Source organism: Muntiacus reevesi, unplaced genomic scaffold (assembly GCF_963930625.1).
Source record: "Muntiacus reevesi unplaced genomic scaffold, mMunRee1.1 SCAFFOLD_99, whole genome shotgun sequence".
NCBI lineage: Eukaryota > Metazoa > Chordata > Mammalia > Artiodactyla > Cervidae > Muntiacus > Muntiacus reevesi.
Genome location: NW_027078034.1, coordinates 287,435 through 345,334, shown reverse-complemented (window position 1 = coordinate 345,334; position 57,900 = coordinate 287,435). Strand labels below are relative to the sequence as shown.

Genomic DNA, 57,900 nt, shown 5'->3' with positions numbered 1-57,900 from the left:
TGCACCAGCCCTGAGCACTTGTCTCCTGCATCCAGCCTGGGCTGGTGATCTGTTTCACCCTTGATAGTATACTTGTTTCAAAGTTATTCTCTCAGAACATCCCACCCTCGCCTTCTCCCACAGAGTCTAAAAGTCTGTTCTGTACATCTGTGTGTCTTTTTCTGTTTTGCATATAGGGTTATCGTTACCATCTTTCAAAATTCCATATATATGCGTTAGTATACTGTATTGGTCTTTATCTTTCTGGCTTACTTCACTCTGTATAATGGGCTCCAGTTTCATCCATCTCATTAGAACTGATTCAAATGAATTCTTTTTAACGGCTGAGTAATATTCCATGGTGTATATGTACCACAGCTTTCTTATCCATTCGTCTGCTGATGGGCATCTAGGTTGCTTCCATGTCCTGGCTATTATAAGCAGTGCTGCAATGAACATTGGGGTGCACGTGTCTCTTTCAGATCTGGTTTCCTCGGTGTGTATGCCCATAAGTGGGATTGCTGGGTCATATGGCAGTTCTATTTCCAGTTTTTTAAGAAATCTCCACACTGTTCTCCATAGTGGCTGTACTAGTTTGCATTCCCACCAACAGTGTAAGAGGGTTCCCTTTTCTCCACACCCTCTCCAGCATTTATTGCTTGTAGACTTTTGGATAGCAGCCATTCTGACTGGCATGTAATGGGACCTCATTGAGATTTTGATTTGCATTTCTCTGATGATGAGTGATGTTGAGCATCTTTTCATGTGTTTGTTAGCCATCTGTATGTCTTCTTTGGAGAAATGTCTATTTAGATCTTTGGCCCACTTTTTGATTGGGTCATTTATTTTTCTGGAATTGAGCTGCAGGAGTTGCTTGTATATTTTTGAGATTAATCCTTTGTCTGTTTCTTCATTTGCTATTATTTTCTCCCATTCTGAAGGCTGTCTTTTCACCTTGCTTATAGTTTCCTTTGTTGTGCAAAAGCTTTTAAGTTTCATTAGGTCCCATTTGTTTCTTTTTGCTTTTATTTCCAATGTTCTGGGAGGTGGGTCATAGAGGATCTTGCTGTGATTTATGTCGAGAGTGTCTTGCCTATGTTCTCCTCTAGGAGTTTTATAGTTTCTGGTCTTACATTTAGATCTTTAATCCATTTTCAGTTTATTTTTGTGTGTGGTGTTAGAAAGTGTTCTAGTTTCATTCTTTTACAAGTGGTTGACCAGTTTTCCCAGCACCACTTGTTAAAGAGGCTGTCTTTTTTCCATTGTATATTCTTGCCTCCTTTGTTGAAGATAAGGTGTCCATAGGTATGTGGATTTATCTCTGGGCTTTCTATTCTGTTCCATTGATCTATATTTCTGTCTTTTAGAATTTTTTAAAAATTAATTTATTTTTAAAGGTTACACCCCATTTATTGTTATTATAAAATATTGGTTATTTTCTCTCTGCTGTACAATATATCCCTGTAGCTTATTTTCTACATCACAGTTTGTACCTCTTACTCTCCTACCCCTATATTGTCCCTCCCCCTTCCTTCTCCTCACTGGTAACCACTAGTTTGTTCTCTATATTTATTTCTGCTTTCTTTTTGTTGTATTCACAAGTTTGTTGTATTTTTAGATTTCACACAAAAATGCAGTATCATACAGTATTTGTCTTACCCTTTTGAAGTATCTCACTTAGCATAATACCCTCCAAATCCATCCATATTACTACAAATGACAAAATTTCATTCTTTTTAATGGCCGAGGATTATTCCTGTGTGTGTGTGTGTGTGTGTGTGTGTGTGTGTGTATGTATGTATCACATCTTCTTTATCCATTCACCTGTTGGTAGACACTTATGTTGCTTCCATATCTTGATAATTGTAAATAATTTTGGTATAAACATTGGGGTGTGTTATCCTTTCAAACTGGTGTTTTTGTCTTTTTCAGATATATACGCAGGAGTATAATTGCTGGTTCTATTTTTAATTTTTTTTAAAACTTCCATTCTGTTTCCCCAGTGGTTGCATCAATTACATTCCCACAAACAATGTACAAAATTCCCTTTTCTACACATCCTTGCCAATAATTTATTATCTGTGTTCATTTTATGATAGCCATTCTGACTGGTGTGAGGTGATATCTCACTGTAGTTTCGATTTGCATTTCCTTAACATTTAGTGATGTTGAGCATCTTTTCATGTGCCTGTTGTCTACTATCTTCATGTCCCTTTGGAAAAATGTATATTCATATTTTCTGCCCACTTTTTAATTGTTTTTTTTATGTTGAGTTGTATTAATATGAGCTTTTTAATGTATGTTGGATATTAACTCCTTGTCAGTGATATCATTTGTAAATATTTTCTTCCATTGAGTAGGTTTTTTTTTTAGTCAATGGTTTCCTTTACTGTGCAAAATATTTTGGGTTTAATTAGGTCGCTTTTTATTTTTGCTTTTATTTACTTTGCTTTAGAAGACAGATCCAAAAAATATTGCTACAATTTATGTCAGAGTGTTCTGCCTACGTTTTCCTCTAGGAGTTTTATGGTTTTTGGTCTTAAATTTAGGTCTTTAATAAGCTGTTGTTGTTGTTTTTACTGAAGTCTTTAATTCATTTTGAGTTTATTGTGATATATGGTGTTAGAGAATGTTCTGATTTCATTCTCTTATGTGTAGCTGTCCAGTTTTACCAGCACCATTTATTGAGAAGACTGTCTTTTCTCCGTTATATACCCTTGCCTCCTTTGCTATAGATTAATAGACCATAAGGGCATGGGTTTATTTCTGGGCTCTCTAATCTGTTCATTGATCCGTGTGTCTGTTTCTGTGTCAATACCAGGCTGTTTTGATTACTGTAGCTTTGTGGTGTGGCCTGAAATCAGGTAGGGTGATTCTTCCAGCTGTGTTCTTTCTCGAGACTGTTTTTGCTCTGCAGGGTTAAAGCTGGAAATGTTGATGATATTATAAGTGTGCAACAATGAAATTTCATGTAACTGAATATCTTAGAATATAGAGTTGATATGTTTTATTAGGAATTTAAAGAACTGATATGAGAGTTTTGAAAATTGCTAACTATAAAGGAGGGAGTTTGCAATAACAAATATTTATATAAAATCTAACAGCTATTTTATTGTACTTGTAATGTTTCTTATTACATATTTACTTGAGGAATACATCTGCTGATAGGCCAGCATAGCCTAAAAGTATTTTGAATTTTTAGAAACTTAAAATTCAGTGTCTGATTCACATCTTCTAAAATATATGTTCTTCTGCAAATCTTCCTTTGAATGATAAGAATATAATTACAGGAAAATTTCAGATTCTTTAGGTCCTGATAGAGGATTCTGAAAAAGTATGAGGATGACTTAGTAAACTCCTAGGTATAACAATAGCCCAGATATGTATATTGTTGATATTTCCAGAAGAAGGCCAATAAGTATTGATTATTATGATCTAAAAGAAATCATAATAGTCAATTATAATTAACACTAAAGAAAGGACACTGAAGGAAACAAAATACAGGTCTAAACTAAATATATTCTCTCAGGAGGCACAAGGATAAAACAGAATTTGAGGTTGCTACTACAGGGAACTGGGGAATGAATATTCTATTTATGCATCTAAGATTCTGAATGATTCTACATCCTCAACTCATTGGTGTTTTTACCTAGAAGGACAGGAGTTTTAAGAACCAGTCCATTTTCTGTTAGTTTTGGTCTGTCTTTAGCTAGTGCTTTAAGAGAATATTATGTACCAGAGTCACCTGGAGAAGTGTTAAATGCAGAGTCCTGGGCCATATCTGGCCTGCTGACTCAGGACACAGGCAGTCTAACAAGCTCCCCAGGTGAAACTCACTGAAACTTAAGAACGTCTCAACAAATGTACTTTTCTCACTAGATAGAGGTTTAGCTAGAGGTTCAGTCCTATTAATGCCGCCAGTTTTATAGAAGTGTTACCAACAAAAACTCTAGCATTTCTTTGAGATCTTCAATTTGGACTTGATTTAGACACAGTAAGTCTAAGTTAATATGCCAATTAGTTGCAACCTCATTACAAATAGGAAGTCCTCAGACTTTTCAGGAAAGAGACTGTCAAGAAATCACTTAATTTGTTGATGATTCCACTTTGAGCATACATCTGTCCCTGTCAAATTCACAAGTGTGGGGTCACTGAGGAGCCGAGACTGCACCTCTGCTCTCAGCCAGGACATGTGGAACGCTTGTGTATTCTTAAACACCCACAACCATCTCTCCAAGGGAGATGTTGAATTAAATAGCAGTTTAAGACTAATAAAGTAGTGCCCAGATCAAGCAAAAGGTTGCCTTCTAACATTATGAGGACATTCTCCTTGTGAATTTTCAAGGATAAAATAAGAGATTGGGCATTTGATTCCTTTTCCTCCTCCTCTTCCTCCTCATAGGGAATGTCTAATTGTTTTATCTGAGTCTTATTCCCTTTGTTCTCATATTCTTTTAAAAATGCTCAGTGAAGTGCTGAATGTCTGGCAATGAGTCTATTATTCCATTCTAGTTTTTCTAGAATGTTTTAAATTATAGATGTTTAAATTCTAAATGTTTCTAGTGTATTAAACTTTCTGTTTCAGGCTTAAAGGTATTGGCAAAAAGTTAGTAGAAAGCTCATTACATTTGCAGCAGGAGTTACTTATGAAAACTGTCTAAAGGTATTAAAGAACTTGTCTCTGAATTCTCCAATGGATGGTTCCTTTCTTTGCTTATAAGACGGGATCAGCATTCAATCTGTGCTCACAGGAGGGGAGAGTTTCCAAAAGACCTTGTCTAATATACACAACTTTTCTAAATTCTTCTGATTTCTTATGCAAATTGGGGTCTTTGAATCCTATCTTTCCATTCGACTCTTTCATAACAGAACACATATGTACTATTTGATATACACTTGGGGTTACTGGATTATTGATTCCTAAAACTATTTCTAATTCCTCTGCAAATTTTATCACTTGGCTTTTTGGCTCAGTATGAGACCAGACCTTAAAACAATGCAATTTTCCCTGTTTCTGATGGTGAGGGGAGGGGTGGTTAATTTTATGAAGTAATTGCACTTTGGAGATTTTTCTAGACAGTTAGGAGGTAAAAGGAAGAAGTCAAAGGAAGTAGAGAAACTTAAGTTGGGGGAAGATAAATAATAAAAGAGCTATTTGATTTGTACTAAGACTTGGAAGACTCTAAAAGAGACCATTTTTAGTTTTTCACTTTTTGTTTGCCTTGGCGAAGACATTTTAAGGGAACAATTTTGGAATCTAAATGCCTTAGATATTCCCTCAGAAACATAAAAAAAAAAAAAAAAGCAGAACATTGGATATTTGGGATGCTGTGCTAGTGCTAAATCACTTCAGTTGTATCCAACCCTTTGTGGACCAATGGGCTGTAAGCCTGCCAGGCTCCTCTGTCTATGGAATTCTCCAGACAAGAACACTGGAGTGGGTAGCCATTCCCTTCTCAAGAGGATATTCCTGACTCAGGGATCAAACCCAGGTCTCCTGCACTGCAGGCAGATTTTTTACCATCTTAGTCAGGGAAACAAGTGAGCTGAGGCAAAACATCCACAGGATTTTCCAAAATTCAAAAGACACTTTCTGAACTTTTCAGTCCTCAGGGTCAGTTTGAGTAATGGATTTATCTACCTTACCCACATCCCCTCGCTGTGAACTCTTCCTTTGTAAATATACAACAAAAGATGACAGCGATAGAGACAAATTGTGTTGTAAGTAATAGCACTGACTTCCACCAAAGATAAAAGTTATTTAACTGAACATATAATCAAAGGATTCCTAAAATGAGTTTCTTATTTAAAGAAGATAAAATAAACTCAGCATTTGGGGACCTTTAAAGAAAAGAAATCAGAGTTGGGACTCAATGCAAGACTTACCTCATCATCCCACTCACAGAGGCCAACAGCTTCCTGTACCAGCAAGAGGCTCAAAGGGCCAAAGAGGCAACCATGGTTCCAACTTGAGGTCCTGGACCATGGCCAAGAGAAGTTCTTGATTAGATTTTTACAGATCCCCAGTATTGTTGAACATTGGTTTCCCCCAGATGGCATCCAAACAGTCCATCAATAAGACAAATCTGAGTTTAGGTTAGAGAAGCATGGGAGAACACTATCTTGATAGTCCCTTAGAGGCAGTGGTGTGCTGAACCTAACTCCTGTTAGCCTGAGAAGGATCACCTTGGTAACTTGAAGTCAGCCATGATAGGAATACTTATACCACAGAAATCACCAAATTCCACAAATCAGGAATCCCCGCCCCCCCCCCCCCCCACCAGCCCCAGTGAGCTACTTACCTCAATAACATCTTAGGGTGTAGAAGCAAAGTTGGAATATTTAGGAGATGTTGAAGTTTGTTTTTGGGGGTTTCCCTGGTGGTTCAGATAGTAAAGAATCTGCCTGCAATGCAGGAGATGTGTGTTTGATCCTTGGGTGGGAAAGATCCCCTGGAGATGGAAATGGCAACCCATTCCAGAATGCTTGCCTCAAGAATCCCATGGATAGAAGAGCCTGGTGGGCTACAGTCCATGGGGTTGCAAGAGATTAAACATGAAGTTTGTTTAAGGCAAGTCTCTTAATCAGAAATTTTCGGTAGGATTAGGTAAAGATCGTAATATAAAAGTTTAGGATTGAAGACACAACAAGGAGAGGATTTAAAGCAAGGATTTCCAAGAGTCTTGAAAATTTTGATACTATCTGTTGAGATGTCAAACAGTTTGATGTTAATTAAAATAAGTCTTTTGATGTGTTCTTGAGACAGTAAAATTGCTTAAAACTTTTATCTTTCTGAGCAAGAGTTCCCTAGAGCAATAAAGTTGTATTGATAAAAACAATGAAATAATAAAGTTATGTTAATGTATAGAGTAAGTTATGTGGATGTGGATGGTTTTGGTTCTCACATATAATGCTTGAGTCTTCAAATTATATAAGAATTAAGGATAGGTTTCTATGGAACTATCACATCAAAAAGAAAAAGCTCATAGGAAATGTTCACTTGAAACTACTGTTCATTTTCAGCTTTAACAAAAAAACAAATAAAAAATTTTTCTGACTTCACATTCTACTAGTATCTAAAGTCTTTTTTTTTAGACTAACATCTAAAATCAGTCCATGGGGTCGTAAAGAGTCAGACATGACTGAGTGACTGAACTGAACTAAACTGAAAGTCTTTTCCAAATGTTTAGTTTTTAATATGTCACTTTATCAAATGATAATAATTTAATTTAAATATATTGCATTTGTTTATTTGGGGAACCCAATTAAGAAATTTCTTTTCAGTGTCTTTTAAGGTACAATTAATGAACAACTTCACTTCCAGTCATTTGTTTCTACAAGACAACAATGTCAGTGGACAGCTCATTTAACATATCTGAAGTAGGTATCATATATGCCTATTTGTTATCATTTCAACTGTTAAGTACAATTTGTATTATTTCTTTCTTTTGTTTAGCAGAATGACAGGGTCAGAAGTCTGCAAGGGTTCAGAAATGAATTACTTGAGAGAAGAAAGAAAAAAAATTATTTTAATTAGACAAAAGAGAATCTTTAAATCATAAAATTTGAAAGCATCATTAACTTCCCCAATTCAATCTCATCTTTGCCCTATTGTGAACATTTCTAATGGGGAATAAGGACAGTATTTCTCTTTGTGGCTTATTATTCTTAAAATATTCTCTGTATTGAGCTAAAATCTATTCCCTTCCTTGTCCCTTCATTCTTCCTTCTGGAAATATATAAAGTAAATCAACTCCCTATACAGTTTAACACACTGAAGACACAATTATTGGGTTTTGATTATTTTTAGTTTTTTAGGTGTTTTTTTTCCCCCCTAAGAAAGGCAACTTGAGTTTATTCAACCATTCCTCTGTTTCAGAGATATTCAATGTATGGACCAATACTAACCCATGGCTGTTCCTTACCCTTTGGAAACTGTAAGTTATAGATCCACATCAACATAAAGAACTGTGGCAGAATATAAATCAGCATGCTGGGACTTCCCTCATGGTCCAGTGGTTAAGAATCTGCCTGCCAATACAGAGGACAAGAGTTCAATCCCTGGTCAGGGAACTAAGATCCTACATGTCACGGGACAACTAGTTGCAGCATATGCTGCAACACATAGCCCACGTGGTACAACACAGTGTCTGCACACTGCAAGAAGACCCAGCACTGCCAAAATTTAAAAAAAGAAATCAACATATTTGCTATCATCATTGAAAAATTGTTTCTATGAAAAACTAAAGCTAGCTGAATTTAAAAGCATGTTTACTGATATAGTTGATTTACATTTACATAAACTTTTTCTTCTTGTCACAACCTGATGGTTAAACAGTTGAACCAACTAGTTTGATTGCACTTGTTCCATATGACATGATTTCCAGATCCATTCTCATCATTCTTCTCGAGATCAGCCTCCAGAATACAACCAACATTTTCAGAGAAACTCTGCTGAAAATATAGTGGAAAGCATTACATCCCTGAATCTGGACATTATTTGTCTTGGAACAACCTAAGAGTTTTTAGTGAATTTTTAATCAAGTACACCCAGCTGATCAGATAAACAGAACCTCTTTCAAATTCTATGGCTATTGATAGTCCACTATTCCAAAGTAGCTACCTACTAGCTATTCTGTCCAATTTTGTGTCATTTGCTAATATGTATTATGCAACTTTTGCTGTATTAAAAAACAACCAAACACCCCCAAACTCAGTCAATTTAAACAACCACCCTTTAAAATAAATTTCTCATGAGCATGGTTCAGCTAGTCAATTATGGTGACCTTAGCTCAGATATTCTGACCATGACTTGGCTTGTTCAAACATCTGCCTTCAGCTGGTGGTTGGCTAGATGACTGGTCTAGGATGGCTTCCCTGAAACAACTCAGCTCTCTTCCACAGGATTTGGATCTGCCAGCAGGGAGGCTTGTGTTTGTTCTCATGGCTGTGACAGGGTTCCAAGAGAGAGAGGAAACACACAAGACCTCTATAAGAATCAGTCCCATCCCTGCCATAAAGTAGAGCAGAGAAGGGTGGAAAAGACCTGGAGGAGGACAAAGGTAAAATAACTATTGTGATGCCAATGTGTTCTTCCAAGTTCTCACAAAATTTGAAAATGGCACTGAAAGATACTTTTCATGGAAGACCTTCTTATTGATAAGCTGTTTCAGAATGTATTATTTAACCAGTCATGACTACCATTGAGAGCTTTTATTCAACCCATGTTTTTCCATCATGTTTCACTGAATCCCATCATAAGGGTTCAGTGAAAAACTGTCAAACTTGCTGCTGCAGATAAGAAATCATCATAGTTTCCTGAGCACAAATGATCATCACTGCATTATTTATGATAGCAAAGTATTGAAAAGACTGCAGGAATGAATAACTTACTATGGTAATTTACATAATAACTTATTTCGTGTGGTTTTTAAATTTTAAATAACTGATGAAATAGGAAAATGCTTACAGTTTAATTTTAATTCAAAGATAAACAATGAGGCACAATACAAACAAAATTATATATCCTTTTATAGGCTTTATGCCTAATGAAGAAGCATTTCGAAATCCTAGAAACAAATACAATAAAAATACATTTATTATCTTTGGATGGCAAGATTATAGTGATTTTTGTTTTCAGCTTAAACTTTTAGATACTTTTGACATTTTCTGCAATGGACATATGTAACATCATCATCATCAAAAAAAAAAAAAAAAAAAGCATGCATTCAGTGGTTTTCCATTTTGTAATTTTCCTGAGAATTAAAATCAAGCTCACATTTCCCTCGCTTTGGAAAACTGTTTATTTGACCACTGCCAATTGATATTCATTGAGATAGTGAATTGAATGGTCCTAATTGAGGGAGATCTGGATCTTTCCCAAAATCATAGTAGCTGGATTTTAATAACTACTTCATTGTCATTTTAATTTTAAAAATATTTCTTGCTGTCATATCACTTATGGTTTCTTTTTCTAATGACTGCCAAGAATATACAGGATTTTATTTGGAGCATTACTTGATATCTATGCTAGAACTGATAAAAAGGGAGAAGTTCTCTGGGACAGGATAGGAAAGCAAGAGAAAAAATATCTCTCAAGCATTGATAACCATCTTTGTTGTATCGTTGGTGTGGCTGAGGAACCTTGTCAGCTAGCTGCATCTATCTTGGCACTGTCTTTTTAGCCTTTTAATTCTTACTACCACTAAAAATCATATGTCACAAGATGACATTTAAAGCATCTGGATATTCAGATGATAGAAGAAAGCCTCTGATGATGCAAAACAGATTACCCTATTCTGGTTAAGGGATGTAGTGTGAAAATGAGTAAATCACATTCCAGACACAGTGTCATCCAGAGGCATTCTGATGGAATAAAGATGGACACAAATTCTTTGATTCTCCTCCCATTGGGAAGTTGCATCTCTACCCCTCCTTTTCAGTCTAAGTGGATTCTGTCACTGGCTGACCAATAGAATATGACAGAAACAACACTGTGCTAGTTTCCAGGTTCCATCCTCAAGCTACGGGTACCTTCTATTTCCTGCTGCTTGGAACACGCACTCCTGGAAGCCAGCTGCGGGGCTGTGAGAAGTCCGAGCTGCGTGGAGAGGCCACATCTATGTGCTCCAATCAGCATCCCCAGACGAGCTCAACTGCAGGCCTGTGAATGCACCTCGGACAACCAGCAATGTCACAGGTTGAGATGCCTCCAACTGCAGCTGCTAACTGACTCCATTTATGTGAAAGACCCCCAGGAAGATCCATCCAGCTGAGCTCAGTCAACTCACACAACTGTGGAAAATAAAAATAAGTTGTTGGTTTAAGACACTGAGTTTAGGGATGATTTGTTAACTCATAGCAAAAAAAAAAGGGAGCACTAGCCGTTGTTAGCTGGCACTGTTGCATCTGAAATAAAATTTGAAAAGTGTTACAAAAAATAGATGGTGACATCACATTTCTGTAGAGCTATCTTTCAAATTCAAATGGAGAAACACTAAGTAGAATGTACTGTTTCTTACCATTCCAAGTTATATACAGATGTGATGATCAAAGAAACCAAGAAAAAATCAACGCAGGATAGTCTTTCATGTTTGGAAATGATAAGATACTACTTTGTGCACATCACTTTACAGTTTACCACAACCCTGAGAAATATGAATAGTACCATTTCACTTTTTGTCTTTTTTATCCTCCTTCCCTCCCTCACTTCCTTGTCTCTGCCTCCATTTTCCAAGTTGTTTTCACTCCACTGCACTCACCCTCAACAGAAGCCTGTTTTATCTCCATAATCTCCCCCATTATATTTATAGTACATGAGATACAAAGGAGGCTGCTCAAGCTGGGTCCATTTGAAGTCTGTAAGCAGTCTCTAAGGTGAAAGGGTAAACCTGAGCAGAATTTCACCCAGCAATACCCTCATGTGCTACCTTTCCATGACAACAAAAATACCAGATGTATAAATCCTTGTTATTCTCAAGGACAGAGTTTAAGTATTTTCCAGTGTTTTACAACTCTGTTTTCCTTCTAGGTATCCCAAAGTTGATCACATCTGATATGGTTAAGGAAGGTGCCACTGTAATCGACGTTAGTATCAACTATATCCATGACCCAATCACAGGAAAGACAAAACTTGTTGGAGATGTGGACTTTAAAGGTAATAAACTGCATCTTTTTTGACGAGTGAAGAAAAACAGAGGTTCAACTTTGCATGTTTTGATAGTTGAAAGAGAGATTTTCTATTTGATTGGGGCATTACTTTTTATAATTTTTTTTAAGATTATTTATTTTGGCTGTGGTGGATCTTTGTTGCTTCACAGACTTTTCTCTAGTTGCCGTGAGCAGGGGCTACTCTTCATTGTGTTGCACAGGCTTCTCATTGCAGTGGTTTCTCTTGTGGAGCACGGATTCTAGGCTTGCAGGCTTCAGTAGTTGCAGCTCATGGGTTCAGCAGTTGCAGCTCACAGGCTGTAGAGCCCTAGCTCAGTAGTTGTGGCACATGGGCCTAGTTGCTTCACGGCACGTGGGATCTTCCTAGACCAGGGTTTGAACCCGTGTCCCCTGCATTGGCAGGCAGATTCTTAACCACTAGAGCATCAGGGAAGCCCTGATGATTATTATTAATCATTACATTAATCTTTCCTCTGATGGAAAAGAGTTTAATGACACTCACATATTTCCTTCCTTCTGCCTGACTCCTTTCCTTCCTACCTTCCTTCTTTCTTTCCTTCTGTCCTTCTTTTCCTCCTCTTCCTTCTTGGGAGAAAAATATAATAACATCACTAATATTTAGTTTTAAGATTAAATTCCTTGTAGTGCAGTTTTCTTAGTGAGCATTGTTTTGACTGTTGGGAGCATATCTCTGTCCTTCATCATCCATGCTTTATACTCAGCCATTCATTCTCAGAGCCAGAAGGCGTCTTGGGATGTGTTTGCTAGCCTTCACTATATTTCAGATCTAAATAGTTCCCTGGATAATTCAAGTCGTTATCCCTCACTTGTGTTTTAAAGAGGATGAGAAAGAGGAATTAGGTTAACATTACTATGGCCAATGAAGGAGATAAAGCAGCGAATGTCTAGAAACAAAAGAAATTCTAACCCAATGCCTTTGCTGTATAGATGAAGAAACTTAACCCTGAGATAGATATATTTTTAGATGTCTGACCCCTAATCCAATTTTACTTCCAGTATCTTTGTCAAATACTTAACCTGCACTGGCCTTTTCAGTATAATCTAGGAATCTTAGCTAATAATACATGCATATAATAAAATAGAGATATTTTCATATTAGAAATATTTTATATATTGGATTACTCCTTGGAAGGAAAGTTATGACCAACCTAGATAGCATATTTAAAAGGAGAGACATTACTTTGCCAACAAAGGTCTGTCTAGTCAAGGCTATGGTTTTTCCAGTAGTCATGTATGGATGTGAGAGTTGGACTGTGAAGAAAGCTGAGCGCCAAAGAATTGATGCTTTTGAACTGTGGTGTTGGAGAACACTGTTGAGAGTCCCCTGGACTGCAAGAAGCTCCAACCAGTCCATCCTAAAGGAGATCAGTCCTGGGTGTTCATTGGAAGGACTGATGCTGAAGCTGAAACTCCAATACTTTGGCCACCTCAGGTGAAGTGTTGACTCATTGGAAAAGACCTAATGCTGAGAAGGACTGGGGGCAGAAGGAGAAGGGGACGACAGGATGAGATGGCTGGATGGCATCACTGACTCAATGGACATGGGTTTGGGTAGACTCCAGGAGTTGGTGATGGACAGGGAGGCCTGGCGTGCTGCAATTCATGGGGTCACAAAGAGTCGGACACGACTGAGCGAATGAACTGATATATTGGATTGGTCATTCTGGCCAAAAAAGCAGGGTCATGCAAGAACTTCCTTAAGTTAAAAGTGTGTCTTTACAGACAAATTGAAAGGAAAAATCATGCTCTTTCTAAAAATAATTCAAACTTCACATGTTCTGTTGGAATTTGGTCATTAGCTGATGGTTTGCCTAAAAAGAAAAGGGAAACCTGAAGACAAAAACTCTGGAGACAGGATGATGAAGAGAGCAAAGTACAGATGAACCTTATCATCTGCTGCCCTCACAGGCTGTCATTCATGGAGCCCTGCCAACCTAGCAAGGTGGCTCTCCAAGTGAACATGTGTGTCTGTATGCATGTGTGTGTCCATACTGACCTCTTTAGGAAATGACCTCTTTTCTTTATTTAATTTTTCATGTTCAATCACTAATGTCAGGTATCAATAATATATTTGAATTTCTCAACTTGAAATTTCAAGTAAGGATAGATTTCATTTTAAAAAAGTTGACCTTATTTATTTATTTTTTTTTTACAGTCATTCTGCTTCTGGGTTACATTATAGTTACTGTGTGTTTATTGCAAAATCACCACACACTTATGATGCATCCAGATGGCATCGACAGCACATGACAACCAGCTCAACGCAAGAAAGCAGGGTGTTAAACACAGCTCACAACCTTGACTGTGCTTGTGGGGCAAGCTTACCTAGCTGGCAATTGGCAGTGTTTTATAAGACCCTTCTCCTATATGATATTTCATTTAATTCAGATTTTATGAAAAACGGTTTTAAAAAATGAGCATTTTGGGGTGGGTACATACACTGTCACATATAGATATACAATCTCTTGGTAGTATCTATTAAATTACAGTTATGCGTATCTAACTATATAATGAAACAAAAAAGGACATGACCATGAGAGACTAAGATATAAGGAAGAGCACTGGGCTGAGAGACTGAAGAGGTGCTCTAAGACCGAGTATTGCAACCCGTTAACTTAGCAACCTCTCTGGCCCTTGGACTGCAAGGAGATCCAACCAGTCCATCCTAAAGCAGATCAGTCCTGGGTGTTCACTGGAAGGACTGATGCTGAAGCTGAAACTCCAATACTTTGGCCACCTCATGCGAAGAGTTGACTCATTGGAAAAGATCCTGATGCTGGGAGGGATTGGGGGCAGGAGGAGAAGGGGACGACAGAGGATGAGATGGCTGGATGGCATCACTGACTCGATGGACATGTGTCTGGGTAAACTCCAGGAGTTGGTGATGAACAGGGAGGCCTGGCGTGCTGCAGTTCATGGGGTCACAAAGAGTCGGACATGACTGAGCAACTGAACTGAACTGAACTGACTGGCAATGTTGTTATCAGTTGCAGCAATGATGGCAGTCCTTCCAGCTCTAACACTTGGTGCATCCTGGACATTCAGCTGAGTGTTGCCATGAGACTGTGTAAAAGCACAGAAACTTTCAGAAAGTCAGGTTTTTCTGATCCTAACATAAAACACGCCTATGTGATTTGTAATATTACTCTTGTCGCCCTGCTGGTTCATGGAGTCAGAGCCCTAAGACCTGGACCTAGGGTGCTGCTCTCAGCATAAAGGTGATGAACAGACTGCAAATTTATGAGCTATGACTTAAATTCGTTTATTTCCAAATTCAATTGACTACAGTATATGTGGGCCAATAATATATGAATGGGGGCTTCACTGGGGGCTCAGCGGTAAAGAATCCACCTGCCAATACAAGAGACATGGATTTGATCCCTGGGTGGGGAAGATCCCCTGGAGAAGGAAATGGTAGCTCACTCCAGTATTCTTGCCTGGGAAATCCCCTGGACAGAGGAGCCTGGTGGGCTACAGTCCACGCGGCCACAGAGTCAAACACAACTTAGCAACTAAACTACAACAACAACAAATGTATACATGACAGAAAGAACTCAACAAAGGCTCTTCGTAGATTTTGAGAGCCATCCTCTTACCAAGTAAGTCTGAACTATACTGAATTTGGCCATCTACTGGTCTGTGCTGCTTTATTCACTAAAAATTACATGTTGTAGTGAATAATACACCTCACACAGTAGCTGAAATACTCAGGAAAAATGTAAGCATTTGAAAATTTGGGGACTAGGACTAGAAACTTGCAATTACAGACCTGTTCTCTCATGTGCTTCTTAAACTTTTAACTCAGATCATCATTTCTGAACAATTCTGTCTTAATTAAATTTGTTTAAAAGACAGGTATGTGGACATATAAAAGGTGTGATGTAAAGAACACATGAAAACTGATTTTTAGTGTGGTTATTATTTAATCTAAAGGGAAAAGCCTATGTGAGTAGATTAAAAAATGTTAAGATCATAAAAATCAAAATGAAAAAAATCCATGGAGTTTTATGTAAGTCTACATGATCTCAGCAGTAAATTAAATCTCACCTACACCCTTTACCAGGTAAGATGTAACTTTTATTATGTAATCTACAGTATATGAAAATAATATGAGTTAATATATCTCATATTCAAACAATGCTTTCTAATGTTCATGTTGCCATTATACAGATTTCCTCTTTGGTCTTCATACTTACCAGGAATGAAGGTAGAAAAGATATTATCCTCATTTTAAAGATGAAGCTCAAAATTTTGAGACTTAGCCACTCTCAAACTACTACTGAGAGGAAAGTCCAGAAATCAAATCCCCATCTCTTCGCACTAAAACAAGCTTTTCTTTCTGTGTTAGATACAAATCATAAATATAAATCATCTTAAATAACGGTCATAAATTAATAGGAGAAAGGGTCCCTATCCCTTCTAATCAAGACATTTGATAATTCTAAAATATCCCAAGGAAGGCAGCGTTTCTTCTTCTTCTTGTTGTTCAGTCATTCAGTCAGGAGACTGTGACTCCATGGACTCCAGCACATTAGGCTTCCCTGTCCATCACCAACTCCTGGAGCCTGCTCAAACCTATGTCCATTGAGTTGGTGATGCCATCCAACCATCTCATCCTCTGTTGTCCTCTTCTCCTCCTGCCCTCAATCTTCCCAGCATCGGATATTTTCTAAGTCGGCTCTTTGAATCAGGGGGCCAAAGTACTGGAGTTTCGGTTTCTGCATCAGTCCTTCCAATGAATATTTAGGACTGACTTCCTTTAGGATTAACTGGTATAATATCCTTGCAGTCCAAGGGACTCTCAAGAGTCTTCTCCAACACCACAGTTTAAAAGCATCAATTTTTCAGCGCTCAGCCTTCTTTATGGTCCAGCTCTCACAACCATATGTGACTATTGAAAGAACCATAGCTTTTACTATATGGACCTTTGTTGGCAAAGTAGTGTCTCTGCTTTTTAATGTGCTGTCTAGGTTTTCCATTGCTTTTCTTCCAAGGAGCAAGCATCTTTTAATTTCAAGGCTACAGTCACCATCTGCAGTGATTTTGGAGCCCAAGAAAATAAAGTCTGTCAGTGTTTCCATTGTTTCCCCATCTTATTTCCCATGAAGTAATGGGACCAGGTGCCATGATCTTAGTTTTCTGAATGCTGAATTTTATGCCAGCTTTTTCACTCTCCTCTTTCACCTTCATCAACAGGCTCTTTAGTTCCTCTTTGCTTTGTTTCTTCTAGACCTCCACAGACAACAGTACTCTTGAATTAACTAACATATTCCTGGAGGCTCAGACAGTAAAGAATCTGCCTGCAACACAGGAGATCCAGGTTCAATCCCTGGGTCAGGAAGATGCCCTGGAGAAGGAAATGGCAAGTCACTCCAGTCTTCCTGCCCAGAGAATCCCATGGACAGAGGATTCTGGTGGGTTATAGTCCATGGGGTTGCAGAGTCAGACATGACTGAGCAACTAACATGTTTCTTAACATACTCACAAAAGCATCAAACAGTTTACAGCAAATACTACCTTTTGTTAAATGAGTAATAGAAATAAATATATTTCATGATTTTGAATGGCTGCTACTGAAAGTCCCCTGATGTCTCATCCCTGTGGCCCGTGACTTGAAAAGAAACAATCACAAGTTTCAGTTGCACTAATTTTTTTCCTAATTGTTATAAAACATTTTTGATTCATAGAATACACTGGCAAACAACCAACCAGTGAATATCCTATACAAATGAATGGGAAAACTGGCACTATTCACTTTGTATGTGTTTTTCCCATCTATTTAATAATATGAAAAATCATTAAATCATGCCAGGAGAAAAGTTTTTAATTAAATTCATAATAGCACAATAGAACAGCTCAAGGAATGTCCTTGTAGACCATGCTTTAGAACTACAACACTGAATATATATTTCTGTGATTTATTTATAATATGTTTAACTGCCTATGGACAAAAAACAACAACAAAAAGAAAACAAACAAATTACTGGCTTATTTTCCATCCAAGGATTTTCACCTTACTGTTTAAAAGTACTTTTTTTCCACTTTCGCAATGCCTGTTGGATAAGGATAAGCTCATTAGTACAGTAAATATATTCTTTAGCTCGATTAGGTCTTTTGTCCTATGTTTTCCTCCCTCCGTATACTCCATCCCTTTTCCTACCATCATTATCACACATCTTTACCTCAGGTCATACCAATCTGTGTCCCATTGCCAAGCCCTCAGCATGAAGGTTTGCATATCTGTATTCCTGGGCAGGATTATTCTTCCATTAGTAATTTATTACTCTCTATTCTTTCACATCCTATGTATTCTTCAACATACTGATCTGTTACTACCTACTTCCTCATCACAAAATGAAATGAGACTTTTTTCTCCTCTGGTCTCCAAAGAAATATAATATCAAAAGCACTTACCTCATTAGTTTAGTTAGACGATCACGTTAGTTATTTAAATATCTCTCTTAGTTAGGACTTTGTCTAACTTAGTTAGGACTTAGTCACTCAGTCGTGTCTGACTCTTTGTGACCCTATGGACTGCAGCACACCAGGCCTCCCTGTCCATCACCAACTCCAGGAGTTTACGGAAACTCATATCCATGAGCTGGTGATGCCATCCAACCATCTCATCCTCTGTTGTCCCCTTCTCCTGCTTTCAATCTTTCTCAGCATCAGGGTCTTTTCCAATGAGTCAGTTCTTCGCATCAGGTGGCCACATATTGGAGTTTCAGCTTCAGCATCAGTCCTTCCAATGAATATTCAGGATTGACTTCCTTTCAGATGGACTGGTTGGATCTCCTTGCAATCCAAGGGACTCTCAAGAGTCTTCTCCAACACCACGGCTCAAAAGCATCAATTCTTGAGCGCTCAACTTTCTTTATAGACCAACTCTCACATCCGTACATGACTACTGGAAAAACCATAGCTTGGACTAGATGGACTTCTGTTGGCAAAGTAATGTCTCTGTTTTTTAATATGCTGTGCAGTTTGGTCATAACTTTTCTTCCAAGGAGCAAGCATCTTTTAATTTCATGGCTACAGCCACCATCTGCAGTGATTTTGGAACCCAAGAAAATAAAGTCTGTCACTGTTTCCATTGTTTCCCCATCTTATTTCCCATGAAGTGATGGAACCAGATGCCATGATCTTAGCTTTCTGAAGGTTGAATTTTAAGCCAACTTTTTCACTCTCCTCTTTCACTTTCATCTTAGGCTCTTTAGTTCTTTGCTTTCTGCCATAAGAGTAGTGTCATCTGCATATCTGAGGTTATTGATATTTCTCCCGGCAATCTTAATTCCAGCTTGTGCTTCATCCAACCCGGCATTTTACAAGATGTACTCTGCATATAAGTTAAATAAGCAGGGTGACAAAATACAGCCTTGATGTACTCCTTTCCCGATTTGCAACCTGTCTCTTGTTCCGTGTCCAATTCTAACTGTTGCTTCTTGACCTGTATACAGATTTCTCAGGAGGCAGGTCAGGTGGTCTGGTATTCCCGTCTCTTTTAGAATTTTCCACAGTTTGTTGTGATCCACACAGTCAAAGGCTTTGGCATAGTTAATAAAGTCAAAGTAGATGCTTTTCTGGAATTCTCTTGCTTTTTCAATGATCCAACGAATGTTGGCCATTTGATCTCTGGTTCCACTGCCTTTTCTAAATCCAGCTTGAACATCTGGAAGTTCAAGGTTCATGGACTGTTGAAGCCTGGCTTGGAGAATTCTGAGCATTATTTTGGTAGCCTGTGAGGTGAGTGGAATTGTGTGGTAGTTTGAACATTCTTTGGCATTGCCTATCTTTGGGATTGGAATGAAAGCTGACCTTCTTCAGTCCTGTGGCCACTGCTGAGTTTTCCAAATTTGCTGGCATATGGAGTGCAGCACTTTCACAGCATCATCTTTCAGGATTTGAAATAGCTCAACTGGAATTCCATCACCTCCACTAGCTTTGTTCATAGTGATGCTTCCTAAGGCTCACTTGACTTAGCATTCCAGGATGTCTGGCTCTAGGTGAGTGATCACACCACCTGATTATCTGGGTCATTAAGATCTCTTTTGTATAGTTCTTCTGTGTATTCTTGCCACCTCTTCTTAATATCTTCTGCTTCTGTTAGTTCCATACAATTTCTATCCTTTATGGTGCCCATCTTTGCATGAAATATTCCCTTGGTATCTCTAATTTCTTCAAGAGATCTCTAGTCATTTCCATTCTATTGTTTTCCTCTATTTCTTTGCACTGATCACTGAGGAAGACTTTCTTATCTCTTCTTGCTATTCTTTAGAACTCTGCATTCAAATGGGTATATCTTTCCTTTTCTCCTTTGCTTTTCGCTTCTCTTCTTTCACAGCTATTTGTAAGGCCTCCTCAGACAACCATCTTGCCTTTTTGCATTTCTTTTTCTTGGGGATGGTCTTGATCCCTGTCTCCTATACAATGTCAGAAACCTCCGTCCATAGTTCTTCAGGCACAGTGTATCGAATCTGATCCCTTTAATCTATTTCTCACTTCCACTGTATAATCATAAGGGATTTGATTTAGGTCATACCTGAATGGTATCAAACTGATTTACTCATAGCTTTCTCAGTTGATGGCAATTCCATCCTTCTGTGTTATACAGAAATCATGCTTACTTGCTAGAAAAATCTGAAGTCATTCTGAACACTTTCTTTCACACGGAATATCTAATCAACTGAAAAATCTATTGGTTCTTCCTTCACATCACATATAGCACTTCACTGGTCTCACCGTGTCTACTCTGTTTCGAGAAGCCATTATTTCTCCTGTGAATTCTTGTAACAGCTAATTCTCTAGCTAACTGTTTCTATATTTGCATCCATATAATCCGTTCTCAAAATAGCAGAGGTTTTATTTTTGAAATGCATGTCTGATCACACCGCTCTCCTCAAAACCCTGCTCTTCTTGCTAGCCCTCCAACATATCAGGCGTCTCCTAGCTTGCTTATCGCTTCTTAGTCTGCCTGGAGACTTTACCAAAAAACTGTCAATTTGGCTAAATCCTTCTCTTTTTTCAAATCTTTGTTTAAATTCCACATTCTCTATAAGAGTATTCTGATCACGTTATTTCAACATTAGGTTCCATGTCTAATAATGTTGAAGTTGTTTATATTGGACCAAATTTTTCAGGGAAAACAACTATTGACCCTGGAAAAATATATTAAAAAAGAACTATCAAAGATGTATTGTACCATACAGAAAATAAAGCCAACATTTTGTAATAACTGTAAATGAAACATAAAATTTTTAAACATTTTTAAAAAACATGACTCTCTGAAAGCACTGGAGTGTTACTTGAAACAGATTTGGAAGAGAATGGACATCTGAAAGAAATGTCATTGGAAGAGTTTCCTGTTTGGGAGGTTTTCCTAGGCAGAATTTGGATAAAAATCTGTGGTCTTCTTTGCTTAAGGAATTAAAGGACAAAGTTTGGGGCTACTACAGAAGCTGGAAATTGAAGGGATATATCCAGGAAAAGAGAAAACCACAGAGGGGAGAGTCAAATTGTGTCTATAATTTCTTCCCCAAACTCTGACTGACCCATGAACAATACCCACAAGAGGCAAACCCCCAGAAGCCCATCTGATGCTAAGAGAACTAAACAGAATGTATCTGTGTCTCAGCAAGGGCAAAGCAAAGCCTGAGGTCCTCAATGTGACGGGCATTCACACACACACACAGACTCTTACATCAAACATTATACTTAATAATGAAATATAGACTCTTTCCCCAAGATCAGAAGGTGGCAGAAGTGTCCATACCCACCATTTCTAATTCAGTATTTTATTGGAGATCCTAGTTGGTGTAATAAGAGAAGGAAAATTTAAAAAAGATGTCTAAAGATCAGAAAGGATGATGTAAAACTCTCTCACCACAGATGACTATTTATATAGAATACTGTAAAGAATATACATGACAACAAAAGAACAAATAAAGTGAATTTAGCAAGATCACAGAATATAAAGTCAATACCCAGAAAAATAAACTGCATTTCTGTATACAAGAAACAACTAAAATTTGAAATTTTAACAAATTATTTATAATAGCTCAGATCAGAAAATACTTAGGAATAAATTTTAAAATTTAGGGTATGATTTTTATAATGAAAACTACACAATTTTGCTGACAGATGACCTAAATAAATGGAAGGTGTACTGTTCTTGGGAGTCCTGGTGGCTCAGATGGTAAAGAATCTGCCTGCAATGAAGGAGACTCAGGTTCCATTCCTGGGTCGGCAAGATCCCCTGGAGAGGGAATGGCTAGCCACTTATAGGTTGGAAGACTCAATAATATTAAGATGTTAATTCTTCCAATTTGATCTATTGATTCAACGTAATCTCAAACACAATCCTGTGAGGTTTTTTTGTAGAAGTTGACAAACTGATTCTAAAATTTATATGGCTATGCAAAGGACTTAGAACATCCAAAGAAATCTTAAAAATGAACAAAAAGGACTTAGGATACCTGACTTTAAGACTTGCTACAAAGCTACAATAATAAGCACACAGTGGGGCTGGTATGAAAGTGGAAGTGTTAGTTGCTCAGTCGTGTCCAGCTCTCTTTGACCTCATGAACTGTAGCCCACCAGGCTCCTCTGTCCATGGGATTTTCCAGGCAAGAATACTGGAGTGGGTAGCTGGTGCAGGGATAGACAAATAAATCAATGGAATAGAATAGAGAGCCCAACTTTAGACGAACACTTACACAGTCATTTGACCATTTACAAAGTTGCCAAAAGCAATTTAATGGGAGAAGGAAAGCATTTTCAACAAATAACACTTGAATAATTTGACAGTCATATAGGAAAAAAAAAAGAGGACTTCCCAACTGGTTCAGACATTAAAGCATCTGCCTACAATGTGGGAGACCCGGGTTCAATCCCTGGGTTGGGAAGATCCCCTGGAGAACAGGCAGTGGCAACCCACTCCAGTATTCTTGCCTGGAAAATCCCATAGATGGAGAATCCTGGTAGGCTACAGTCCATGGGGTTGCAAAGAGTTGGACACGACTGAGTGACTTCACTTTCTTAGGGAAAAAAACCACCACCACCACCACCAACAAAGAGACACAATCTGTGTCTTCATTCTGTGGAGGAGAAAATTTGCAATATCAAAATGTGTCTCTTTGCCATGAGGCAATTTATAATAGGTGCTTGCCAGGTTCATATGTGGGTCCTTTTTCAAGAGCAGCAGTTTTTACCACATTTCTCAGATCTTGCCTGTGGAAGTTAGAGTACAGAGGTTTCCCATGGAGCTGCACGTGATGCAACACTCAGCAGTTCATGGAGTATAAGGAAAATCTTAATGCTTTATCGTTTGACATTTTAACCAAGGAAAAAACACACTTTTATAGGTTTAACTTACTGTGACATTTTCTTCTACCTCCCTTCCCCTTCAGGTATCTCCAGGGCAGCTTACTAAAAAGTATAGCTCATGCCCAACCATATTTCTAGATGACAGGACAGTCAGCCAGCCTAATCTTAGAACCACAATAAAATGGTGAATACAACTAGGTTGCCAAGGCTGAGTGGCAGACCCCCTTCATGCTGAAAGCATCCTCGCCATACATAATTTCATTCGTTTGGTTTGTCCTTTTCAGTGATCAGGTTAAGAAATTGGTGTCCACTCTATGTTGGTTTCAAGGACCTCTCAATATGAGTCTTCAGTTTCCATGTTAATCATAGAGTATATGATAGAGGGGAAAGTCAGCAAGTGAGAAATCCCAGGAAAAATGTAAACCTCATTTGATTCATTTCTATTGTTATTAAGACAATGTTGAACATAATGAGAAACAGAGGTACCTGTTTATTGTGTGTTTCTAGAAAAAAATTATTTCTTTATGAGTTGGGAGAGTCCTACAACTATGTATACTAGTTTGGAAGCTACCATTAGAAGAAGGAACAGCTTGTCCCCTACTGGCACCGAAGTGAATCTGCAGTTAAATTTAACTGGACTTGGTCAGATTTATCCCACCGTGCATTTTTTTCCTGCAATATTTCTGTAGGAAATTTTACTTCTCCTTCCTCTCCCCCAAAGAGGGGGAAAATATATCAAAACCGTTTTAAAGGGCATACTCTCAAGCTTAATTTCTCCATAGATGAAATTTGTTCAACTGAGATTTTAACTTAATAGACACATTTAATTTTGTTTTTGTTTTTTTAAAATTTTTGTTTATATATGTGTATCTCTAACACGCTGTATCAATCAAAGCAGAGAACAAAAAAAGAGATGAAATTTCAGAAACAAGGCTGTGGCCAGGCTTATACTTAAGAAGACACGAACAGTGTTACGATGACGAAAACTATTCCTCAACTTCTGGAAGCCCCTCATAGTCCACAATTGGAGATGCACAGTTCAAAACACCCTAATCATGGGAATGTTCGTTTATTTAAGAGAGAGAATTAAAAACCAAACAGGATGCAGACCTTCCTACCTCCCTTGGGGTTGTCCATGGAACATTAACTAATGTCTTCTTAGCATATGAATGTTGACTTTCCAGAACAGTTTGGGAAATGCTACTTGAAAATATTAGTATCCTTATCATTAATTTTACTTTTCTGTCTTAAAAATATAATTAGCTTATAAATTTAATTTTTAATGTGCAAGGCTTTTTATTTTTTAGCTATTCAAATGATCAGTAACTTCTAACTTTAATTAAAAACAACCAGTTCACAATCATAGTAATGTAACTTTCTTATAATATTAGTTTCGGTCAAATCGTATTTCAACAAAAACTGAGCCCCATTGCTCTTTAAAGTCCTGAGTTTTGGCACTTCTCTCGTAATCACTGAATGTTTTTATTCAGCCAAGACTCTAAATCTGTGGGTTAAAAACTACTCTCACTGTGGCTAGACTCACAGCTTCTTTTGAATTCAAAAGAGCCTGATGTTCCAGTATATAATTCAGAAGTAGTTTTAAAGATTAACCTTGCTCAGACAAGTAGGTTTCATGCTTTTTATTCTCAACCTAGTCTTAGTGTTTGGAAATACAGTAAATTTTTTTCTCATTAAGTTTTAAAAATGACCATTCACATTCATTATTGATGAAATAAAGGTTTACTGAGAAATTAATAGGGCAAATTGGCTTTTAGGAATGATTTTGAAAAATACGATAGGATTAGTTTTCATTTGGGGTAGGTGAGCCTTATTAGAATCACTTATGCAACTTTTTCAAGATGTATGTCTCTGAACACATACATGAATTCCACCTTTCCTCCCTGCCCTCAAGACACAGACTGTGGGTCTGTCTGCCTCTCTGTCCCTGTGTCTCTTTCTCTCACACACACACCCCTTTTGACAAGCTGAGGAATGATGTGTGAGGCGTGATTTCATAGACAAAAGCATCCTGAGAGATTCTGATCTCATTCATTCCTAGACTTGGCTGCACGTTGCAGTCACCTGGGGAGCTTTAAATACAGTCCTGTTGCCCAGGTTGTACCTAATGCAGTTAAATCAGAACATTTTGAAGCAGAAGCCAGGCAGTGTTTAAAGCGTCCCGGGTAATCCAGTGTGCAGCTGACCTTGGGAACCACTCTCTGCTTTGAGGGTAGGAGAAAGAGAACTACTTCTGATAATTGGTAGAACCTTGAGTAAGTCAATTTTAAGCCTTGATTCTCTTATTTGTAAAATGGGTTAAGTATCATATTAGGTTCAGTTGCCCTTTTTATCATGTAACTTTTAATTCTGTGACTTTAAAATCAATTTGAAGAAACTTTGAAGCAGTATAGAAGTATCCATCTTTGATGCTAACAGTGTTACAGGCCTTTCTGCAAATGCTAAGATTCTATAGACCAGTTACAAAGTTCAGATTTGCCTTCTCTCTATTGAGTTTCATTTTAGATACTGAGAACAAAGGGAAGCAAATACCTTAACCAGGGAACTCCTTAATGGCCTAATACACAGCATCTGTGAGTAGCTTAGGGCTGCAGTCATGTAAGAACTACCTGAGGTCTGGCACCTGTTGGCTGGTTAGACTTTATGTAAAATAGTGTGGAGATGCCTGTCGTCAGCAGTGCCCTGTGCTGCCTTGTGCCGCCTCACAGCAGTGCTCATTTCAGGGTAACTAGGCCTATCCTCAGTTTTGTGACTGTAAAATGTTGCTATTAAATTTCCTAATAATTATGTGTGAAAGTGATTTTAAATCCATTTTATTTGATATGGAGCACTTGTATTACTTACTTTTAGAGAAATAATGGAAAATAGATGTGTTAGGGGGAATACCGAACTGAATCAACTGAAATGCAGTGCCTAACAAAAAGCCACACACACAAAATCTGTATGGCTTAAATTTAACCATGTGGATAGATGATGTAACTTGTATGGGATGAGAGATTCTGTGCAGAGAAGGACAAATGACCGGGGAAATATATAATAATTTATATATTACAATAATCAACCCAAACATGTCTTCTAAGAGCACATCTATATTTTGGGTCTCCTAATTTTGCTAAAAGCCAAAGAACCTAAAACATGGGGGATACCACCTATGGGTACTGCTTTGAATTAGGGGGTGTGGGGCCCACTGGGCATCTGGTTGGTCTTACCTCTCTGCCAACCCTTTAAAATGTCTTCAGGCCTAATGTGATAAAAACCAATTATTACAATATTTTTTTTTCCTCCACAGTGTGATCTCAGCAATATATTACCACCTAAAGAACAGGTGAACTCTTTTAAAACCTGTCTTGTTATTCCAGCTAATTAATTTACACAGTATCAAGTTTAGTGTTAATAACAATAGACAGTATTAGAGTAAGCTTTTACTGTTAGAGTGCTTTCGTTACAGTATTAAAGTGAATCATTTATTTTTATTTTGGGACTCTTAATTCTTTAAGTTTTATGTGGTTTATATGGATATTTACTGTATTAGAAACTGAAATTTAAAATTTAAAAAAGTAAATCCACTGTATGTTAAAACAGGCTTTCCTTAGCACTGCTGAAGTTTTGAGCTGGATGAGGCTTTGGTGTGGGGGTGCCACCCTGTGTGTCACAGAGTATTTAGCAGCACCCCGGCCTCTGCTCTGTAGGTGCAAGTAAGGTGATCTGCTTCTCTCCACATTAGGACAGGAAAACTGTCTCCTGAGGGATGAGATCACCATCTGACTGGGGACCCCAGTGTTTAACATAAGTCATTTTTTAAATGAAAAATAACCATTTTCCACAACAAAATAGTGGAGAGAATAGTATCTCATTAATAGGAGACAGTTGATTCTCATGTCAACATTGTCTTCAGTCATTTGCTTTGAAGAAGCAATATGAAGATCCAGCTACATGCAGACATATAGTTGGGAAAAGGTGAATTTTTAAAGCCTTGAGATAATTGGACATATTCTTTGATACTGTCCCCAAAATCCACATGTGCCAGTTTATTAAATTAGTTAAGATGGAGCTCCAAGTCATTATCAGTGAACTTGAGATAGATACTATGTTAAATTAATGCCCATTGATCTGTCATGTATACTGAGTGGATCTTTTTATCTGTACATGATTTTATAATATTATACATTGTCATTTGCAAAGTATTGGTTCACATGTCTTCAGACAGTGTCAAAAACTCACTCTTGTTAGTATCACTACCAGTCTTATCGGAAAAATCTTTAAGTATTTGTAAATCAAGCTCACCATAAATAAAGCTCACACTGAAAGGTACAAATTTTCCAAAAATCCTAATATTTTTAGCTTAATGGTTTGAATTTTATCATTGGCAACAAATAGTTTAGAGTTTTCTTTGAAGTGACAGGCTCACTTTGTTCATTTTTGAAAAAATGACTGTCAATTGGTGTTTCATGAAAAAAGTGGTTTAAATGTGATGTTCTAGTGGGGAAAAAGTGACTTGGTTACCAGTAAGTTACAAGTGCTCTTCCTTAGCACAGCCATATTTCAGTACATACAAGTGCTTAATGCATACTTTCCACTTACTCAGAATATGAAGAAGAAGAGTAAAGGTTTAAGAACACTTAATTTTTACTCTTTCATCATGGATGTTCTTAAGTGAAGCAGATTTTTTACATTCATTTGGCCAGGAATAAGTGAATGACTTCTAATTTAGTTTCATACCACTGCCTTGATTCACACTCAGAAATGAGCAATTTTACCCACTTTTGCTTTTATACAATCATAGTTAAGTGTCAAACAGTGTAGAGGCAGGTGATGTCTTGGTATTCTTATAAAAAAACTTTTGACCTCTTGGACTTACAGGATTTCTGAAGAGGGGCCAGGGGAGATTCCCAGAGGCTTATAGACCACATTTGCAGAACTGCTGTTTAAATGGGCACAGTGCAGAAAAGTGTGGTGGAATTTAAAAGAAAAAGCCTGGTCTCTCTTAAAAGACAATTAAAATTTTTAACTCAAACTATTTAAAAGAGACAAGAAGAAATAAACAATAAGAATATAATATGAAGAACAAAAGGGGGTGGAGACAAGAAAAAATCATGAATCTCATATTTACATTCATTGAAGTTAGACTTTATTGCCCACTACTACCACTTGATAAAATGTTCTTATATATTCCATTGTGACGTTAGTGAAGTGGAAATGTATTGGTCTACGAACATTGCCTGTTAGAAGGGGTCTGTGTGGGTAAAGGCAGCTCTGGCTGGTTGTAGAAGAGATTTCATGCAACTTGGTGTGCTGAGTATAAAATAGGTCAGAAAACCTTTCTAAGGGCAGAATCCAGGAGAATATGTAAAACTGTTTGCTTTATTAAGGTTAAGCTTCCTCTACTCCTCTCTCTACTTTTAGCAGATATTTTACTAAGCTAGTAACTCCTGAATTAATTTTTAAAATACACATTCTTATTTTATAGAGATGCCAACAGGTCCTTGGACATTTTTGATAAGAGATCACATCCACTCACAGTAAGTGTCACTTTTATTGAAGGTGTATTTTTTTCTTGTTACAGTTGTGTTTATTTCATGCTGATTTGCTTTGAAATTAATTACTAGAAGAAAATTATTGCCTCCAGCTCAAAGCCAAGATTGTCTTCCTTTAAGTCTTCCCCCACCCCATATTATGTCAAGTAATTTTACCAAAAGCATATTGTGTCAGGGGTGTGACTGATAAGAACCAAGTTACGCTTTGTATGACGAATGAGCAGGTAAGTAAACATATCCAAGTAACAGAAAATGTAGCTTTTTAAAGGATGATTTTCCATAGCATCACACAATATAAACATTTCCTAACACATATGTAAGGCCTCTAAGGAGAAAATTTAAAAACTGTTTAAATTTTAAACTAATTAAAATGACAGGGTTTAAAAACTCACTTCTTCAGGTGCTCAGTAGACACACATGACTGGTGACCGCAGTGTAAGAGCACACTCTTAGAGCCTCTGGTTACAGGACAGTGGAAAGGTGTTTCCATGGTTGACTGCAGAAAAGTATGATGACGTTCAGTGATCAGCAGGACTTTGAGCCTAAAAATAGTTTGCATTTGGTTAGAATTCTTTGGGGAAGAAGGTGAAAATACATTTTCTGAGGTTGTGCTTGCATTTTTCTTTAATGAATGGTAGTGAGTATTGAATCACTATGGTACTTTAGGATCCAATTGTTTATATTTAAAAGACTACAAGATATGTCACCTAGTCAAAATTATTTTAAGTAGCACGTGGGCCCACGTGTGAAGATTGCTATCTTGAGGGTACTTTTAAGTATTTTTCTTCAGTGGATACTTAACATTGTGTTTTTTCTTCTTTCAGCGAGAAAGGGTTCTGGAGGAGTACTTTAGGCATGATCCTGAACACAAATTCATTTACAGATTTGTTCATACTCTTTTCAGTGCCGCCCGGCTGACTGCTGAATGTGCAATAGTGACTTTGGTAATATATTTTTCTCTTAATAGAAGCATCTCTAGAAAATTTTTTCTTGTACAGAAGATATGGGCCTGTTTTTCAAATGAAAGTAGGTTCCTGAAATGATCATCAGAACTTTATTAAAGAGAAATGTATCAAAAAGAATTAAAACATACAGATTTGAGCTTTAGTAATCATCATGATTTAAAATGTTGCCATTGCTTTTCTCATCACAAAGCAGTTGATGTTAAAGGCAGCAGGAGAGACGTCTGGTTTCTCCTTCCACACCTCAGGACGCATGGGCACACAGTGCACACAGGTGCACACCGGCAAAGTGCGCTGGGTGGTGGGATGGAGGCGGTCACTGCACTTCCTGGCCCACGGCAGGTGCAGATTCAGTGTGTTTCTGAGTCTCAGGCTGTGTTGCCTAGGCAGTTGTGATGTGTGTCTTGATTGAGACCGACTGCCTTCACCTGCCTGGCCTTGGACGGCAGTGTTAACCATCTCTACTGTCCTCTGGTCCTGCGTGTGAAGGTGCCCAGGCCTGGGGTGTCAGCAGTGCTCGGAAAGGCTTACTCAGGTTAGCCTGCCAAGCTCCAGCTATGTGAGGACCTTTCTGTCATCCGTACCGAGTTCCTCTGGTAAGATTTTATCATTTCAGTAACACATCATGCTCAGCTGAGAGCTAGTGGGGATTGCCCAGCTCCTCCCTGTAGCAGATCTATAGGGGAAAGTCAGCTGCATGGTCTGAAGGGAGGGCCTGCGTCCACCGCTGCCCGCGCCTCTGCAGGCAGAGTGTGGGAGAGGAGGCTCCCCTCAGTGGGCCCCGGGTCAGACGCAGGCCTTTTCTTGGAGCTGCAAGCCAGCTACGGTGCTTAGTTAGCATGTGCTTGAGAGAGGCAGGAGTGGCGCTGGCACGTGCAGAGCTGGGAAATGCAGGCAGGAGAGAGTGTGTGGGTTGGAAGAGGGGCCTTTCTTTGTAGACAAGTTAAGCCCGATGGACCTGTGAGACAGCAGAGTGACAGTGTCTAGCAGTCATTTGACTGTATGGGATTGGAGCCTAAAGCTGAGCAAGAGGCAGGGAATTACGTGTAGCTGTTCAAATGCAGAGAAAGTACGTTAAATACAAGTTGAGGAGAAGATAGATCTGTGGGGACCATCAGCACTTAGAGGACACGTCCCCAGAGGAGTGGCTGGAGTGGGAGGAAACCCAGGAGAGACTCAGAAGAGCTGCCAGGAGAGCTTGAGGAAGGAGAGCACGGCGCACGTGCCGAGTGCTGCCAAGGAGCTCCTTAGGGCATAGACAGGCACCAGATGCCTGCCTGTGTCACGGTTCTAAGTGCTGGGCACAGAGGAGAGTCCTTGCCTTTCTGAGGTGAGCATAGCAGACATAAGGGTTTTGTTTTTCTCTAGTTTTTATGGAGTATGGCTCATTTACAGTGTGTGTAAGTATCGGGTGTACCACAGAGTGTAAGACTTTTTAAAATGAGTATTTTAAAAAGGTGACTGTTTGAAGTAGTAGTGAAAGCTAGAAAGAGAAAGCAAGGTAAAGGCATGGAGAGATTAGAGGGGCTTCCCTGGTGGCTCAGACAGGAAGCAGTCTGCCTGCAGTGCAGGAGACTTGGGTTCCATCCCTGGTTTGGGAAGATCCCCTGGAGAAGGGAGTGGCAACCCACTGCAGTATTCTTGCCTGGAGAATTCCCCATGGACAGAGGAGCCAGACGGGTCCATGGGGTCACAGAGTCAGACACGACTGAGCGACTTAACGCATGCACGCTAGAAAGACCAGGAAGAGCCTCCTTACAGAGGTGAGATCTGAACCAGGACCTGGCTGGACTGAGGAAGATGAGGGGCCTGATAGCGCAGGCAGGGGGCAGAGCACAAGGCGCAGACAGGAACGGGTTCTGTGCTGAGGGATCAGCAAGGTGCCCCTGTGATCAGCGTAGGGAATGAGGGAAGGCACAGGCGATGAGGTCACAGAAGGACGATGGCCTCTCACACAGGGCCTCGTAACTAGCAGGCCACAGAAGTGACCTGTTTGATGGGAGAGCCCTGGCAGATGTTGAGCAGGCCCGTGAAGCGCACTTAATCTGAGAGGCTCTCCTGGCTGCTCTGGGGAGAACAGACGGTGGTTGGCGGTCAGTGGAAGCAGAGAAGTTAGGAGGCAGTGGCAGTGATGGAAGCCAGAAGTGACGGACTGAAGAGCAGAGCCGGCAGGTGACCAGTGAAAGTAGAGATAAGAATTCCCAGCAGACGGCAGTGCGATAACTCAAGTGGAGGTCTTTGGTCCCGGCAGCCAGGCGTGTGGCAGTCTCTCTCAGCTCTGAGGGCAGGCCTGGGGAGTGGGGCGCTGCGATGAAGAGTGCTGGCTGTTTGTCATGAAGGCAGCAGTGACCACGCCTCAGTAATTTCAGCGGGGCAGTGGCGGCCAGGGGCAGACTAAATGGGCTAAGGAGAGGATGGGTCATGAGGAGCCAGTGTTGGAACATTTCCTGAAGAAAGTGTTCTAAGGGGTGGTGACAGATGGGCTGAGAACATGTAAGAGAACATTGGAGAAAATCTCTGACAGAGAAGGGGGGTTGTTCAAGAAGAGATAAATTGTGGGAACAGTGTTGTGCAGAAATGAGAGGTGGGACTGACTTCATTCATAGAAGAGTTAGCTTCAGGGAAAAGAAAGAGATGTCCCTTCCACTGAGACAGGAGGGCAAGTGGTGTAAATGAGACCAGGTTTGCCTTTAGTGAAGCTGAGAGGAAGCTGAGGGACTGCCCCTAAGGTTGAACTGCCTCTATCAGTGCCATAATACAGTAGAGGGGCGGACCCTGTGGGAGACTCGTTCTTAGAGAGTCCTGGCGCACGCGGAGTTCTCTGGGGAGTGGGGGGCAGAAGTTCACTAAGGGTATATAATCTCAGTAACCGTGTTTGAAACACAGTTGAGTTTGGAGAGTTTTAGCAGATCGGAGCTGTCAGTCTGATAACGGGACATTTTTCTTTTTGTCAAATGGCATATATTTTCTTCTGCAGAGGTAGCACCATCACAACTTATGTCTTTAATCTTTACTCAGCTGTTAACTTGGTCTGGTTCGTTATAGAATAGCCATTTGACACATATAAAAGAAGCCATGAAGTCATCCCACAGACTACCTGGCAGATTTAGAGGAGCCCCAGGGATTCAGACACCGGCAGCTCTTAACCACCTTAGAACCAAACAAATTGACTAAGTTGCAGAATATGTAAGACAAATGAGTTATGAAATAACGGAGATGTGAACAAAAAGCTCTTTCTGTGCACGAATCTTCCCTAAGAAGGCTGACCAAGTGTAAAGCACAGCTGCTTTGTGCTGCCTGTCCTGCTCTGCCACGCAGCAGCCACTGGGAGGCTCTCTTGACCACCAGTTATTATCTTCAGGTTCACCCTCTGAAGAGAAGATAAAGAACTGCTCAGTCTTACCAGAGTTTTACATACTCAAGCTTTATGTAAAATTGCCACGTACCCACCACCAGTATGGTAGGTACATTGCACACGGTAGGCACTCAAACATTTACTGAACATTTGAATCGATGCTGGGCTATACGTGCTGCCTTTTACAAGTGGAAAGGTAATAACACAATGCCTGTCTTTAGAATGCTGAGATGTCCTTTCATTCCTGCGACCAAAATTGGGTTGGAAATTCACATGGGCAGAGTAGAAATACCAGACTGACAGAAATATTTGCCTTACAACTGTGACCTGGCCTTTGGCCTTGGCTGGCCGAGCAGAAGTCTCTGTAGAACCAAAGAATAAAAGACATGTTAAAAACAGATGAAACCTATCATTCCTAACAATTCTATCACAGCCCTTAAACTGAACTAAAACCAAAGGTCAGTCCTCTACTTTTGCAGGTTTACTTAGAAAGGCTTTTAACTTATGCTGAGATCGACATTTGCCCCACTAACTGGAAAAGAATTGTTTTGGGAGCCATTCTTCTTGCCTCCAAGGTTTGGGACGATCAGGCTGTTTGGAATGTGGACTACTGCCAGATCCTAAAGGACATTACAGTTGAGGACATGTGAGTTTGTAAGGTTACGGTGAACTGTCTAACCATTTTCCAATACCTTATTTGCTCCCATAAAGTTTACAGCTTAAGAAATGTTACATTTTAAGAAAGGTTACATTGCGCAGAGAGCTGAATTAGGTATAAATATAAAATTAGACTTCTTTCTGTCTAGCTGTAGTATAACCATTTGTATTTCCCATCATTCATTAGTTAAATCTTGGTGTGTTACTGTTGTAATATTCTGCTTGATAAATTGAAATTACTTTTCTGGTGGTTTTTACCATTTTACAAGCTCACTACCAGAACAGCATGGTGCAGTAAATAACTTCACGTCTTTCTTAAAGCTGTCTACCAGGTCCAGTCTGTTTTTAAGAGACACATGTCTGGCCTTGGAAGTTAAGTGGTCACTGCTGAGGTCTTAGCACCTCCAGACTACTGAGGTTATAACTTCAACTTGAGTCACACATTGTATGTTTGTTTTTGCAGGTCTTTTCTTCTTTTGTAATCTGAGGTTGTCTCTAAGGTTCTGTTGTTACAGAAACCATGATGTACAGATGACCAAATAGAAAGGTTTTAGATCTCTGTGTTCTGTCTCCTCCACTGTCAGGAGTGTTCCCCCTGTTTAGAAGTAGGTCTGCCGAGTTAGGAAACTCCTTTGTCTCAGGTAGCCCGGGAAGTGTCAGTGGGGCCTCACCCGGGGCACTCAGCAACCACAGCGGTACTTGGTGGGGCCTCGAGTTAACTTGGGGGGTTCCTCACAGATGGCATGCTCCCATGGGCATGAAACATCAGGCTTGCTGTCTGGCTGCAGGGAAGGGCCCCGAGGGTGGGAGGCAGCAGGAACCAGAGAGGTATTTGCAGCAGACTCTAGAAGTGTTCACTTGACAGCAAAAATGTCCTTGTGGGTGGCATTTAGGAAAACGTAAAGGGGTACCTCTTTATTATAGTGAACAGCAGAGGTCATGGCAGGCAGTGGCAAGAGTTTGTTTTTGTTACCTTTGCCCCTGACTCTTAATTCAGATTTACCAAAGTGCATATTTACAACTGAAGCAAAGAAGCTTGTGACTAAGAGAAGGGACCAGTGATTGTTGGTAGCTGTCAAAGTGGCTTTTGGTGAAAATGTCCACTTTGATGATAAAAAGTGTCATGGTGATATTGCTGGTAGCCACCTTAGTGTTACGGCAGATAATTCGAGATAAGTAGAAGTACTTTTAGAATTTGTAGAAACTAAGGTGACATTGAGCACCACTATCATCCATCTTTAAACTGGTTCCTTGAAGGAAGGAAAATGTGTAATCATAAACACCAGGTCTGCCATGATGGCAGCTGAAATTTTCTCAGAATCTGCAACTAAGCTGACGGGGGCTCTGGGTCCAGTTACAGCATCAGAGAACATGCAGGGGAAGGTGTGTGGATGTTCATAGATGTGAGCCCAATAGCACTGATGGCAGTGTCTAGCTACAGGAAGAAGCTAATTGTAAACAGCACTTTTCTGTGTACAACAGAATCACCAGGAGCTATGTTCGTAATAGGTTGCTTTTGCTTATGATCTTTGGAAACTGGAAAGCATTACAGCCAAGTGTTCAAGTCACATTTGTCTCATCCCCCTGCTGTTGGCAGCTATTTGTAATGGTCTCATTTTGAGTCTACATTGAAAAATTGGCATCTATCAGCTTTTCCTTAAAAGTTTTCTAACATCCATGTATCTTGTTTGAATATATTGAGCAGCTGCTGTTCAGAAAATTTGCTGCCCCTATAAATGGCATGCTCTTCAGTCATCTAGTCATTTAAAAAAAAAAAAAAAAAAAAACAACGCAGAAGCATATTCTGTAGTCCTAATGCTTTTTTCTTCAGTAAGTAAAGCTCTGTTAATAGACATGTTAATCCTATGAAGTACTGTATTTCCACACAATTAAAATATATTAGTGGAAGAGAATATAAAAGGGATAGTGAAGTGCATTTATTCCTGTAGTAAATTAAGTCCTGATTAGCTGATTATCAAAACATTTTCTGATTTATATTTCTATAGACTTATGGCCATATGAACAGGAAATTAATTTTGGAGGTAGGTTCAGTTAGGTTTAACATTCAACAAATGAGAAACCTCATTTCTGCTCACACTCTGCTCTCCACGCAGGAGAACATCAAACATTTGATGACTTACCAATGGATAAAAGATTAACAGTTTAAAACCAGGAAGCAAATATTTTGAAAAATAAGTCACTTTCATTTGTCTGGGTATTTATCATTTGTATATAATTAACTCTTTAAAATGATTGCTGTGAAAGTGGTAAGACTTACTCTGATTTTATTTACTTAAACATTAGACAAGCAAATGACTGTGTATGGTCCCACAGGAACGATCTGCCCCCAGGACCCTACTTTCCCACTTCATTGAATTCGCCCCCTGCGTGCCTGTGCGCCTTCTGTCCTAGTCAGGGCCGGCGGACAGAGCACAGGGGGAACTGCTCCATCGGGATCATTGCTCAGGTGCATTTAGTCTAGCCAAGACGTCTCCCCTTAATCCTACTGCCTCTCATATCTTAAAAAGTGTATCCCATCCTGTCCCAGGAACACCTTCTGGTCCTACTGGGGTTAAGAGGAACAGAAACTTGCATTCTGCCCTTTGCCACAGTCCCCTGCACTGGAGCGGGGGGAGGGGATTCCCTTTCACATCGAGTGTAGCTTATTTATTTATTTATCTGAGATGAATCCTTGTTGCCTCAAGAGTCTTCTCCCCTCAGAGATAATAGCAGTGGCTCTCCATGACCCCATTTGTGCCGCGGTGATGTGCCTACTCCTTTTCTTGGTGTGTCTCTACTTCAATAAGCCCCTTCCTGTTATCGGTGAAAATGTCTGCAAGTTCTCCAGAGCTAATAAACAGCATACATCATTCCTTTCATCTGATGACTATAACGGGGCCTTGTGAGTGAGCGTGGAGCATGAATGCCAGCTGCACTAATGGAACTCTGAAGAATGAGCTCCCGAGTCAGCAGCATGGGTGCATAAGAGGGCCGTAACCGCCCCACCTTTTCCCAAACTCCAAATGCCAGGACGCAGGAAGAACCACAAAGAGCTGTACCTTGTTTGAACATTAGTGTGTTAATCCAGCTGGGGAGCCATTGTTTGTTTCCAAACTGTGTTTAGAGCTGTTGTGGCACAGAATGGGCTTCTGAAGGTAGCCCAGCTGACTAAAATTGTCCTGTGTTGGTTTGTCTTCTCCTCCCCCAGGAATGAGATGCACAGGCACTTTCTGGAGCTCCTTCAGTTTAATATTCATGTTCCCGCCAGTGTTTATGCCAAATACTACTTTGACCTTTGCTTCTTAGCAGATGACAAAAACCTGAGTTTTCTAATTGCTCCTCTTAGCAAAGAAAGAGCACAGAGCCTAGAGGTAAGACTGGGGATTCACTAACTGGGTTTTGTCAGCCACCAAAGCCAGCATCTGTGGCTGACTTACACTACGCAGTGACTAACAGTTTGAAGAGCTTATTAACCCATTGGCATCTTATTCCCTGTGTCTTTTATGGGTTAGACAGAGATCTCGCATTATTTTTTTTAAAAAAATTACAGATATCTCTTATGTAACCATAATTCAGAATATTTTAAATCAGATTTAATTGTTTTTAATGGTTTTCCATTTGAATCTCCACACTTACATTTAACCATACAGGAATAATTTCTTATAATTGTATCCCTAATCATATGTACATTGATAATTACTTACCACTCTTAACTGCCTGAGCTTGTAGTGTGTGTTTGTGTGTATCACAGTTCAGCCCCATGAGTTTATTAGACCAGAAGCATCAGGGGCTAACCTGTGAGACCTATACTTGGAAATTATAATGTGGGTTCAGAAACTGGATGTAGAAAGTAGGTGGGTTTTTAATGGAAGTGGTAACATACATGGGATGAAGTAATTTGTAGTAGTGATTTGAAGAGTAATTTGAAGTAATTTGTGATTTCTGGTGGGTATACAGCAAAATTTACAACTGAAATGAATACATATAAAGTTGACACTTTTTCCAGTACCTTGGTACTTTAGAAATAAGACATTTTTCTACGATAGTTTACATGCATGTGAAATAGCACCTTGTAGTGCTTCATCACTAGGCCTTTCTTGCCTTCAGCACACACCTGCCTCATTAAAATGCTCTTAGTGCGAAGTAAATAATGAAGACTGAATAGAGGTTGAATAGCTGGGTAAACACTGATTTTGCTCAGGTGTGTTCATTATGCTTAAGGATCTAGTATGTAGTTAACATCATATTGCTGTTAGATGGGGCCTATTTTGGGAACCCAGTTTTTAAATATGTTCCTCCCTGCCCCAGCAATCTCATCATAGCCCTTGGAGAATATTATCTTCGGGAATCAGCAGTGTAGATATGAGCTATCCAAAGTAGCAGCAACTGTCAACCTAAATGAATGCAGATGTGTGGCTTATCAATGCTGCTTTCTTTACGGTTGGAACTTTTTTCCCCCAATTATACTTATGTTCTATCTGATTGACTTTTTTAGGCCATCTCCAGACTGTGTGAAGATGAATACAGCAGAGTTGCTGTGAGAAGGTCTTTCAGCGCTGATAATTTCATTGGTATTCAGCGCTCCAATGCCATCCTCTCATAAACAGAGAGAGGTGAGGGGTTGTAACATCATGAACCCCTCGTAACAAGGACTGGAGAAATACCACCTCTCCTGCTCAGAAACCAGCAAAGTTAGTATTTTCACCTAGAAGAAAGACACTAAATTCAAGAGACTTGCAGACAGCAAAGGTTATGGTCATAGGAAAAAACTGGACCTTGTCAAGGCAGCACACTCTTCTGTCCTTTTTAATGTAAACAGAGTTACAAAAACCACTCCAAAGCTAAAAGCTCCCAACCCACCCACAGATATTTGCTTACTGTGTGGGCCGATAACTGTCAACTATGTGAGGTTTTTTTTAATAGTTTAAATTTTTAGACTTTAAAGACACTATATAACTTTTACTTTTTCCTATTTTTCTCACCCATATTGCTGCATATTCCTTTAGAATCAATGCAGTATTACCATTCAAACATGGGACTCCTAACAACTCATAAAGCCACTTAGGAACAGCCTGTTGTAGCATTGTTAGGTTTTGAAGGATTCTTCCTCCCTATTTCATTGAAGCTGCTAGTCATTTTTGGCAATCAGTGTAAACCAAAAACCTGCTGAATAACACCTGTCATTCAGTCTTTTGCAAGCACTACTTACTAGCATGTTAGCATGTTTGGGATCATAAGCAGAGAAAGCATGCTGTTACCTACTTCTCTTGGGTCCGCGCTGCGTTTCTTGTTAACTCCAATGGTGCTTCTCATTTTCTGATGATTTTCCTCTTTGTTAAATACTTGTATTAAAGGATATTTTCGTAATTCCAGCCAACCTGTTAGTCCAGGAATAAGCAGATAGTGAAATAGAAGGTGTCCCAAAAGTCTTGGTGCAATTTTAAGGTTTAATACAGTGTGCTTGGACACTCCAGGACACTGCCGGAGAAGTATAAATGCTACAGACGCAAAATATCACTTGAAAGTCTACTTGAATTTCTTCTAAACTCATTTAGTTTTGTAAATCTTGGATGTTAAGCTTTTAATTTGAATTTTTTGTTTCAGTCCCTCTTGAAGATGGCAAACAATAGTCTGAAACAAAAGATTAAAATTAAGAGCTTAATGTTTAAAATTTACAAAACTAAATGAGTTTAGAAGAAATTCAAGTAAACTCTTAGGTGATTTTTTTTTAAGTTTGTAGCATTTATATTTCTACAAGTATCACAGCTTCAAATTGCACAAAGACTTCAGGAGGATATCTTGGATCTTTATAGACCTGGCCTCCTCTTTTTAAAATAGTCCTTTGCCTGACTGGGCTGTTGATCTGCTTGAGCATGGAAGTTTCTTTTTTCTAGGTTTGGTAAAGGAATTACGAACAATAGCATTAGTTCTCAGTAATAAACTGAAAGGAACGGGACCCTAGTAGTGGTGACAGGAAAGTAAGCGACATGAAACAGCTTTTCTGTTCTGCGTGTTAACCTGGCTGTAGGTGTGTCACTTGAAGTTGTTACTTGAGGAAAGATAAATCTTAGGAACCCTTACCTCAGGCTTTTAAAACACAGGGTACCACTTAGCCACCAGGAAGCCCACTAAAAGACAGGAAGGTCCAGTAATCAGTCTCTTAGGAAATTGGTAATGATGTCACCTAAACTTGAAACATTTAAAAAAAAAAAAAAGTGTTCTCAACTATGTAAAATCTTTCTCCTACCTTGTCAAACATAATTCTAGGAACTTTGCCTGTAAACAAAGCATTTCTGGGCCAGAAATATTTCCTCTCTTTATAGCAAGGCTTCACATTATATTGAGTGCCACAGGTTCCATCATTTTTAAAGGACAGAGACATAAATGATAAATAATGGATATAAAATATTACAGTCTACCACCTCAAAAAATATTGTTTATGGAGCTTGGAGATTCAAGTATCGATTGCAGTTTTATTTTGAAAAGAATGCTCCAACTTGTGTGGTTTTTCTTCCTCATGTTTATATTAAAAGAAAAGCTAATAAACTCTATTTTAATTAAAATACGTGGCTGTTGTGCACCTTCTCACTGCTCACATAACATCACGGCTCTGCTTAGTGCAAATGTTCTCAATCCGCTCTGATAGGCAGGCCTGAAAACATTTTCCGACTACGCATTCAAAAGTTGCTTTGACCTTTGCCTTTAGTTAAGAGGCATTTATTTCTTTGGCTTATGTTATTTTCAACCAGAAGATAATTTAGTACACTTAAAATCACTGGCTGTGGCGCTCAGTGGCATAGTGCATTCGATGGCACTTTGGAATTGTGTGTTATTGTACCAACAGGGGAAAAAAAGCACATTGGAAGATAAAAGGTAAAACACAGGAAAGAGTTACAGAAGTACTGGTGAATCAGAACGTGAGTTACTGAGGATTTCAAGCCACTGAACAGGAAAGAAAGTGGAAGAAGAGGAGGTAGAACTGCGGTTGTTATAAAGAGGGTGACTGCTAAGCAAGCCATGTAATATACCAGATCACCATAAGGTTTCTTTAAGACCCTAGTCACTGCACTCGCACAATATTCCATCACTCCTGATAGTATTGTTGTGTCTTCATCCACCTTAATTCACTACCTAAGTTCAGATCTTTTAACTTTGTTCTTGGTAAGTTGTTGATTAGGAGAAATAATCTGAATTAGTGCAGAAGGAGAGAAAAACTATGACAAATCACTAAGATAGCTTGTACCATGTAATAATATGCCAGTTACTAAGCAGAAATGCTGTCACATCTTGAGTGGTCAAAGGTTAAAAAAAAGTGGGGGTAGGAACACTGCTTGGACACGACTGTAGCTTGAAGACAAGTTAGAATCACTAAAAATTGCTCTTTCAGTGTTAATTCTAGAGACAATTACAGCCATTTTGATAAATGGAAAACTTAAAGGTTCTCATAAGTACTATAGGGCATGAAAACTAGTTCCTAGTAGGGGCCATAGGGTAGTGTTGAGATTTTATACCTAGGAAGAGTTTATTCCCTAAAGTACTAAGACTATAAAAGAATACCTCAACTCAAATTTATTTTCATTTTTGGTTTTTGGAATATACTGACGGTGCAATTTTAACTGGAATACTGTGAACTGAACTTTATAAGGACAAGACAAAGGTTTCAAATCTATGTTTGAACCAAATGAAATTGTCATTTTTCTACATTAAATTCACGTGGTTCACCCTAAGACAACTTAGGGCCCAGTGTTTCTGAGAAGTTTTTTCCATTCTGTATCAGATTCTCCTGATCCTATTCTATCACATCTAAAGTACCCTGTATGCCCATTATTGAAATTCAACATTGCTAAATCCTGGTTTTATAACAACTCATGTTTCATTTGTTAGTTTTCCCATTTTATAAGATATACCATTACTTGATTTTTTAAAAGTGCTGATGAAGTCAGTATTTACTGGAAAATCATTCACTCTATATTTCAGGTTATGCAATGTTTTGGGAAGTGTTTCCATACAGCATGTAGGTTACCTGGACTCTGATCACATAAGCCTTCTAACCATGTGTAGAGTGACAAGGATTGTTCCTCGCCCAGAAGCTGTGGTCTGTGAGTTCAGAGCTACTAGGTAAAGCACCTGATGGCTGGCAGAGCCTCTCTCAGGCAAGCGCTAGTTTCTGTGCAGAATCTGTTGATTATCCCTAGCATCTACCAAGGATTAGATCACCTAAGATCTCAACCGTTGGCCACTTACCACCCTGGCTAGCCTGATACTGCCAGCAAAAATAAAATCCAGGAGCCCTTCAGCAAAGTCTGGTCCCTTGTACACAGGTGCAGTCTGGTTTCTGAGGCAATTTAGTCTATTTTAAATGGGTTTGGCAGATGAGAGAACAATTTACTTAATGTGAAACAAATTTTAAGAATACCATTTTGTGGTTTAGGGAACTCTAGGATGCAGAAAGAACTAGGAAAGTGAAATAGAAATTAAGAGGAATCCAGAGTCAAATGAAAGGTGGTTAACATTCTTTAAAAAAGGCCCAGGTAAATGTGAAGGGAGCTAGTAATTTGAATATTAGAAAAATTCAGTGACAGCCTCAGAACCTAAGGTACTCAAGAATGTGTCCATATCTACTCAGATTGTTCTCCTTACTTTTTCTTAAAACATCTATTCCTTCATCCTAGCATTCTCATTTCCAACCTTTACTTCTGGCTCCCCAGACGGTGGCCTTGTATTTCCTCCCTGTGAGAACTGACTCTTCCAAGGGCAAAGGTTCAGTGTTTGGTCACCTCCCACTGGCCTCTCTCAAGAGGATCATCTCAGCTTCACCCTCTAACTTTCTGCTAGTGCCAAATGTGGCAGTGCTTGATGCTGGTTACTACTGTGATCCACTTTCAAAGCCTTAGCAGGTTTCAGGAAGTACAGGATTTATATGGCTCACAGGCTAACTGGTCCCTGTGATCCCCTTTAATCAACTACTTGGGCCCTCCTCAAGGTGCTTGTTCCCCATCTGCTGCACTCAGTCCCCTGACCTGCCCACAATTCTAGACGTATCACCTCAGGCTAAGCAGCAACCCCACGTTCCAGACTCCACAACTTGTTTCACCTGGTGTTAGGAACAGATGCCTCACTCTTAAGGTAACCCCTGTCATCCAACGGAGGCAATTCCATCCCAAGGCTTAAAATCAAACTGCTATATCCACCCCCATCCCCTCCAGAGCCTCACCGGTTTATTCCCTTCTGCTTCAAAATTGCATTCATCTTCCCAACATGAGGATAGGGCAGTTTGACCTTGTTTGGTCCTTTACGTGTCCCAGTATCTCACAAGATGTGGTCCCTAGACCATCTGCTTCTCATGGGCTGAAAACCTGTAAGAAATGAGTGGAATCCTGGAACAGATAAAGAAACATTAGTAGAAAATCTGGTGAGATCCAAATGAAGACTGAAGTTAATAGTAATATGATAATCTTGACTTCAGTTTAACAAAAGTGCTATGATAATATGTTAATATTAGGGCAAGATGTATACATTTTTGCAACTTCTGTGTAAACCTAAAGTAATTCTAAAAGTTTAAACAAGCAAACAAAACAAAAAGAACCACTTCCTGGACCCTAGACTAAACGAATCTCAGTTCCTGGAGTGAAGCCAGGAAATCTACATTTCTAATAGGAACCCCCAGTGATTCTTACACAGACACAAACTTGAAAACTAGTCTTTCAATTCTCTCCCATCCCATGCCTGAATGGCTGCTTCCTCCTCATTTTATTGATACTTACCTCAACCTGGTTTAATCCTTCAGATCCTCTCAACTCTAAAATATAAATACTATCATTATCGCCCTTTCATAGATGAGAAAGTACTAAGATGAGAGTACTAAAAGGTTAAACAATCTGTCTAGGATCAAGCAGCCCATGATTGATGGAGCTGGAATTTGAGTCCCTAGTCAGTCTAGCTCCCAAATCTATGCATAGAACAATTATACTGCCTCTCCTTCTGTTGGATGTGACCAACTAAAGAGCTGTGCAACTAAACCACTAACAATGCATTATGACCTATTTCTCTAGCCACCCAAGTCTAACAGGCCCCTTTCCTACTGGTGGGGAATAAGCAATGAGAAAGCATCAGGAAGATGTGTCAACTATGGAGACCTGTATGGGGAAGGCACAGTGGCTCTTCTACCAGGATCCAGCTCAACTGCTGTATTTTCTATTCTCTCAAATGCCCTAATGTGTACCAATCTAACAATGCTCATCTTACTTTGACACTACATTCTCTCAGGCTTGCTAAGCATCTGTCCATATTGTCAGGGAAGTGGCAACTTTAAATCAACTTACACTAGGTCCTCTGTATCCACAGGTTCTGATCAGTGGATTCAATCACCATGGGTTGGAAGTACTTGGGGAAAAAATTTAAGAAAGTTCCGAAAAACAAAACTTTAATTTGCTGCATACCACCAACCATTTGCATTATACTTAAAACGACTCCTTACTGAGGATTTGTATTAGATATTAGAAGTAATCTAGGCATGATTTAAAGTATATGGGAGGATGCAGGGGGAAGACGGAAGGACTGTGTGTAGGTCATATGGAAATATTGCACCATTTTACATAAAGGACTTGAGCATCTGTGGATTTTGGTATTTGCAGGAGGGAAAGTTCTTGGAACCAGTTCTCCACAAATATAGAGGGAGAATATATATCTCCTTATCTGGGCTCCTTGACTGGTGTTTAGACCTTAATGAAAGTGAAGGTGTTAGTTGCTCAGTCATGTCCAACTCTTTGTGACCCCATGGACTATAGCCCGCCAGGCTCCTCTGTCCATGGAATTCTCCAGGCAAGAATACTGGAGTAGGTTGCCATTTCCTTCTCCAGGGGATCTTCCAGACCCAGGGATTGAACCCAGGTCTCCAGCATTGCAGGCACATAATTAACTGTCTGAGCCACCTGGGAGGCCTTAATACCAAGTTGTAAATTGAATGATCAAGTTTGGGGAGTTCATGACTGGGAAGCACACACACAGAACAGCACCGCTTTCATCCAAATTGCTTCAGCAGTCTAGACAGAGCTGACGAAACAACACAATGTCAGGCAGTGCCTCTGTTCTTGTGTATTTCCCTTCTTCAAGTGAATCATAAAACAATCACAGGATTGGCAGGAGAAACCTAAGAAGTATATTCAAGTAAAACATGTTTTCATTAGTTCTGCTTCTGTGATTGGAGTTTGCTTAATTTCATTATCAATAAAAAGGTTGCCACTCATATCTGAGAAATCTGATAATTAAGTTAGAATCCACATAGCGCCTTCAGCCAGCCCATGCTATTCATGTCCAACTCTGTGAGATGCTGTGGACTGTAGCCCACCAGGCTCCTCTGTCCTTGGAATTTTTCAGGCAAGAATACTGGAGTGGTTTGCCATTTCCTACTCCAGGGAATCACTTAGAAAGCAGTGTCTCTCTTTGTAAAAGCATGAAGAGAAAAATACTTGTGTAGCATCTTTTTACTTACTTTACCATTGCTTTAATGCACTTTAAAATTTATCTATATTAATTGGGAACAAAGAAACAAAAACAGACATTTCTTGGTTTTTCATAAATAACTACTCTCCATATTTGATAAAAACCTCAAACCATTATTTTAGCTTCCCACAAATATAATACATACAGATTTTTTATCTGAAATAGTGTCAGCAAATTAAGTACCTTGAAACTAACATAACCACATACAACTGCTGTTCTACTGACTTCCAGGAACAAAACAAAAAACTTCTTATCAAGACGATCTGGATTTCCTTTTGTTAGTATTAAGAGATTCAATATTATAATCATATGCCAGTAATAATTTATAGATTTGAGTTGATTGTCTACAAATAAAATACCACTGGCATTGCTTTATGAGTTCTGGATTTGACATGACATCGACAATACCTCATGGGACAGGCAATACACATATGTGGAAATCAGAAAAAGTAGTGAATGCCCTGGGCTCAAAGTACTGACTCGGTATGTGCCTCATTTGGCTCAGTAATAAATTCACCTGCACCAAACCCGTATCAAAATCACTAAATCTCCCATATATATAAATTATTTATATACACCCACAACACATACATACTATACATACAGTTTTTAACAACATGAAGTAATATTGTCTTCAAATGATGTACCACAGACATTATCCTGGCTGAAATAAATCCTGTAGTTGTCATCAAGCTGCCAGAAGCTTTTCAGAGTTCTGAGTCGGGTTACTTAGTTCCTTTCATCCTGCCTACCCTTCACCCTGCTTTCATGTCTTGGTAGCTTTTTCTTTCAGAACCACCCTCCTCAACCCAGGCAGATTTCGTTCCCAGGATCACTTGATTGGACTTTGGAGGCAAGAAAGGGCACGCAGAGGGAGCAGGCAATTCTCTGCCACTGTACCTCACACTTGCCAAGATTTGTGATGTTCTCTGTCCTGTTGGCCCCATTTGGTGTTAGAAAGCAGTGATTCAAAGCTTTGTCCGTCCTACCCCCCTTGGTCTTTCTGTAGAGCACAAAAGTGAAAGAAGCTTCCTTAGCAGGGGTGGCAGTTCATTAAAATATACAACTATGTCTCCTAGCTCTGGGGTTCCCATTCTGTACTTGAGACGGCAGGTCACGGATGCTGTTACTAATGTTCGGTGTGGGATCCATGAGGTTTTCTCCTGGCAGCCGGTGTCAGGATTAGTGCAGCCCTAGCCCAGGAGGAAAGGGCCTAATGAATACCAACTTGGAAACAGGGCTGCTGGCACATTATTTAAGCCTGTACATGCGCACAGTGGCACACAACACACACATGGGCCCATTGTTGGAAGCGACGGCAAGAAAGTATGACATAGGTTTGCAAGGATAAACCAATAAGGCACCAAGAGAACTTTCTTCCAGTCAATTTAGGCAGCTTCAGAATGTGAGGTTAATAATACATAGTAAAAAGACTTCCTAAGGTTCTTGTCAGCTGATTCACTGATAGGTCGCATGTTAGTTCCTTCTAAATCTTCACCCTCCTATCTATGCTGAGAGACATTGCTTAAAACTGAACCACGAAAGGGACAGCCCAAAGCTGTGCATGAGACTAAACGGGGCCTTAAATCCTCACTAAAATCAGAGCTGGCTGTAAAGAAGCTGGTAAGCTACCTCACAACCTTTCATTTTATCATTGCTTTCATGAGTATGGATGGTCTGCCTAATGAAAATAAAAATCAGGAGAGAACTGAGTATGAGATGGAAACAGGGAGTGAGCATAAATAGATGGGTTTCTCTGCCTGGGTAGGGGGAGGGGTGGTTGATGCAAGAATTCAGGAAGCAGGTGGGCTTAATCTTTGAGGGAAGGGAGAGCAGGGGTGAGAGAGAGAGAGACTGAAAACAGGCAACGCTAAGAACTGGGATGAACCTAAAAAACCTCCAGTGCATTACCTCTATTACTGCTGTTTGCCTTAGTATCCTTTCTCTTAACTGTCTTAAATTGTTTTTACAGTAAATTGGTTGTTCTTTTTAGGTTTGGTATGTTGCCGAAATAAAAAAATAATTGTTTTAAAAGTAAGAATTAAATCACTTCAACCACATCCTCTCACAACTTTTAGATAAATTCTGCATCATCTTTGCACTCTTCCACAAAAATAAAAGGAAAAGGAACAACCCAAATTAGACACAATGACTGAAGGCAGCAGAATAATCTCTGTACTTTCTGGGAAGAGGTCAAGGTGATCAGAAAAGGTCCTCATTTGAAAAACAGGAGAGGAACTGGCCCTCAGGCAGGGGATCTATTTCAAGGTTCTAAGCAGCTGCAAAAAAAGCAGATGAATTAGATGGGCAGAAAGTTCTGTAGCTCAGTGTACCATGTTTTGTCAAATATACTGAAATTTAATTTTGATTTAGATGAGTGTTTAAGAGCAGTGCATTTTTATAAACATGAACAGCCTTTGAAAGTTCATGAAAACTATTAACATCATGCTTCTTTCCATCAGCATAGTTATTAAATCCATTGTGGAAAATACACACTTGTTTACTTAATATCCATAAAGTAAAAGCTGACCTGGGCTTAAATCTTACTTTTCCAACTTTGGTATAAATGAAGTGCAAATCGTTATACTTGTCATTTTTCTAGAGAGGCCTTCCCAAATTTTAATTGCATTTGCCATTTTAGCTTCTTAAATTTAGTCCCCAGTATTTTACCGGAAAATGCACTGTCACTCCCTTCCCCAACTATAGCCTCACACTCTTCTTGAATGAATGGTTAAACAGATTAGAAAAGCAACAGCATTTTTAATAGTAAAGTGTGTGTGTGTAGTGTGTGTACGTGTGTATTCAACAATACGCAGGCTTTCATATATGAATGAGGGAATGGTTCAACAGATTAGAAAAGCAAACAGAATTCTCTAACAGTAAAGTGTGTGAGGGTGTGCTCACCAATATATAGGCTTTCTCAGAAGAGGAGGAAAAGAAAAATATATTGAGGTGGGGTGGGGAAAACGGCTTTCTTTTGCTACACTGATTCACGTTTCAAAAGCTTAAGCAAGTGTGTTATGGGTCTCATTTGTTGTCAGAGGCTGCAGAGAGCAGTGTCTCGCTGCTTTTGAAATATCTGGCTGTAATCTAGTCCAATGTCCAGGGACAGTCATTTTCCCTCATTGCTGCCAATATTTGTTCACAGGTAGCCAGCCTCCCTTTCAAGCACCTCATTCAAGGTTGGGTGTGGTTTCTAATCACAGCTCTCCAGGAGAGGAGGAATAAGAAAAGCAAAAGGACTGTTTAACATGATAAAGGAGGTGGGATGGGGGAGGAGCAGATAAGAGAAGTGTTGGAAATTTAGTTAATTACAGGAGGTATATCCAGTTTAGTACTTAAATGTAAAAAGGAGACCCCTTCAGCTCTATCACTAAGTACTTTCAGAAGAAGGAAGTGGGCTCATTTTTACCAAAATATAACACAAGTTTTTTTTTTGTTTTTTTTTTTAAGTAAGATCACTAGAGTCTATTAAGAACCACCCACTCCTCCAGCACAAAGCTGCCATCTTAACAGTCTGGAATTGAAGTTCAACCAATCGCCATCCCTTAGGTTAGCACTATTCCAAACATTTATTCTGGACACTTACAATGCTACCTCTAAGTCATTCAAGCAAAGCTTGCACCATTAAGAATGAGAATGATTACAAGGACTACAGAAAAGAAACTCAAGCTTGCTAAACAAAGCTAGGACACACACAGAAACTCTCAACACTTCCTAACCTTGTCACTTTCCGGAGGCGAAAACCCATTATGCTCCCCCTCCTCAGTATGACTTAGGGTGTCCCCAAAGTTAGGGAAAGGGCCAAGCAGCTCATCTTAAAGCATCTGGGACACTTTAAGCAGTGGAAGGAGAAGTAAGCTGGAGAAGCCCACGGGAAACTTCCTGCTCACAGCAACCTAAACTTTCACTGTTCACATTATTTTTAAAGACACAAGTATAGGAAATACATTTTCCAAATTGAGACCACACAGTTCACAGAACCCTGAACCAAGTGGGCCTTCATTATAATGCCAACCTCAGGATTGTAACCCCCCCAAAGCAAAGGTAAATTTTGTTGCCAAAATGCAACAAAGTTAAAAATTAAGAAAACGACATATAAATTAAAAACATGGTTCCCCTCAAAAAGGCAGGAAGATAGAGCAGACGTCAGCTGAGCCCCTCAGAGAAGTCCTGGGACAGGTGCCCCCTGGAAACAGCCCCTGCCCCTCCTCTCCAAGTTGCCCCAAGAGGGGGCGTCAGCACCATTAAGGTAAAACGGAAGTGACCTTGGCAAAGCTACCAAAGGAAAACAACCTAGCTCCCTCAACTCCCGCCCAGCTCCTGGTCCCTTGGCCGCCTCCTCCTACACGTGCGGCAGGGACACCTGCTTGTGGTAGGCGGCCGCGGCCGTGGCGCCGCCACTCTTGTGGCCCCGCCGCGGACGGCAGCAGCAGCGGCTGGTGAAGCGTCGCCACGACTCCACAGTCTTGCCGGACCAAATCCAGATGCCCGATGTGATGCCCACCACGAGGCACATAAAATACTTGAGCATGAGCACCCAGCACTCGGGCTTGGCGCACTGCTGGCCGGAGTCCGGGCCGGGCACGCGCACGTGAGCTCGGCCTCCCAGCTCTCGCGATAGTGCTGTTCGTACAGGCAGCAGGCCACCACGACGCTGGCCGGCACCATGTAGAGCAGCGTGAAGATCCCGATGCAGATCATGAGCTTCTCCAGCTTGTCCGTCTTGCCGCCGCCCTGCTTGATGACGCTGCGGATGCGGAAGAGCGACACGAAGCCCGCCAGGAGGAAGAGCGTCCCCACCAGCAGGTAGAGCGCCAGCGGGCCCAGCACGAAGCCGCGCAGCAAGTTCAGGTTCTGGTTCCCCACGTAGCAGATGCCGGCCACCGGGTCCCCATCCACGGAGCTCAGGGCCAGCGCGGTGATGGACTTAATGCTGGGGATGAGCCACGCGGCCAGGTGGAAGTACTGCGCGTAGCCCGCGATGGCCTTGTTGCCCCACTTCATGCCGGCCGCCAAGAACCAGGTGAGTGACAGGATGACCCACCAGATGGAGCTGGCCATGCCGAAGAAGTAGACCAGCAGGAAGACGACAGTGCACAGCGCAGGCCCCGTTGTCTCGTAGTGAATGTGGCTGTGCTCGCGGCTGCAGGAGAGGCTGGCATGGCCCACCACCAGGCGCACCAGGAAGCCCAGCGACACGGAAAGGTAGCAGGCTGACAGGAAAATGATGGGGCCCTCCGGGTAGCGGAAGCGTTCCATGTCTATGAGGAAGGTGGTCGCTGTGGTGGAGGTGGAGATGAAGCACAGCACAGACCACAGGCCGACCCAGAAGGTGGCGAACGTGCGCTCCTCGGCGCTGAAGGACGGCTGGTAGCAGAGCGCCGCGCAGTTGGGTACCTGGCCCGTCCGCACCTTATTGTAAAGAGGGTGTGACTCCTTCAGAATGGGCACGAAGGGCTCGCTGCACATGAACACCGACGGCCCCCGGCGGCGCAGTCGCTCCCTGAGGCCGGCGACCCCGGCAGGCTTGACCGGGAAGGGCCTGGGGGGAGCCGTGGTGGCCTCGCTGCGGTTGTAATCCATGCACAGGACCTCGGCGTCGCGACCCAGCACTGGGAGGCGGTCGCAGCTCATGAGTTCTGGTCAGGCAAAGCCGTACTGGCGCATGAGTGGCGAGCAGCTGGCCTTGGCGGCTACCACATCGCTACCACATCGAGCGGCAGGGCGGCAGCGGCTTGTGGTAGTCTGGCAGGCAGATGGGCGTGTACATGGAGCACAGGAAAAACGCAGGTCCGGAGAGCAGTAGATCTCCACCAGCGGCCAAAACTGGTGCACCTCCAGGCCCGCCTCGTCCTGCGTGTCGTGGTTGAACTGGTTGGGCATGTGCATCAGGTTGTAGCCGATGCCGTGGCACATGGGCACTGTGATCTCCTGGCACGCTGGGGCCTTGGAGGCGGTGGCCGCCCGGCCCACCAGCTGCGCCAGGAAGAGCAGCAGCAGCAGCAAAAGCGGCGCGGACGGGTCAGGCCGAGCCATAGCCCCCTCCCTCCCCGCGTCTCCCGCAGCCCGCTTGGGGCCAGCTCAGGCAGGAGGAAACCGGGATCGGAGCTTCCCTCTCCGCGGACTTGTGTGGCGCCGGGGCTGGCAACCTGTTGGTTTCTTTTTCAAGAAATCCGTCCAAAGACCAACTGTTTCGGGAGGACGCTACCTCCGCAGGGAGCGCTCAGCTCTTCGCTGGACAGGGCTGGAGAGGGACGGTTAGGCTCCGATTCTGGGGAAAGTACTCTTTAAAAAAAAAAAAAAGTGGGGAAGAAGAAAAATGGCAACCACTCCCAATTAGAGGGGCGTCAATGGTACAATCCCGCAAGCGGTCTCCAAATCTCTAAGTTAACCTCTCTCCCTTCCCTCCCCTTCACCTCCTGGAACACAACTACAGACTCCCCGTCCCTCACCCTTCCTCCCTTTTCCCTGGGCCTGCCGAGGTTATAGCGCTCAGCCCCCCAGGAAAAGGGCTGAGGGATAGGGAAAAGAATGAGGAGAAGGGGAAGGCGGGGGCTCTCACCTCCTAGAATCCGGAGAGAAGCAGATAGTCCGTAGCCAGCCTGGGTCCCCCGTCTCTGGGACACTCCCCGTTTCTCAGAGACGGACTGGCATCGGGCAAGTTTGGCGAGAGGCTGGGTATCCGAGGCAGCAGCACATGGCAGCAGGTGGGGGCGTCTCAGAGAGGGGGTCGCCCCCTGAACGAGGTCGCCGCAGACCGGTCACTCGCCCTCTCCTCCTCCGGGGTTCCCCGCCTGATCCGGGCGGGGGCAGGGCGGGGACAGGCCGTGTGTTCCACCAGGGTCTGAGAGCTGGACAGAGGGGCGAGTGCGCCTGGTGCACCTGGGCGAGAGGAAGGCGCTTGGCGGATCCCGCCACCTCACAGCACCGCGAGCAGCCAGCGCTGGCCCTGCCGGAACTGCACGGTGCGCGCCCGCCGCCGCGTCCAGCCCGCCTGCCGCTGGCCTCCTCCCCTGCAGGGGGCTCCGCGCTCCAAGCGGACTCCTGGGGGCGGTGGCGGTGCTCCCGGGACGCGCCGGGCTCGGCTCCTCCCCCGCACTCTAACACCCTTTCGCCCACCTCCGCCCGGTATTGAACTGCACGCGGCGGCGGCGGCGGTGGCCACAGCAGAGTCACGGTCGCGGGCGGACTGGCCTCTCCCGCCCCGCCCGGGTCACCTGCTTCTAATGCCCGCCGGGAGACTCCGCCCTGGCCCCGCCCCTTCGCGCTGGGGCTCGGTTGGTGGGCCGCCCCGCCACACTCTCCGTGCATCCCCGCCCACTGCCCCGCCAGTTCGGCCTCGCCCCAGGAGCCCTCGGGTCCAGCCCTGAGCGGGTAGCCGAGGAGCGCTGGCCAATCGCCGGCCGGGAAGCTATGGGGGGGCGGGGGGGGGCGGGGCGAATGCTAATCACGCCTTCTTGAGACCCTGAGCGGGAAACCCTAGAAGTCCCTCCAGAGTTCTCTGCTGATTCCTGCTTATGCGGGGCTCACTTTCCCGTAATGTTCTAGCTTATGAACGCTTGCTTCCAGGGCACCTACCAGATCTCTTCTCAGCAGTTAAGTATCCTTACAGTCCAGCGCTTGTTTAAAAGACTGCTCAAAGAATCACTCTTAACCGTGGCACCTGTCTCCACTCTGCAGCCACCCTCACACCCGGTGAGCTCAGATTTAGAGAGGAACAAACACTTACCAAGTCCTAACTGTGTCGGACAGCGCGTTCGTCATTCACATCTTAATACAGGATGTCTCAGATCTTTAAAATAATTCTATGAATCAGACACTCCTTACAGGTGAAGAAACAGTTTAGAAACTTGACCAAGGCAACCGAGCTAATGTTAATGCCCCCCAAGAAAACCACAACGTAGATAATCTTGTTCAGCACGGTATTCCGAGCGCCTGGCGCAGAGTAGGCGCTCAAATGGGAAACCCGGGATTCCAATCGAGAAACCCGGGATTCGAATCGAGATAGTTGGGCCGCGACATCCACAATTTCTACCACCTCTTTCCCCTCCCCCCCCCCCCCCCCCCGCCTCATATTCTACTGGTTATCTCCCAGGCTTTAACCTTTACTTTTGCATTTCGTAACAAAATCTTACTGTTGCAACAAGAAAGTGATTTTCTTTCCGTCTTTGGAAGACTCCAAACATGCTAGTCCTTTATCAGTTTATCGGGTTAAAAATCCAGGCAGTTCCGAAGCTGCCTGCAGAGAAAAGCAACACTGGCTCCGGCGGTGTAATGCACGGGGCTGTACCCCCTACCCCTACCCCGCCAGCCCCGGTCGCTCCCGAGGCCTACACCGCTGGCCGCCAGGGATCCGGGGCACACGGAGCAGCGGGAGCCCACGGGAAGACCTGCTGGTAGCCCCAACCACTGGGACGCACTGTGGCGCTCTCCAGATGGGTTGTTATGCTGCAAGTTTTAAATGTCCTGAAAATGCCTCTTTTCTACGTGTTCTAATTAGGCTGGAAGACTGAGGTGTTTGGCATTCTTGAAATTCATTCACACGCTTACAAAGAGGGTTTGAATTGTTTCCCTTTCCCCAGCCCCTTCCTTCTACTGGGAAGAAGGTTGAAAAAAGGGCAGGAGGGCCTGAGTTCTCAAAATACTTAGGACTGGACTAAAGGACCGAGACACACCGCGGCTATTGTCATTCTTGTGTCCTGTATCCCACTTACATAGACTGGGAAACTAAATTGCAGAACAGTCCTCTCCTCCCTGCTTATCAACAAGACTTGTAATGAAGAATATGTGTGTTAATTCCAGCCTCAAAGTTAAATATCAATCGCTTCACAAACATCAAAACTATTAATAAATATGTTTAAAATGTATACTACTTATATTCATTCCCTGTGATTGTACCTGTGCTTATATATTTTGTTTGTTTGTTTGTTTTGGGGAACTACTTGGCAGTCAGTGTCGGCAAACATCCCAGGGGTGAAAGCAGTGGGAGTTTTCAGCTATGGAATAGCAATCCAAAAGAGAGGGAAACCCTCAGTGGAAAGTATGCACAGATTGTGAACATGCCAAGAGAGGCTGCCTCGTTCTGTGGCCTTTATGCAAAGTGTGTATTATTGGGGATGGACAAGTGTTGGCTAATGATAAAAATTATTTGAAGTTGGAGAATGTTAATCACTCATGCTGGAATTTAGCCAGAATACATGTGTTATTTCACTTGGTTCTGACTCAAAGGATGTTATCTCCTGGTCTGTAAGCTTTTCCCTTTTCAGTCAACAGGGTGTTATTTTTGCTTGGAGATCTCTAATAAGAGTATTATAATAGTAATAACAGTGGGAAAATTTGGCCAAAAGAAAGTTATTTTGCATTGTATAGCTTTTCATGTCATTTGAATTTTTGCTTTTTCACCTATATTACCTCACTTTAAAGGCAGTTTAAAATATGCTGTTTAACATGAGTTATGTGCTACATAATTCATTTCAGTTAGCTCATTTAATCCTCACAACAATCTGATAGAATTGGCACCATAATGACTTGCTTGAAATTACATATTTAGTCCATGGAAAGGGCAGAAATCTTGATTTTTCTCCTGAGTAATAGTTACTGTTTAACAAAACTGGAAAACACATCTTTATTTTTAAAGATGCAATTTTTAAGCAACTAGAACATTGCTATGCCTTTTCACCTATTAATTCACTTATCTGTCTTCCATCTAACCATCCATTCATCTATCCATCCATCCAAAAGCATCAAATTTCTGAGTTGAAGACACTACTGCTATATTAAGCATGTTACTCCAAAGTGAAATTTATGAGATTCAACTTAAATTATTGTCCCAGGTGTACTTATTAATTGATGAAAATAAGGAGGGTCATGCTAAACATTCCATCTAGTAAGCTAAACATTCCATCTAGTAACACTCCAAAAGTTTTGAAGTTATCAGTGCTGGATTTTGTATTCAGGGAATAGTTACTGCATTTCTAATCTTAAGACTTTTGTTGATTATAACTGTGTAATTATTCTGGGGAGACACTTGAGAGTTTAGTGCTATAGGGATGACTGGACGATTAGCCTCTGTTACTCTTCAATATCTTGATAACCCAGTGTGGAACAGTATGCTGCCCATAGATGCCTTCCATAAATATTTGTGAAATAAATGGATGAGTGAATGGCAACTGAGAGTAACTTTTTTAACTTTAGCAAGTGGTATTGAATTCGTGAATAAAGCTTATATTATGCGCTGTCTCTGAGGTTGACCAAGCGCTGTGAATGCAACAAGCTTCCAGACCGTGGCTCTCCCTCTACTAGCTGTGCCACCTTGGACAAGTCGCCTAACAGTACCAGATCCTCTTTCTTCATCTGTAAAGTGGAGTCACAGATAGTTATTTACCTTGTAGAGCTGTAGAGAGGAGTAAATGCATTTACGTAGTAAAGGGTTAGAACCATGCCTTGCACCTTGTAACGAACGCTATGTAATTCTATTATTAGTTTCTACTGGCTTTATTGTATTTTTCTGTTTCTCCACTCTTCTTTGGGCTTCCCAGGTGGTGCTAGTGGTAAAGAACCCACCTGCCAATGCAGGAGACATAAGAGACGTGGGTTCGATCCCTGGGTCTGGAAGATCCCCTGGAGGAGGGCATGGCAACCCACTCCAGTATTCTTGCCTAGAGAATCCCATGGACAGAGGAGCCTAGCAGGCTCACAGAGCCACAAAGAGTCAGACATGACTGAAGTGAATTAGCACAGTACTCTTCTTTATTTTCTTTTTTGTGTCACTTTAAAAATGGGAAAAAAAGTTGCAGTTTTTAGATGTATAGGCATACCTCAGAGATTTTATGGGTTTGATTCCAGACTACTGCAATAAAACAAATATCACAATAAACTGAATCACACAAATTCTTTGCTTTTCCAATAGTGTCTAAACTGATGTTTATACTATTCTCCAGTCTCTTAAGTGTGCAATAGCATTATGTCTAAAAAATGCACATACCTTAATTAAAAAATATTTTCTCTCTAAATAATACTAGTAATCATCTGACAACTCAGGGTTTTCACAAACCTTCAGTTTGTAAGAAAAGCAATATCTGCGAAGCACAGTAAAATGAGGTAGGCTTGTACTTTATGTCCAAGCACACTTCCAGCTGTCACCAACTGTCTCTAGTATTTAGATATTAGCTAGATTTTATGCCAAAGCAGGGATCATTTCACTTGCTCTGGATCAAAGTACAAAGTACATTCACCTGACATCAGCAATCAGCCCAAAAGTGTGCAAGCTTGCACAGAGCTGGCACAGAACAAATACCTATAAGCCAACTGGGTATTTCCAGACTAGTTTTTTTCATGTCCTAGAGCATTTTTAATCACTCCTCTTCTCATGAGACACCTCTAAAGGAGAAACCATGACACTAACCAAAGGATTAACATGAGTCATTTATCCAAGTTCATAATAAGAATGCCTTGTTCACATTGTAAGTGGAATCATGTAACTATAATCTTTAGTCCTCTTCCCTCTGCCACTGTAGTGGAGATTATAGAAAAGTAAGAGCTGCTTTCCTCTTTCCCAGAGGCAATAGACGTACTAATCTTTTCCCCACTGAGCAGTGGCTCTCAGGTGCATTACAAGCACGTAGGGAGCCTTAAGAAATACTGATGCTTGGGCCCTATTGAATCAGAGTCTCTGGCTGAGGGACCCACACGTTGTTTCTTGCTTTTGTTTTGTTTATTTTTGTTGTGTTCTAACTCTCAAGTGATCCTGAACTTCAGGTAGGGTTGAGAACCACTGACACAAATGGTTTTTGTTTTTTCTCAGCACAGCCCCAGTCTTGTGCCTAAATGGATCTTCTGCAAAAAAGGGTTAATCACAACAGAATACAAAATGGAACATCTCGGGAGAGGATATAGAAAAGCGTATTCTAGTCTGATTGTGTGTGTGTCTGTTTGGGCTGAAGGAAAATATATGTATGCAAAGTAAAAAAATATGTAACAGAATTTTATAGTGATGGCACAGTCAAGAACAGTGGTGACCATAATAAAAGCCACTGATGGATGGGTACTGGACATTTCCAATGTTTCACACACTTTGCTAAGCACTTTACATATATAATCTCTTCTACTCCAAGAATCCTGTGAGGTTGATATTATCAACCTCATTTTATAGATGAAGAATCTGAGGTCCAGACAGGTTAATAACTTGCTACATAGGGACACATACCTTCCAACTTGGGTTTTGCTCACTCCAAAGCCTATGCCGCTAATTGCAGGCCTTGTTGTAGGCCCAGCAGTAGAAGGTCCTGAGAACCACCAGATCATAGTTCTTGAGATAAGCAGCTTCCCTTGCTCCTTATCATCCCTTTCCTGGGCACCAGGTTGGATCTTCAATTCTGGTGTGACTTCTTGTGTAGTGGGCTAAAGTATGGAATTGCTGAGGGCTCTGGATTCCTCTAGAATTGCAGTTGTAGTCTAGAATGAACTTGTCCTTTGGACTTTGCAGAACAGGCATGAGATGGGCATAATCTAAACCTTTGTCTAGATTTCAGGACCTTCCTAGTATCTTGGCAGAGGAAGTTTCAGTTCAGTAAATATTGACACTGCACGTGCTGTGAGCCAAGCACTGGTGTTGGGGTACAAAGGTGAAGAGGCATGGCTCAGCAGGAAGAGCATGGAAGGAGGACAGAGGGGGCATCTGGCCCAATCTGGTGTCTAGCAGGCTAAACGTGAATTAGGTGATCTATGAGTCAGGGTTTAGCACAGGAAACAGAAAGCACTCTAGGTATTTCAAATAGAGAAAGATTTAATACTGAGAATCAAGCAGAGGCTTACAAAATTGATGGGCTGGGGGCCAGAAGTCAGGGGGCTACTCCTGGGCTATTGAGTTCAAGGGCCC

The 57,900-nt window shown here is 41.0% G+C and overlaps 1 protein-coding gene, 1 long non-coding RNA gene and 1 pseudogene across 2 annotated transcripts; 2 read left to right on the top strand and 1 right to left on the bottom strand.

Annotated features, from left to right (window-relative positions):
• The first annotated feature begins 10,587 nt into the window (after nucleotides 1–10,587).
• LOC136155428 (uncharacterized) lies at nucleotides 10,588–14,433 on the top strand. The gene is made up of 3 exons (XR_010660816.1): nucleotides 10,588–10,678; nucleotides 11,510–11,635; nucleotides 13,826–14,433. It is a non-coding gene; the product is annotated as an uncharacterized lncRNA (long non-coding RNA).
• A 3,461-nt stretch (nucleotides 14,434–17,894) lies between these two features.
• LOC136155422 (cyclin-Y-like protein 1) lies at nucleotides 17,895–40,081 on the top strand. The gene is made up of 8 exons (XM_065917149.1): nucleotides 17,895–17,900; nucleotides 23,076–23,176; nucleotides 26,300–26,335; nucleotides 28,478–28,529; nucleotides 29,369–29,488; nucleotides 33,341–33,507; nucleotides 36,727–36,889; nucleotides 38,014–40,081. The coding sequence occupies exons 1-8, from the start codon at nucleotides 17,895–17,897 to the stop codon at nucleotides 38,119–38,121; spliced, it is 753 nt and encodes a 250-aa protein (XP_065773221.1). The 3' UTR covers nucleotides 38,122–40,081.
• A 9,249-nt stretch (nucleotides 40,082–49,330) lies between these two features.
• On the bottom strand, nucleotides 49,331–51,144 carry LOC136155425 (frizzled-5-like; annotated as a pseudogene).
• Nucleotides 51,145–57,900: the final 6,756 nt, after the last annotated feature.

Excerpts from the sequence above, each read along its gene's own strand:
- LOC136155422 (XM_065917149.1), top strand. Across the intron at positions 26,336-28,477 it reads TATTACCACCTAAAGAACAG|AGATGCCAACAGGTCCTTGG; the intron begins GTGAACTCTTTT and ends CTTATTTTATAG. Across the intron at positions 33,508-36,726 it reads GACATTACAGTTGAGGACAT|GAATGAGATGCACAGGCACT; the intron begins GTGAGTTTGTAA and ends CTCCTCCCCCAG.